This window comes from Symphalangus syndactylus, chromosome 23 (genome assembly GCF_028878055.3).
Source record: "Symphalangus syndactylus isolate Jambi chromosome 23, NHGRI_mSymSyn1-v2.1_pri, whole genome shotgun sequence".
Taxonomy (NCBI): Eukaryota; Metazoa; Chordata; class Mammalia; order Primates; family Hylobatidae; genus Symphalangus; species Symphalangus syndactylus.
In genome coordinates, this window is record NC_072445.2 from 46,153,092 (window position 1) to 46,220,315 (window position 67,224).

General features: G+C 40.9%; 3 protein-coding genes across 4 annotated transcripts in view; 2 read left to right on the forward strand and 1 right to left on the reverse strand.

Annotated features, from left to right (window-relative positions):
- The window catches only part of C23H6orf62 (chromosome 23 C6orf62 homolog), a 16,647-nt gene extending 12,063 nt beyond the window's left edge, over positions 1-4,584 (forward strand). For both annotated transcript variants that reach the window (XM_055263643.2, XM_055263642.2), the window contains exons 4-5: positions 509-643; positions 3,187-4,584. In XM_055263643.2, coding sequence (XP_055119618.1) covers positions 509-643; positions 3,187-3,312 — 261 coding nt within the window. In that variant the 3' untranslated portion in view covers positions 3,313-4,584. The remainder of the gene's footprint in view (positions 1-508; positions 644-3,186) is intronic.
- A 3,143-nt stretch (positions 4,585-7,727) lies between these two features.
- ACOT13 (acyl-CoA thioesterase 13) lies at positions 7,728-42,966 on the reverse strand. Its single transcript, XM_055263648.2, has 3 exons — positions 42,652-42,966; positions 11,333-11,517; positions 7,728-7,983 (listed from the first exon to the last, which is right to left on the reverse strand). The coding sequence occupies exons 1-3, from the start codon at positions 42,730-42,732 to the stop codon at positions 7,827-7,829; spliced, it is 423 nt and encodes a 140-aa protein (XP_055119623.1). The 5' UTR covers positions 42,733-42,966; the 3' UTR covers positions 7,728-7,826.
- Positions 42,914-60,631, forward strand: TDP2 (tyrosyl-DNA phosphodiesterase 2). The gene is made up of 7 exons (XM_055263640.2): positions 42,914-43,273; positions 43,360-43,445; positions 51,548-51,721; positions 52,379-52,470; positions 56,082-56,200; positions 57,454-57,624; positions 59,545-60,631. Exons 1-7 carry the CDS (start codon positions 43,016-43,018, stop codon positions 59,824-59,826), a joined length of 1,182 nt encoding a protein of 393 aa, XP_055119615.2. The 5' UTR covers positions 42,914-43,015; the 3' UTR covers positions 59,827-60,631.
- The last annotated feature ends 6,593 nt before the right edge of the window (positions 60,632-67,224 follow it).

Here is a 67,224-nt window from a genome sequence, read left to right on the forward strand (position 1 = left end):
TAGAAACAGCAGTTAACAATGTGCCTCCTAATCAAAAGAAAAGAGATGTCCTTGGGGCTTAAGGTACTATGGTGGAAGTCTTGGACTGAGTAGGTTTGAAAATACAATTTTATGATCATGGAGTACGAGGATTTAGTCATTTTGATGCAGAGCATTTCCTGATCAACTGTCTCTGGAGTGTACTGTCCAATAGAATTCTCTACAATTAAGGAAATATTCTGTATCTCAAGAGATTGTTCTTAATTGTGGCCAGTAGTCATGTGACCATTGAGCATTTGAAATGTGGCTGATGTTACTAAAGAATGGAATTGTAAATTGCTTTTAATCTAAATTTTGCCTGTGATATTATTGGTTGTGGGTTTGCCAAAATTTGTTTTTTTAAAGAGGAAAAGATAATGTGACTGTTGGCTGCTTTATTGGACAGCACAGCTATATGCATAGAGATGCAGATGTTTCAGGTAGTATAACTTGTTTGTAGTTAAATATAAATGTTGTATTTTGTAATTAGGCCAAATTTGAGTTTCATCACGGTGACTATGAAAAACAGTTTCTGCATGTACTGAGCCGCAAGGACAAGACTGGAATCGTTGTCAACAATCCTAACCAGTCAGTGTTTCTCTTCATTGACAGACAGCACTTGCAGGTAAGCAGCTTTTTTGAAAACCACTTACAGGCTCATTCAAAAAGCTTATTGGTTAGTAAACGTTTTTTATACAAGTTACTTGGTTGTTTTGTCCCCCCAACACTGCATTATTTTTGAAGTTATTTAAAAAGCAAAAAATAGGCTGGTCATGGTGGCTCATGCCTGTAATCCCAGCACTTTGGAAAGCCAAGGCGGGCATATTGCTTGAGTTCAGGAATTCCAGACCAGCCTGGGCAACATGACGAAACCCCATCTCTGCAGAAAATATAAAAACTAGCCAGGCATGGTGGCGTGTGCCTGTAGTCCCAGCTACTGGGGAGGCTGAAGGGGGAGGATTGCTTGAGCTTAGGAGGCTACAGTGAGATCTTGTCACTGCACTCCAGCTTGAGTGACAGAACGAGACCCTGTCTCAAAAAATGAAGTGAATTTTTAAAAAAGTGTTTCCTAGGCCTCACCATAGAACAATGGTTCGCAAATTTTGCTGCACGTTACAGCAACCCGGCAAGCTTTATTTATTTATTTATTTTTTTAAACAAAAGGGAAAAAACCCACCTCCTTCGAAGCTTTTAAAAGTCACGATTCTGGTGAACAGTAGTGAGAACCATTGCCCTAAAGCATGTCTACCAGATGTGTGGGCAATGGATAAACATCACTTGAGAACTTGTTAAAAATATAGATTCTCAGGCTCTACTAATCAGAATCTGCACTTTAAACAGAACCTCAGGTGATTTGAAACACATTGTGTTTGCAGAAGCACTGACCAGGACTTTTTTTTTTTTTTTTCTTTGAGAGGGAGTCTCTGTCACCCAGGCTGGAGTGCCGTGGCACGATCTCAGTTCACTGCAAGCTCCACCTGCCGGGTTCACGCCATTCTCCTGCCTCAGCCTCCCGAGTAGCTGGGAATACAGGTGCCCACTACCACGCCCGACTAATTTTTTTCTTTTTTTTTTTTTTTTTTTGTATTTTAGTAGAGACGGGGTTTCACCATGTTAGCCAGGATGGTCTCAATCTCCTGACCTCATGATCTGCCTGCCTTGGCCTCCCAAAGTGCTGGGATTACAGGCGTGAGCCACCGCGCCCGGCCGACTTTTTAAATCTAAAAGGATGAGGGACATACATTTAAAAGATCCACAATTATTTCAAATAAGCACTTCCATTTGGGCACAGTGTCTCACGCTTGTAATCCTAGCATTTTGGGAGGCCAATGGGAGGATTGCTTGAGTCCAAGACCAGCCTGGGCAACAGAGTGAGACCTCATCTCTACAAAAAATCAAAGAAATTAGCCGGACATTGTGGCATGTTCCTGTGGTCCTAGCTACTCTGGAGGCTGAGGCAGGGGAGAATCGCTTGAGCCCAGGAGTTTAGAGTTGCAGCAAGCCACGATGGCACCAACACACTTGTGCCTGAGTAATGCAGCGAGACCCCATCTCGAAAAAAAAAAAAAACACCGCCAACAACAAATAACCACTTCCCATTTAAGCAGCAATCCAGGTATTGCAATTTAGTTTTTAGATGCAGCCACTTGCTGGCTGTATGATCTTGGACAGGTAACTGCTGTGAGCATGTTGCTTCTGTGAAATTGAACAAATGATAATCCTAATAAGGTTGTTAAATTTAACGTAAGGTTGTTACATTTAAAATTAACTAATACAAGTAAAGTATATGTACATATGTATAGGTTCATTTATGTTTGTAGACTACAGACATCTTCAAAGTCAGAGTCCTTATTTTGCCTTTTAGAGGTGCTAGATAGTGAACAAAAGATGAACTTTGTAGTTAAGTTGGATGTTCAAATGGTAACTACTTTTTAAAAATAAGGGTTTTGATTTAGCTGGTGATACTTTGGCTTTCTTCTAGTCCCTTACCCCAGGATATGCTTAAATTTTTTATTTATTTTTTGAGACAGGGTTTCACTCTGTCACCAGGCTGGAGTACACTGGCATGTGGATCATGGCTCACCGCAGCCTTGACCTCCTGGGCGCAGGTTATCCACCTCAGCTTCCCGAGTGGCTGGACTACAGGCGTGTGCCACCATATCCAGCTAATTTTTATATTTTTTGTAGAGATGGGTTTTTGTCATGTTGCCCAGAATGGTCTTGAACTCCTGGGCTCAAGCAATCCTCCTGACTCAGCCTCCCAAAGTGCTGGGATTACAGGTCTGAGCTACCACACCCAGCCTTAAATTTTTACCTATTCCTTCATCCTCTCACTAGCTTCTATTCTTACCACATCTGCTTTATCTTCCTCTATATAAAAATGACTTCAGACTTCTCAAATCTGTCCCCATGAAATGCCTTTAGCTTTAATTTCTTCTAGCAAGTAGTCTCTGGTTTACTTCCCTAACTTTTTATCTTCTAATTCTGCATAAATTTTTCCTTTATCTTATATGGCAAGATTTTGTCTGTCTAGAATATGGATAGGGACTACAATTTATCCCTTACTCTGTATGTTAAGATGTTCAATAAATTGTGGAAAATGGACTTCGTGTGACAGTTACGCTAAAGTCTTATTTTTAAAAAATATTAAAATGTTTCCCCTTCCAGACTCCAAAAAACAAAGCTACAATCTTCAAGTTATGCAGCATCTGCCTCTACCTGCCACAGGAACAGCTCACCCACTGGGCAGTTGGCACCATAGAGGATCACCTCCGTCCTTATATGCCAGAGTAGAGTACTGACCAACAAAATGGAGAAGATCAGAGAATGCAGCAGCAGTTTTTTTTCTTGTTTTCTTACCACTTTATTCTTTCAGAGTTTAAAGAAAATGGACTCATGCACAGAACACTATGCATTTTGAAACTTGTTCATCCTGGATTTTTTTAAATCATTTTTATCTCAGAACTTAAACAAAAATTAGATGTCGTGCACGGACTGTGTGAAAGAAGATGCTTTGCATATTTGCTGCACTGCATCAGTATCTTACTAAAAATGTGAAATGAAAGGACTATTGTACACTGAAATGCTTAAATGTATCTGAAAGCACAAGGTGATACTCACTTTTATGGTCTTCCCATTTGTGCTGGTTTTTGCCTCTTTGACATCTGTCATCAGTATTTAGAGGGTGAGAAGTGAATGTAACAGGTATAAATAACATTTTTAAAAACAATAGCTTTGCTATAATCACAGTTGTTCCAGAGCACTGTCAGATTCATTCTAATGACCAGAACTGGTTGTTTAAAAAAAGAAAATACAACCATGGGAAAGAAGTCTTAAATGAAAAACGCATCTCATTGTAGGCCTTTTTGCCTCATATTTTACTGGGCCATGTTTGTTTCCTGGTACTCATGTATTTTTTTTTTCCAGATCTCTTTCCCCAAGTTGCTATTGTAAGAGTATTCTGCTGCGTGTGGATGCAGTTGTACACATTAAAGCAGATCTGGAGTCTGAAGTAGCTATAAAGCAGCTATAAAACTGAGAAATACATTCATAGCTGCAGAAACCATGATAGGTAGAGGACTTTTTTTTTGGTTGGTTGTTTTTTTTTTTTGGTTGTTTTTTTTGGGGGGTTTTACAAAGAAGAGATTTTTATTACAAAGAAAAAAATTCCAGTGAATTGTGCAGAAATGCTGGTTTCTACACCATCCTAAAGAAAAACCTTTCAAGGGTGTTTTGGAGTAGAAAAAGGTTATAAAGTTGGAATCTTAAATTGTATTAACGATTGAGTGTCAAAGTTCTAAAAGCAGAACCATTTTGTGCAATGAACATAAGGAAAGACTACTGTATAGGTTTTTTTTTTTCTTTTAAATGAAGAAAAGCTTTGCTTAAGGGTTGCATACTTTTATTTTGGAGTAAATCTGAATGATCCTACTCCTTTGGAGTAAAACTAGTGCTTACCAGTTTCCAATTGTATTTAGCTTCTGGTTGGAATTTGGGGGAAAAAAAAAAAAAAAAAACTAAATAAAATAGGTGAAAGTTCCCTGACTATTCAGGTGAATACACAAAGTTTGAAGTGTTAACTTTTTCTTTCCATTTCACTGATGTTACTGGTCACCTTAGGGAATTATTTCATTTCATAGTCTGTGGCTAAACAGTAAATTCAGAAGAAAAATACCTGGCAATTGAGTGTGTAACTTCAACAAGAATAGGAATCAAGGACATACTGTCAGCTTTCAACAGTTAGCAACCTGGCCTTATGCCTTGCTTCATGGGAAAGCGCCATTCTTAAATTTCAAAATGCTTTCATGTGTCCTTTTATTTAAAAATTAGAATCTATTTGAAATAACATTTTGGATGTTTATTATAGCCAGGTACTCTTCTAAGCTCTTGTCTTAACCTCTTAACCTTTGGTGGAAATAGATGCAAAGATTAAGTAACTTGCTCAAGCTCAGATCATAAGTAGTGGAGGATTTAAAACCAGGCTGGCTGGCTCTAGGGCCTGTGCTCTTAATTTACCATGTTGAATTAATTTACCATATTGAATTATACTTATGTTCAACAAGTTAGGCATTTTGGCAGCCATTGTTGACGTTTTTATTTTGGAATAATTTAGAAAAGTTGCCAGAGTAATATGAAAGCTCTTGTGTAATCTTTACCCTCATTTTTATTATTTTGCCACATTTTTTTCATTTTCTCTGTACATTTATACCTATGAGCTATTTGAGAGTTTGTTGCACACTTTGTTGCTTCCTTACCCCTTCCTTAGTACTTTGGCATATATTCCAAGTACAAGAATATTTCACATAACTCGAGTAAAATTACCAAACTCAGGGAATGTTGAACTCGTTATCATCCATATTCGTTTTGTTGTCCCAGTATCCTTGGTAGCTTGTTTCAGATCCCCCCCTAGAGTACAAGATCATTGAATTTAGTTGTTCTCAGTTGTCTTTAATGTGGAACAGTTCCTTAGCCTTTAAGTGTTTCATGATCTCTCTGTTTTTTGGAGTACAGGGCAATTTTTCTTGTAAATTGTTACTCATTTTGCATTTGAATCGTTTATTCATGCTTACGCCCTTCTCACGCATACTTTTCATCTGCTCTTCATTAATGTTAATTTTGAGCGCCTGGTCAAGGTGTCCTGGTTTTGCCCTATATATGGTACTTACTACTAGCAATCTCTTGGGAAACAACGTGCAAATATCCTGTTCCTTTATCAGGAGCTCCCTTGGCGATTCTTCCAGACTAAAACCCAAACCAGTCTTTAACTATGATGGTTACAAAATAGTGATTTTCCAAATCTATCCCTCTGTCCATTTACAACATTTGTTGTAAGAGAGTGTTCTGTCATTTATTATCTACCTAAACACTATGGCCTCATATTTTTTCCCTCCAAATCATAATTTGCATGCCTTTATTATTTTGAGCATCTCCTTTCATGCATAAGATACTGTAACCTTTCTGTCCCAGCCTCAAGCCCTGGAATCAGCTGTTTCTCCAAGGAGCCCAGGTTGCTTTTAGTGGGAAATACTAGAAGTAAACATCTGGGACTCGTGTACGCTCACTGCTACTATTGCTACTGTGGAGTCTTCTGCCCTTTCAGTGGACAGATCACCATGCGATGTAACGTAGGGAAAGGATTTGCCTTTAACTGTTAACGACTTAAATTTACTTAAAGCTGCATCCTTTTTAGTCTTTAGTCATGAAATGTTCATTAAGACTCCCTGACACAGAACAGGAGTCAGCTGGGTGCAATGGTTCACACCTGTAAGTCCAGTACTTTGGGGGGGGGGCCAAGGCAGGAGGATTGCTTGAGCCTAGGAGTTTGAGACTGGGCTGGGCAACAGTGAGACCTCGTCTCTACAAAAATAAAATTAGGCGTGGTGGCACACGCCTGTAGTTCACCTACTCAGGAGACTGAGGTGGAAGAATGTCTTGAGCCTGGGATTTTGAGGCTACAGTAAGCTGAGATTGTATCAGTGTACTCCAGCCTGACTGACAGTGAGAAGCTGTCTCAGAGTGCCACAGTCAGCTCAACTTGGAGACTTCTAAGAAGTAAACTTGGTCTTTTCAATACTGTAAACTTGGAGGTTTGAGATCTGCATGGTTTTATTCTTGGTATAAGAAAAGGGGCTAGTAGCATGCTTTTTTTCTTCCCCCTCTATTGGACCATTTCCTGTATCACTAATGTGCTTTGCCTCAAACTTTCTTGAGGTCTTTTTTAGGCATGTGGCTCAATCTATTTTATTTTCCAGTATGGGCTGTAGTTCATATATTTTGAAGTTTCATAATCTTAAAGAAATGCAAGTGTAGCTTGGCATTTTAGATCTGGGAAGGACCTAAGATTCACTAAGGATTGGCCATTGCTGTGGTCTGAATGTGTTTCCCCTAAATTTGTATGTTAAAATCCCAACCCCCAAGGTGATATTAGCAGGTGGGGGTCTTTGGGAAGTTATTAGATCATGAGGGCAGAACCCTCAAGATTAGAGTAAGTGCCCTTACAAAAGAGAACCCAGGCTGGGCACATTGGCTCACACCCGTAATCCCAGCACTTTGGGGGGCCAAGGCGGGCAGATCACCTGAGGTCATGAGTTCAAGACCAGCCTGGCCAACATGGCGAACCCCGTTTCTACAAAAAAAAGTACAAAAATTAGGTGTGATGGCACACGCCTGTAGTCCCAGCTACTTGGGAGGCTGAGGCAGGAGAATCACTTGAACCCAGGGGGCAGGGATTGCAGTGAGCTGAGATTGTGCTGCTGTACTCCAGCCTGGGCAACAGAGTGAGACTCCCATTTCAAAAACGAGAACCCAGAGGGCTCACTTGCGCCTTCCACCACACAGTGCAAAGTTAGAATCTATGAGCCAGGAAGTGGGCCCTCACCTAACAGGATCTGCTGGGGCCTTGACCCAGGACTTTCCAACTTCCAGAACTATGAAAAATTTCTGTTGTTCCTAGCAGCCCAAACAGAATTAGAACCATTAATTTCTATTTCTCCTTTAGCTTAACACTGGACCTTGGTTTTAATCTTAACCGAGAGTGGTCCTGCTAGTTTCTTTGCTTTACCTGTTTAACACTTTGAGCTTAAGAATTTTTTACCCAATTATCACGCATGATTAAAAAACAAGATGCTTAAAGTGGAAAAAAACAGACACCCCCGCCTTTACCCTACTTGATTTCCAGGTCCTTTTCCTCCAAGAATATTTCTAGCTGCTTCTGGTTTTGTGAGTTTATTTCAGAAATTACAATTGTTTGACTCAAATCTATACTTGATATTCATTGTTGGGTTTCTTTAGGTCATTCTGCTGTTCTCTCAGTTTCCCAGGTGTTTTGTGTGTCTTCCTTGTGCTATTAATTTTCCTGTGGCCTTGTTGGTCAGATCCACAGAGGTAAATGCAAGTGTTTTTCCTTGCTTCAGAACATGTGCTGTAATCACTATATCTTCTCCTAATTTTGCAGGTGACATGTACCTTGAAAGAAAATGAATATAGTTAACAGCAAATAATTTTTCAAAGGGAAAGTTGTGTGCATCTCACAACAGTGTTCCTATGTAACTTATTTTACTCCTAAAAATAGTTTAACAGTAGTATTGGTAAGCTTTCTGTACTATCAAATGTGAATGGCTGGTCCTAACCAGGTTCTATCTTACCCATTCCTTACCCACACAAGTTTCTTTTCCCAAATATATGAGAAGAGGTTTTCTTGCCTCCCCTTTTTTCCCTTTACATTTCCCACTTCATATTTATTTGGGGCTGGTGAAAGATTTCCTCTAGCTTTCATTTAATCTCCTTAACTTCTTAGATGAAATATCACTTGGTGTCTATATATTGTCCTATCCATATTTACAATTTATTTGACTCTAAAATGATAATATAACAACTATAAGGAATTGATATGATGTCCTTACAATCTTGATGATGGACCGTCCATATTTTTAAGATGTACATCCTACTCACTCGTAATCCATAAGCTGTTTCTAACTTAGCTGGCTCCAGCTAATTAAAAAAAAAAAACTGGGGAGATGAGGATTGTTTAAAACAAATGTTAATGTTTTAAAGGGAAATAATTTCCTTACAGTTTATTTTTATGTTTCTGCTTTTTAGAAAGAAGCCTTTAAAAAGGATATGTATTTTTGTCATATTCAAAATAAGGGTTCAGTATTTATGGCTAGGAGGTATAAGAAAGGTGGATCTGGCCAGGCACGATGGCTCAAGCCTGTAATCCCAGCACTTTGGAGGGCCGAGGTGGGCGGATCACCTGAGGGCAGGAGTTTGAGACCAGCCTGGCCAACGTGGTGAAACCCCGTCTCAACTAAAAATACAAAAGTTAGCTAGGCATGGTGGTGGGCACCTGTAATCTCAGCTACTTTCGAGGCTGAGGCAGGAGAATGGCAAGAACCCAGGAGGCAGAGGTTGCAGTGAGCCGAGATCGCGCCACTGGACTCCAGCCTGGGCAACAGAGCAAGATTCCATCTCAAAAAAAAAAAAAAAAAAAAAAAGGTGGATCTTATTGCTGGAAAGAACAGGTTTGTCTTGAATTCACATATATCAATGTAAAGAAATGAAAAATGGTATGTTTAGTAGTTTGCCCAGTTTTTATTATTTCCCTAAATTTTATCTTAGAAATCAAGAATTTTGGCTAACAGCCATTAACTTAAACTGAGGGAAGATAAGGAACCCTTTGTGCTACAGATGAGTAAACATTAAGTCCGGGGAATTTGGAGATTGACATTTTGTCAGTAATATTCTAAAATTTCCCCTTTTGTTGCTTTGGAACCTCGCTTGTCTAACAGGCATCCTCAGTCTGTATAATATAGAACTTGATGTGCAGGGGTGGAGTAAATTTGGTACCAGGTCAAGTAAATCAAAGAGAGAATCATGAAGTGTTAACTGACTGAAACATTCATTTACTTTTGAAATATCTCTAACTTTTGAAAGACCATGTCCTAGTTTTTGTTGAAGTGAATCAGTTTTTGAAGCGTAGGCAGCTCTTAATGGCCAATGCTTTTGGCAAAACATATTTGAAAGGCCAAGACTATGTTTGACTTACTGAAAATTCCTTAGGGTTCTAAAGGCAAAAGTACCTTAGTAGATCATGAAATGCAGTGCTAGGTTTGAAGATCTCTCTGCTCTTAATAGAGATGTTTAGGGAAAATCAAGTCATCAACTGGTCTTACCTCTTACCACATGAAATAAGGATGCTGAATATGCACACCAGTAACATAAGCAGAGCTTTTTCTGTACATCTTAATTTCAAAAAGAGCATTTGGCTGCATCTTGTGATTTGCTTATTGTACCCTCAATTTAAGTTATTCCCATGAAGAGGGACTGAATGTTTCTTAAGTAAACTTGATAAACTATTTAGATTCCTTAAAAGCCTACGTTGGCTGGGCGCAGTGGCTCATGCCTGTAATCCCAGCACTTTGGGAGGCCGAGGCGGGCAGATCACAAGGTCAGGAGATCGAGACCAGCCTGGCTAACACGGTGAAACCCCATCTCTACTAAAAATACAAACGCATTAGTCAGGCGTGGTGGTGGGCGCCTGTAGTCCCAGCTACTCAGGAGGCTGAGGCGGGAGAATGGCGTGAACCCGGGAGACAGAGCTTGCAGTGAGCCGAGACTGCACCACTGCACTCCAGCCTGCGCGACAGCGAGACTCCGTCTCAAAAAAAAAAAAAAAAGCCTACATTATTTCCATTACCCTCATATCTGCTCACGATGGCTCTCTCAACCTAACCTCTCAGATTTTTCTGTTGCTTAGGTGGAAAAAGCAGTTGTCTTGAAACTAAATCCCTGTGCCCAGCTCTTTATTGAATGGGGCTGCAGTAGTATCAGTTTATGTTGGAATTGATTTTTTTACATTTTGGAAGTTTGACCCTGAGGGGCACTGCTCCCTGATCATGTAGTTTAACTCACAGAACATGTCTGTGTAGTCACAGGGAGAGATCTAGGATTGCTGCCCATTCTTAAAACTCAACACTTTGGATAGCTGAGGTGGGTGGACACTTGAGGTCAGGAGTTCAAGACCAGCCTGGCCAACATGGTGAAACCCCATCTCTACTAAAAACACAAAAATTAGCCCGGCATGGTGGCGCACACCTGTAATCCCACCTACTAGGGAGGCTGAGGCAGGAGAATTACTTGAGCCCCAGAGGCGGAGGTTGAAGTGAGCCAGATTGCGCCACTGCACTCCAGCCTGGGTGACGGGGAGACTCCATGTCCAAAAAAAAAAAAAAAAACCCAACACTGGTGTTCAGTTTGTTAGAGTAAGATTATAATATGTACATGAACTCTAACTTTACTTTGAATTGTATGTACTCAATACAATCCTCATAGTGTTACAAGTGGTATTTTTAAAATTAACTTTAAATAATATTTAATTATTTTTTGTAGAGATGGGGGTCTCGAACTCCAGGCTTCAAGCAATCCTCTTGCCTCGGCCTCCCAAAGTGCTGGGATTATAGGCGTGAGCCACTGCGTCTGGCCCTGAATGGCACTTTTAAGGACTGTATGAAACAGTTATGAGCCATCAGTTTGTGATTTCTCCCCCTGCATCAGTATACACATTAAAAGCTGAATGTTGCTTTTTTGAATGTTTGGGATCATTCTCTTTTTACTATTGATACACACTGTACTTGAAAATTAACTGCTCTAGTTCTAGATTTTAAGGCCGTGGAATATTTTAGGACAAAATCTATAGGTGCAGTTAAGGAGATAAGCAGCTAATTGAATCTTATGCATTACTAATAATTGTGTTTAGTCTCAGTTGTTTAGACAGTTATCACACAGAAGGTATTTGGACTACAGTTTGGATACATACGTTATGTTCATATCGACACTGACTCCGGGTGCTCCCCTTTCCGTGCATAGCAGAGCCATTGTTGATATGTTATCTACTAACGTGGCTGTCAAACCGCCATGGAGAGTGCCTATTGCGTTGGTATGCTCTTCTTCTACTTTCATTTCACAAATCACTTTCCCAGGAGCAGCAGAGACAAGAGTAATCTAAGTGTAAAAAAAAGAATCTTGAACATTCATTCTGTAGAATTAGAAAAGCCAAAAAAGCCCATGGAGAACAATGGATTGAACTGAATCTTCTGAAAAAAGTTGACTCAGAAATTCAAGTAAATTGCCAATCTCTGATAGAAAATAACCCTTATGCAAGTTATTTTTAAAGAAAAAGGAGTGTTTAGTGAAAAAATAGTCGTTTTTGCTGATCTCCTAGTTTTTGCTGATCTCCACTCCTCTGCAGAAATTAAACATTCAGTCTGAGCTTTTCAGTCATATGTATGACGCCTGGCATTTTTTAATGTCTCATTGGACCTTTGACGCCAACAAAGCCACCCAGCTGAGATCTGTTAACATTATAGGTTTAATTTGTTGTTTCCTAGTTTTGTACAAGCAGAATAATAATATTTTAAGTCACTTAATGAACAGTTCCACTTAAAAGACAAATTCGGTCACTGAGTTACTAGCATTTAAAAAAAACTTTCATACTATAAGCCTATGTTAGTATAAAGTATAAACGTAACAATAAAATCCAGCAAAGTAAGTTACTGCTTTTAAGGTGTTGCCCCATTTATAGTAAGTATAAGGAAAAAGTATTACATGAAAGATAAACATACGCAACAATGCATTTAAAATTTAATGATTTTTGGCTGGGCGTGGTGGCCCACGCCTGTGATCCCAGCGATTTGGGAGGCTGAGGCGGGTGGATCACGAGGTCAGGAGTTTGAGACCAGCCTTACCAACATGGCGAAACCCAGTCTCTACTGAAAACACAAAAATTAGCCGGGCTTGGTGGCGCGCCTTTGTAATCTCAGCTACTCAGGAGGCTGAGTTAGGAGAATCACTTGAACCCGGGAGGTGGAGGTTGCAGTGAGCTGAGATCGTGCCATTGCATTCCAGCCTGGATGACAGAGGGAGACTCAGTCTCAAAAAAAAAAAAGAATTTATGATTTTTGTATCAAACATCTTTAAAAAGGCAACTTATGGAAAGGTAAGTTTTCTTATGTATTTATGTTTTTATGTTTCTAGGATAAATAAATATGGATAGGATAAATACATAAATATATAGGATAAATATATAAAAATATATAGGATAAATACATAAATATTATGTGTTTATGTTACTAGGAAAAACCATCATGGTATAATATTTAGAAGTTAGAGCTGAGCTGTGAGTGGAATGTGCTGCATCCAAAACAGTAATTTTCACCCTCACTAGAGGTGTTCAGGAAGAATATGGATGAGTATTTGGTATGTCTGTTGTGTTTGGGAGTAGGGGGATGTCTCAAGCATGAAATGGTTGGTTATATTCTAGATAAGTACCATTTATTAGGCACTTTGATATGCTAGGCACTGTGCCAAGCACTTTACATATACTATATAGTAAGGAAGAGACAACATCCATTTTGCAGAGAAGTTAAATTCAGAGTGATTTATTTTCAAGATCACCTAAGATGTGATAGAAACTGAGATTTAGAAGTAGGTCTTTCCACCTTCATATCTTCCTAATCACTAACTATATATAAGTAACCTCTAGGTATGTAGTGGCCTTTATGACTCCCACCAGGAAGACATTTGAGAGTTTCACAAACCACCTATTTAGTGGTTTTATTGTTGAAGGCCCTGAAGGAAAACAGAACCACGCGATATAAAACATCCTAAACAATATTATGTCATGTTTTGCACAACAGATAAATCAATGTCAAAAATAAATTTTAGAACAGGATCTTTTTTGTTGTTGTTGTTAGGGTTTTTGTTTGTTTTTTGTTTTTTTGTTTTTTGTTTTGAGACGAAGTCCTTTTCTGTTGCCGAGGCTGGAGTGCAGTGGCTTGATCTCGGCTCACTGCAACCTCTGCCCTCCAGGTTCAAGCGATCCTCACACCTCAGCCTCCCAAGTAGCTGGGATTACAGGCACATGCCACACCTAGCTAATTTTTGTATTTTTAGGAGAGATGAGGTTTCACCATGTTGGCCAGGCTGGTCTCGAACTCCTGACCTCAGGTGATCCACCCACCTTGGCCTCCCAAAGTGCTGGGATTAGAGGCATGAGCCACCGCGCCTGGCCTGTGATTGTCTGTTTATAGCAATAAATGATCTGGCCACAAGATGTCCTCATAAACTAATAATACACACCAAGCAGGAATAAGGTGTAAACTTACCTCATTCACACATTTATGTTATTATTTATAGCAGGCATTGGCAATGTAAAAAACGAATGAAGTTTAATCCCTGCTCTTAGCGGGTTCAATGTCTAAAGGAAGAGACAAGTACATAAACTGAATGGAAGAAACTGTTGTAGACAGAATAAATACAAGTTTCTTGGAGTAAAGACATCTAACTTTTAAAAGTGTATATTTCCAGGGAAAAGACATTAGGAAAGGCTTCCTGGAGAACGACATCTGAATCTTGATGAACAGGCAGGAGTTATCCAGGTGAAGATAAGGGAAAAAGCCAGGCAGTTGAAGAAATAGAACTAAATACGAGCGGCTTGTAGACAGCAAAGGTAGTTTTAATGTGTTGTTTTTGTTTTTGTTTTTTGAGACAGAGTCTCGCTCTGTCACCCAGGCTGGAGTGCAGTGGTGTAATCTCGGCTCACTGCGACCTCTGCATCCCAGGTTCAAGTGATTCTCCTGCCTCGGCCTCCTGAGTAGCTGGGACTACAGGTGCGTGCCACCATGCCTGGCTAATTTTTGTATTTTTAGTAGAGATGGGGTTTTGCCATGTTAGCCAGGCTGGTCTTGAACTCTTGACCTCAGGTGATCCACCCACCTCGGCCTCCCAAAATGCTGGGATTACAGGCATGAGCCACCTCACCTCAGTTTTAGTGTATTTTAAGGCACAGTTTGTTCAGTAAGGCTTAGTTCTAGTTCCATTTGATTACCTAACTTTGGCTGGCATGACACAATGTAAGACAAATGTCAGTTAGATTTTTCTAGTACAGAATACTGGTTTTGATTTTTCCCCCCAACTTGAAAGGCCAAAGGACATACTAATAAAATTGTTTTAAAATTTACATTGGAATAGAGAGAATTTTGTACTGGGCAGCCTGATATGGCAATATAAATGCCTTTATATGTTCTCAATTCTTGTCTCCTCAAGTCAAATAAGAGAATTAAACCAATGGAAGATGATGAAGGAATGTCCTGCCCACCCTCCCAGAGCTAATAAGTAGTCTTGCTGGGGAAGAGGCCAATGCAAAGCTAACTTCTTTCTGATGAGAAAGGGGAGAAGGGAGAGAACTTTGTGAAAAAAACATCTCAGCCTTGGCAAAGATGGGCTGTAGGGCACACACTTGTTTACTCAGTTATATCAACATAGCTAACTCCATGTTAGAGACCATGCTGAGCAATTTCACATGTGCTGTCTCAGTGCTGCCAATGTTTGAAGTGAATACTATTGTCTCCATTTTACAGATGAGAAACAGTCTAAGTTTAACTAGGATGTCTCAGGTTTAACCATTATGCAAAACAGCCTGCCCTCACATATCAGCTGGACTGCTATAGACAACTGGGTCCTGATTCCTTAGGTGTCTTGGTGAAGACGGTATGGAGGCTTTTATGATGTCAAGGGGTCAAAAATTTACCTGCCATGGCCTAACAATACAGAGAACTGTCCAGATATGTTCAGTCCCAGGATCCTGCAGGTTGGACAATTGCAGTAGGTTGGCAAGAACTTTTATGGCTCAGCACTATTTGCCACAATGGGCTCCTCAGGATATCATAACACTTCTTACATGTACACACACATATACAACAATCTGTCCCTTTTATATATGGCCTTATATCATGCTGTCTCTTCCTTGCACTTCATGCATTCATATGAGTTTATACAACTTCGTCTGTGTAATCCCAGTACTTTGGGAGGCTGAGGCAGGCAGATCACTTGAGGTCAGTAGTTCAAGACCAGCCTGGCCAACATGGTGAAACCCTGTCTCTACTAAAAATACAAAAATCAGCCAAGCATGGTGGGGCACGCCTATAATCCCAAATACTTGGGAGGCTGAGGCAGGAGAATCCCTTGAGCCTGGGAGGTGGAGGTGGAGGTTCGCCAAGTTCGCACCACTGCACTCCAGCCTAGGCAACAGAGTGAGACTCTGTCTCAAAAAAAAAAAAAGAAGACTCAGGTTGCCATAGCCCCTCACCCTCCCTCTCCCATCTGAGATAAAATTCATCACAAAGAGACACTCCACGTGACACAGAGTCTCTCCTTTCCTCACTTTTTCAGTAAAGATAGGGAGAAGGGCTGCCTAATAACAGCAGTGAAGATGCTGTTATTCATCACTGAGATGGTCTTTTATGAAGCTGAGAACCAAGAATTCTCTTTAAGCCTTGGCATCTCAGATCATTCTGGTCTTTTTTTAAAAAGAGTTGCATTCTGCTGAGCAGTGGGATAAATAAATAAGCCACTGCCATCACTGTAACTGCTGCTGGCTGCTGTGCAGCTCACCACCACTGCCTCCACTGCCTCTGCTAAACAGATAAAGGAATGTATGTCTCTGGCTCAGTAAGGGTGTCTGTAACGGGCCTAAAGCACAGGAGTGTGACATATGGTATGAGAAAATCTGTGTACATAAACATGTGAGCCACCCCCACAAGAAGACTGTCTACAGAAGCATAAAGAAAAACAGACAGTCTTAATGGATGAGAATTTTGTATGTGTATATTTGTGAATAAGGCTGTTTTCAAGCAATTTTCCCTGACGATGGATGTTGCTAACTTTGTGTGTGACACTACAGATGACAGGAGGTGTGTCTAAGGACAGTGTATGAATGCACCTTCATATAAGCAGGAAAGGAGGTAAAAAGACAGGATGTGGCAGTGTGATGGGGTAGCAACAGTAACAAACACAGATGACATTTATGTTCAAGGGGCTCTAGAAAGGTAGATGCTATAAAAATACCATGGTTCAACCATATTGCTGTTATCAGTCCAGCATTTCTGCTTTGTAATGTATGTTTTAGTAGCTTCATTACACAGGTGGCTTCCGCTTAATGGTTAAGAGTACTGGCTCTGGAAGCAGACTTAGGCAAGACCCTGAACTGAGGTTTCCCCATCTATAGAGATAATGTACTGTACTACCCTTATAGGGTTTTGTAAAAATTAAGATTAAAATTCCAGTTAGGACAAGGCCTGGTATATCACAGGTGATCAAAACACTTTAATTTTGGGAGACTGAGGTGGGAGGATTGCTTGAGCCCAGGAGTTTGAGACCAGCCTGGGCAACACAGCAAGACTCCAACTCTATAAAAATTTTTAAAAATTAGCCAGGCATGGTGGCATGTGCCTGTAGTCCCAGCTCCGAGGGAAGCTGGGGTGGGGAGGATCGCTTGAGCCCAAGAGGTCAAGGTTACAGTAAGCTGTGATCGTGCCACTGCACTACAGCTTGGGGGACAGAGTGAGACCCTGTCCCCAAAACAACAACACTTTAATTTGCATCCTTATTATAAAAACTATTATCAAACAGAAATTGTGGTTTGTATAGTTTGGCATGAATTTTCTTAAAATTATTTCTATTGCCGAGGTCAACTATGACCTAACTGCAAAACTCAAAGGACCCTTGGCAGCCTCTCTCTCCCTTAAGTGACCTCTCAGCATTTGGTGACATTGTGAGCTTTTCCTGGGCTTCCCTTAACTCCCATGACACCACCTCCTCGTGGTTTTCCTCCTACTCTCCCAGCCACTCCCGTCTCCTTTGCTAGCTCTTAAGTCTTAGAGTTAACTAGTCATTCAAAGACCAGACTTGATACTGGATTTACTCAGAAGGATATAGGATATATTTCTCTCCTGAGTTGTTGCAATTGACTTCCAATTTATCTCCCTATTTCTGCCCTTGCCACCACCCCCATGTTTAGTCTCAATATTAGCTACAAGAGTGCTCTTTTGAAAATATAAACTGCTTGACAGAAAACAACAGTGCAAAAGTGATATGCATTCAGCATGATCCTTGACTTAATGTTCAGATGAAACTATTGTTAAGTTGAAAGTATCTCAATTTATGGTGGGCTTATCCCAATGTGACCTCATCGTAAGTCAAAGAGCAGCTGTAGAAGTCAAATTATGTTACTCATCTGCTTAAAACCTTCTCTAATGGAGCCCTCAAACAATGAAAAGCACAGCAATGGAAAGTCTGAGGGCATTTACACTTTCTGTTCCCCTTCCTGGAACACTCTTCTCCTTCAATATTCATGACTTTCTCAGGTCTTTATTGAAACGTCACTGTTTCAGTGATATCTTTCCAGATAAGATTTAAAATTGAACTTCTTAAAAAAGAACTTACAGGAATACACATCTTGGGGCAGGGTGGGGTTTGGATTTAAGTTCTCCTGCACCAATACTCTCTACCTTCTACCTTTATTTGCCTTTATAGCAATTATCACCATCTAACATACTATATATTTTCTTTACCTATTTTGTTTAGTGTTTGATTTGCTCCACTAAAATAGAACTTCCATTGCGTGCAGGCGTTTTTGTCAGTTGTGTTCACTGATGTATCTCCAGTACCTAGACTAGGAATGTTTTAGTAGCTAACATATATTCCTAAAGGAACGTATGCCTCTGGCTCAGTAAGGTTATAGGCACGGAGTAGGCACTCAAATATTTGTTGAGTGAATGAATACACTGAAACCTGAAGGTCAACAAGGAGCATTCTATAACAATATGCCCAATCTTTAGTGGCTTCAGCAACTAACTGAACAAACTATAGGGAGAATCTTCTATGTAAAAGGCATTCGACTGGGCACCTTCCACTAGGCACTAAAGTTCCCTTTGACAAATAGTTATTAAGCATATGGACTTGCTCCCAAGGCAAAAGTATAGAGGGGAAACAAACAAATCAGCAGATATTTTCAATAATATACAGAAAGTTCTATAACAAAAGTTAGTCAAGGTGTAGAGTAGATCAGAGGAAGACATTTGGGGCTGCCAGGGAAGCCTTCTCAGAGACAGCAGGTGTCACCCGCAAAGGACTTTGAAGGATAAGTGAAAATGGCAGGCAAATGAGGCAAGGGTAGAGGATCCAAAGGTGAGTACGATGTTGCCCTAATCCTCAGAGAGTGTACAAAACAGCAACAGTTATAAGAGAAGGCCAAAAATAACAAGAGTTGGCAAACTAATGCCATGGGAAGCAAAACAAAGTTCTAGGGAAGACCAAACAGGAATTAAATTAAATATTCCCTGAAGGTTAGTTAGCTAAGCTTAAGTAACACTGCTTTTGTTCATTGAAATAGTGGTGGTGGTGACAGATATGCTACAAAAGAATAAAAACAATTACTATCCCACTAAAACAAAGTTTAATGATTAAAAAAAGAAATAACTATATTTTTCTTCCCCAAAGGCTGGTAAGTGGCAGATTTTATTGAATCATTCTGGAATGCCTATAAAGGTGGGTGCTCTGAAGTCCTCTATCACATGGATCTTATTGGCAAGACTTCTCTCACACACAGGTTCTTCTCTACTGCCTTGAACCTGGAAAAGGGGGGCTGACAGGGAAGGAGCCTTTCTTATCCTGTCTTCCATAGATTGAGGATTTGGGAAATGCCTGTTCACACTTCCAGTTATCCTTTAAAGAGGGAAAGCACAAATTGTGTAGAATTTTTGCAATTGAGCTTCAGTTTGGAATCTAGTACGGTAGTTCCCAGGAGGGGATGATGCTCTGAAGGAATGCAAATATGGCAAATCAAGGCCAGGGGAACAGCCCATTTGTCATACAAAACAAAACAGGCACAAAGAAGTTTAAATCATCTCTGTTCACTTTGTATGCTACAAAGTCCTGGAACTCCTAGGATGGCCAAATAAAAACTACAGTTTTTCTTTAGTGTTCTGTTTTTAATTCAGCAGTAGCTCAGAGGATCTACATAGAAAGAACTAAATCTTGACTATCTTCCATGGCAGAGAAAATGTATTCATCATTTCTCTTGTAATTGGTCATCTATTCACTACTGCTAAAATTAATTAATTTTACAAAATAGTTATATTTGCTGTGAGTTTATGCCACATTCCTTTCCTCTAAAATATGAATAACTCTTGAGTTCATTATTTCACTAATTGTATGCTGATTCCTTAAATCCTATCTCTGAGCCATCTAACTTACTGTTTTTATTAGATTTTTAATTATAAAAATAAAAACATTCATTTTACATATATAAAGCAGTATAGAAGTACAATTTCCTACCTACTACTGTTTCAATGCTGAATATCATTCTATACCATTCCCTAGGCTTCCTCATATATATGCAGGGTATACAATTTTTTAAAGGGTGTTTTTCTTGCCTTTTATTCAATTGCAAAAATGGGATCATATTATATACATTACTTGGCAGCTTTCATTTTTCTCTTCCCAATGTATCACAGTCATTTCTCTAGCTCCATTTATTTATTTTTAATTTTTTTAGAGATAGGGTCTCTCTATTTTGCCCAGGCTGGACTCAAACTCCTGGGCTTAAGTGACCCAAAAAGAGAAGGCACGCCACCATGCGCAGCCTCCAGCCCAATGTATATAGATCTCTTTCAATAGCTGTGTGGTATTCCCTACTATGAATATACTAGAATTTATCAAACTATTTCTTAAAATATGAGTTATTTCTATATATTTTTTTACCATCACAAAGATGCTTTATTTGTATAGGATAGATTGACAAAATTAGATAGCTGGGTATAAGAGTATATATTTTAAAGTTTTTTTTTTGTTTTTTTTTTTTTTTTTGAGACGGAGTCTCTTTCTTGTTCCCCAGGCTGGAGTGCAATGGCGCAATCTCGGCTCACTGTAGCCTTCACCTCTCGGGTTCAAAGACTACAGGCACCACCACCACGCCCGGCTAATTTTTGCATTTTTAGTAGAGACAAGGTTTTACCATGTGGCCAGGCTGGTCCCAAACTCCTGAATTCTGGTGATCCACCTACCTCAGCCTCCCAAATCCCCAAATCCAAAGGGATTACAGGTGTGAGCCACTGCGCCCAGCCATATTTTAAATTTAACAGATCTGCCAGATTATTTTCCAACAGTAATGAATATGTTGTTCCCTCATTGCTCAACAATAATGCATATTACCTTAATTTTTACACTCTGACAAGCAAAACATAGTATCTCATGGTTTTAATTTGCATTAGCCAGACTCACAGTGCTTTTACGCATCCTTTAATGTTTATTGCCTTTTTTTCTGTGAACAGCCTATTTATGTCTTTTGTGCCCACTTACCTATTACAGTCTGTCTCTACAGTTCTTTTTACCTATCAGATTTTAACACCAATTCATATGGTGAAATTCCAGACTGCTGTATTTTGACTTTTATTGTATCTCTCACCATAAAAAGATGAGTTCAGATGAACAAAGTGCATAGTGCCTGACACATACTGCTATGTAGATGTTTTTAAAAATAAACAATTCAAATTTCTAACTTTTTAAGGTGTACATCATTTAATGACATGCTCCTGTTAGTAAATCATTTTTAAGATATGACTTATTAGTAACACAGGACTCAGTCACATGCAGTTACTATGATTTCTGTTACTAATTTTCCCATGGTTGGACATTTAGGTTATTTCCCTTCACACGATTTTTTTTTTTTTTGAGACAGGGTCTCACTTTGTTGCCAGGCTGGAGTGCAGTGGCATGATCATAGCTCACTGCAGCCTCGATCTCCTGGGCTCAAGGGTTCCTCTCACCTTAGCCTCCTGCGCAGCTGGGGCCACAGGCACACACTACCACACCTGGTTAATTTTTTGATTTTTTTGTAGAGATGGGGTCTCATTTTGTTGCCTAGGCTGGTCTCAATCTCCTGGGCTCAAGCTATCCTACTGCCTTCGCCTCCCAAAGTGTTGGGATTACAGGCATAAGCCACCATGCCCAGCTATTTCCCACTTTTGATATCACAAATAATGCTGCAACAATTTTTTTGTACATAGATCTTTGAAAAAAATATGCCTTATTTTGTCTTGTGTATTGCTTATACATAAGATAGTTTTAATGACCAATGAACTTGAAAATATCTATTGGCATATCATGTTGATAAATTTTGAATATCACTGCCCTTTTGTAGTCAGTCCAAAATCTGTAAGTTTTTCTATTAATAGTAAGTATAAGATCTATTCTTCTGGCTGGGTGTGGTGGCTCACACCTGTAATCCTAGCACTTTGGGAGGCTGAGGCAGGAGGATCACTTGAGGTCAGGAGTTTGAGACCAGCCTGGCCAACATGGTGAAACCCCGCCTCTACTAAAAATACAAAAATTAGCCAGGCATGGTGGTGCGTGCCTGTAATCCCAGCTGCTCTGGAGGCTGAAGCAGGAGAAATGCTTGAACCTGGGAGGCAGAGGTTGCAGCTGAGCCAAGATCGTGCCATTGCACTCCAGCCTGGGCAACAAAGTGAGACTCTGTCTCAAAAAAAAAAAAAAAGAAAATCTATTCTTACCTTTCTAACCATTTCTGTCTTCTTTACATGCTTTCTTTCTCTCAAGCCTGTATGTCTTTAAGGTTCAGTCCTAAATCTTTACTGCTTCTCTCCAGTGTGTTCCTCCTCTTGACATCTCATTCAGGTATTCACCTTCATCACTCATTTCCATAAAGATGACTTTACACTGCCTTCCTTTGGAATTCCACTTCCTTATTTCTATGTGTGTTGGGCTCCACATGGTTTTTCTAGATCCTAGCACAGTGCCTATCAGTTGATATTCTCAATGTATTTTCCTCCACACGTGTTACTGTGGGAGAAAAGTTTCAAACACAATAATGTTAAGCATATTTATTTACTGCAGAGCTACTCAAAAGTTTTAATATGTCAAAGGGATACAATAGATCCACTTATATGAAGTACCTAGAGTAGTCAGTTCATAGAGACAGAAAGTAGAATGGTGGTAGCCAGAGCTGGGGGCAAGAAGAAATGGAGAGTTATTGTTTAATGGGTTGTAGTTCCAGTTTTGCAAGATGGAAAGAGTTCTGGAGATGGACAGTGGTAATCATTGCAAAACAATGAGGATGTAATTAATATTACAAAACTGTACACTTAGAAAGGGTTAAGATGGTGTGTGTCTCCTCCAAATCTCATGTTGAAATGCGATCCCTAATGCTGAGGTAGGGCCTAGTGAGAGGTGTTTGGGTAGTGGGGATAGATTTCTCACGAATGGCTTGGTGTCCTTCTTGCTCATGCAAGATCTGATTGTTTAAAAGAGTGTAGCAGCCTAAGCAACAAAGTGAGGCCTGTTTTTACAAAAAATTTTAAATATTAGCTGGATGCGGTGGTGGCGCGCCTCTGTGGTCCCAGCTACATGGGAGGCTGAGGCAAGGAGGATCGCTTGAGCTCAGGAGGTTGAGGCTGCAGTGAGCTGTGAATGTGCCACTGTACTCTAGCCTGGGTGACAGGGTGAGATCCTGTAAGAAAAAAGAAAAGAAGAAGAGAAGAGAGAAAAGAGAGAGAGAGAAAGAGAGAGAAGGAAAGAGAGAAAGAGTGAAAGAGAAAGAAAGGAGAGAAAGAAAAAAGGAAGAAAAGAAAAGAAAAAGAATGGAATAAAATAAAATAGAAAAGAAAAGAAAAAAAGAGTGTGGCACTCCCTCTCTCTTGCCATCTGACACACCTGCTCACACTTTGCTTTCAGACATGATTGTAAGCTTCCTGAGGCCCTCACCAGAAGCAAGCACCCCACTTCTTGTACAGCCTGCAGAATTGTGAGTCAAAATAATCCTCTTTTCTTTATAACTCACCCAGTCTCAGGTATTCCTTTATAGCAACACAAATGGACTAACACAGGTATTAAATTTTATGTTACGTGTATTTTACCAAAATTTTAAAAAAAGGATACATCAGTGTTTCCTGAACTTACTTATTCATGAAACTCCTTTTCTAAACAGTACCTCTGATGGGACCCTTCCTTGCAATATACTTTCTATTCCTAGGTTATAAATTTCTAGAGGTCAAGAACTATGGTTAGTATTTCTTTATAGTCCCACAGTACTTAGTTTGTTGACAAATTTAAAAGCAATCTTTATAGCAAGAGCAGGACATTTAGTCTGACTGTTAACCTTTTTTTTTTCCTTTTTTTAAATTGAGATTGGGTCTAACACCCTATGTTAGCCAGGGTGGTCTTGAACTTCTGCCCTCAAGCAATTCTCCCACCTAGGGATCCCAAAGGGCTGGGATTACAAGTGTGCGCTATGGTGCCCAGTCTGACTGTTAATCTTTGTTCTAAGTCAATGCTTTTCACTTTGTTCTAAGTCAATGCTTTTCACTTTAGCACTATGAACATTTGGACTGCATACTTTTTTGTTGTGGAGGAATGGGGCACAGATCTGTACACTGTAAGATATTTAGCACCCCTTCTGGTCTCTGTCCATTAGATGCCAGTAGTGTCCCTCAAAAATGTCTCTAGACTTTGCCAATGTCCCTTGGGGAGCAAAGTCACCTCCAATTGAGAACAACTTGTGTAAGTCATATTACCTTAAAAAGTACAGTAAAAGGGCCGGGCGTGGTGGCTCACGCCTGTAATCTCAGCACTTTGGGAGGCCGAGGCGGGTGGATCACGAGGTCAGGAGATCAAGACCATCCTGGCTAACATGGTGAAACCCCATCTCTACTAAAAATACAAAAAATTAGCCTGGCGTGGTGGCAGGCACCTGTAGTCCCAGCTACTCGGGAGGCTGAGGCAGGAGAATGATGTGAACCTGGGAGGTGGAGCTTGCAGTGAACCCAGATTGCACCACTGCACTCCAGCCTGGGCGACAGAGCAAGACTCCGTCTCAAAAAAAAAAAAAGTTACAGTAAAAGGAAAGAGAACATGTCCACAACTAGATTTATGAATTACTATGCATAAATACATACTTTATCCCTAGCAACTCTGCCTACACAAAACATAAACAGGCACAAAACCTCTTTTAGATCAAATGAGCAAATACGGAGTACCTACAATGGTATCAATCTGTACAGTTTAATGGCCAGTAGCCACATGTCAGTACTGAGCACTTGCAATGTGGCTAGTCTGAACTGAGATGTACTATAAGTATAAAATTCACACTGGATTTCAAAAATTAAGTATGAAAAGATTTAAGACTCAAAAAAATTAAAAAAAATTTTTTTTAGAGACAGGGTCTCACTGTCACCAGGCTGCAGTGTGGTGGTACAATCATAGCTCACTGCAGCCTTGAAATCCTGGGCTCAAGGGATCCTCTTGCCTCAGCCTTCAAAGAAGAGGAGACCACAGGTACGCACTATCATGCCTGGAAAATTCTTAATTTTTTGTAGAGAAAGGGTCTTGCTATGTTGCCCAGGCTAGTCTCAAACTCCTAGCCTCAAGCAACCTTCTCACCTGGGCCTCCCAAAGCACTGGGATTACAGGCATGAGACCATGTCTGCCCGATTTAACACTTTTTAACGTTGATTACGTGATAAACAATATCTTGGATATACTGTTACCTATATTACTAAAATTAATTTCACCTATTTCTTTTCACTTTTTAAAATGTGGCTATTTTATAATTTATAACTACAGATATCACTCACATTGTAGCTTACATTGTATTTCCACCAGATAGCGCTAATCCGGACACTTCAACCTTACTGCAACTTCTGGGAAACTGTATTTCTAGTTCAACGGACATATCAGTCTTCTTGGAAGGCAAGTTACCATCACTGCCAACTTAGGCAAGGGTGTAGTTTATGACTATTCCAGTGTGTCTGTTCAAGGTATGAGGATTTTTTTAACCAGATACTCAAAGGCAATCCAACCCACGGCAAGATTATCACAAGAAGATACACACCGATGAAGTTGCTGAAAGCTTACCAAGGAAAATGGCTACAGATTTTTTAAGGAATTCAAACTTCCCCTTAGGCCAATACATCCTTTTCTGGATAACTTATCTTTCAAAGAGTTACTATCAAATAGTATGCCCTTGGATTTTATGCCATTTGCCATTTGAAAACATTAAATATATTTGTCTAAGTATTATTTCCTCTATTTTTCACAAAAGCCCTGAGAGATAGGGACAGTTATATACATTGTTACAATACAGCCTGAGAGTTGTGTTTCAGGAGGGGACCTATACATGACTGCAGCTGATTCTGTGTTTAAACTCCACTTCCAAATTTCCCAGTATTCTATCTTAATCAGAAAAACAGACATGCATGCATTAAAACATTTAGGAAACCCCCTAAACGTTCTTAGGTTAACTAACTCAAGAAGCTGACAATACCAAGGGCTTTTGTTTTTCAGGCTGTGTAAGAAAATATCTTGGGCCCCAAAATCACTAAGCTACAAGGAAAATTCAAGCTGGGAACTGCTTAGGGCAAACGTACCTCCCACTCTATTCAAAGTCATCCCTCTGCTCACTGAGATAAATGCATATCTGATTGCTTCCTTTAGAAAGGCTAATTAGAAACTCAAAAGAATGCAGCAGTTGGTCTCCCACCTACCTGTGACCTGGAAGCCCCCTCCCTGCTTTGAGTTGTCCTACCTTTCCAGACCAAACCAATGTTCATTTTACATATATTGACTGATGTTTCATGTCGCCTAAAATGTATAAAACCAAGCTGTGATCTGACCACCTTGGGCACGTCATCGGAACCAACCTTGGCAAAATAAACTTAATTTTTTTGTTTTTGAGAGAGACAGTCTCACTCTGTCCACCCAGGTTGGAGTGCAGTAGCACAATCTCGGCTCACTGCAACCTCCGCCTCTTGGTGCAAGCAATTTTCATGTCTCAGCCTCCTGAGTAGCTGGGATTACAGGCATTTGCCACCACACCTGGCTAATTTTTGTATTTTGGTAGAGACAGGGTTTCACCATGTTGGCCAGGCTGGTCTTGAACTCCTGACCTCAGATGATCCACCTGCCTTGACCTCCCAAAGTGCTGGGATTACAGGTGTGAGCCACCGGGCCCAACTGGCAAAATAAACTTTCTAAATTAACTGAGACCTGTCTCAAATTTTCGGGGTTCACATTTGGTAACCATAAAGGGATTCTGAGTGGAGGTGTCCCTGACCTTTGACAAATCTCCTATCAGTGCTTGGTACCAGCATGAGCTAACTTTATGGCTCAAACTGACAGACAGGACTAGCTGGATTTCCTAGGCCAACTAAGAATCCCTAAGACTAGTTGGGAAGGTGACGGTGACCACATCCACCTTTAAACACGGGGCTTGCAACTTAGCTCACACCCAACCAATCAGAGAGCTCACTAAAATGCTAATTAGGCAAAAACAGGGGGCAAGGAAATAGCCAATCATCTATTGCCTGAGAGCACAGCAGGAGGGACAAGGATCAGGATACAAACCCAAGCATTTGAGCTGGCAACAGCGACCCTCTTTGGGTCCCCTCCCTTTGTATGGGAGCTCTGTTTTCACTCTATTTCACCCTGTTAAATCTTGCAACTGCACTCTTCTGGTCCATGTTTGTTACGGCTCGAACTGAGCTTTCGCTCGCCATCCACCACTGCTGTTTGCCGCCATCGCAGACCCGCCACTGACTCCCATCCCTCCGGATCCAGCAGGGTGTCCACTGTGCTCCAGATCCAGCGAGGCGCCCATTGCCACTCCTGATCGGGCTAAAGGCTTGCCATTGTTCCTGCACAGCTAAGTGCCTGGGTTCATCCTAATCGAGCTGAACACTAGTCACTGGGTTCCACGGTTCTCTTCCGTGACCCATGTCTTCTAATAGAGCTATAACATTCACCGCATGGCCCAAGATTCCATTCCTTGGAATCTGTGAGGCCGAGAACCCCAGGTAAGAGAACATGAGGCTTGCCACCATCTTGGAAGTGGCCTGCCACCATTTTGGAAGTGGCCTACCACCATCTTGGGAGCTCTGGAAGCAAGGACCCCTGGTAACATTTTGGTGACCACGAAGGGACATCCAAAGCAGTGAGTAATACTGGACCACTTTCGCTTGTTATTCTGTCCTATCCTTCCTTAGAATTGGAGGAAAATACTGGGCATCTGTCGGCCAGTTACAAACGATTAGCGTGGCCACCGGACTTAAGACTCAGGTGTGAGGCTATCTGGGGAAGGGCTTTCTAACAACCCCCAGCCCTTCTGGGTTGGGGACGTTGGTCTGCTTGGAGCCAGCTTCCACTTTCAATTTTCTTGGGGAAGCGTAGGGCTGATTAGAGGCAGAAAGCTGTTGTCCGGAACTCCCGGCATTAGCCTGTTGAGATCACGGCGCAGCCAGAAGTCTCTACTCAACAGTCGCCCATGCGTGCGCCCCTACCTTTCCTTCTGACCATACCTCATGGGTCCTGACCACGACTTTCTTGAAAGTGTAGCCCCAAAATTCTCCTTACCTTTGAATCTACTTCCTCTGATCCCTGCCTCCTAGGTACTAATGGTTCACACTTTAATTCCCTCTAGCAAGTTGTATCTCCAAAGGGATCTAGGGAGGCTCTGCGTTGTGTCCTTAGGCACCTGGGCTGTAACCCAGGGAGTCTTATCCCTCGTGTCCCTCCCAATTTAGGTATGCAGCTCTCGACATGGGCAGTTATGTGGGACCCGTTCCCCACCACCCTTGCCAGGGCCCCAAGTTTGTAATGGCTAAGAGAGATGGAGAGAGACAGAGAGATGGAGAGAGAGAGAGAGACGGAGAGAGACAGAGAGATGGAGAGAGAGAGAGAGACGGAGAGAGAGACAAAGACGGAGTCGAAGAGAAAAAGAAAGAAAAGATAGGAATAGTAAAAAAAAAAAAATGTGTGCCCTATTTCTTTAAAAGCCAGGGTAAATTTAAAACCTGTAATTGATAATTGAAGGTCTTCTCCGTGACTCTACAACACTCCAATACCACTGTTGTCAATGTAAATAAGGGCATAGCCCAAAAGCACTGAGGCCACTGGCAACCTGTAGCTTTCCTATAAAAAATCCTTAACCCAGTAACCCGCGGATGGGCCAAATGCCTTCAGTCGGTAGCGGCAACTGCTTTGCTAAAAGTAGAAAAGTAACTTTTAGAGGAAACCTCGTTGTGAGCACACCTCACCAGTTAAATTATTCTAAGTCAAAAAAAAGCAAAAAGGTAGCTTACTAAATCAAAAATCTTAAAGTATGGGGCTATTATGATAGAAAAGGGTAATGTAACTCCAACCACTGATAATTCCCCTAACCCAGCAGATTTCCTAACAAAGGATTTAAATCTTAATTACCATACAAAGGTCCGACCAGACCTAGGAGGAACTCCCTTCAGGACAGGACGATAGATGGTTCCTCCCAGGTGATTGAGGGAAAAAACCAAGTAGGTATTCAGAAACTGATACAGAGACTCTTGTGGAAGCAGAGTTAGAAAAATTGCCTAATAATTGGTCTCCTCAAACGTGCGAGCTGTTTGCACTCAGCCAAGCCCATACTTACATAATCAAAAGACTATCTCAAACCTCACTCAAAAGGTTCGCTACACCTCTCTGAAACGAATTTGCATAAGACTGTTGTTTATGGGAATGCATCTTGATGGGACAGCTGGGTTTTTATGAAATACCCAGGAACCCAGCCCAGCTCTAGGACTCACCCCTGAGCGCAAAGGCAATGTTGGGCATACTGGTAAAGAACCACTAGAATCCAGCAACTTTCTTTGTGGTCAAGAGAGGTGGGAAAATAGGTGCAGGACTGCTACATCGGTGAGCATAACTAATCCGATAAGCAGAGGTCCATGGGTGGTTAGGCACCCTGGAAAAGAATAAGCATTAGGCCCTTAGAGGATGCTTTAGGACTAATGCTCATCGGGAAATGACTAGGGGTGCTGGCATCCCTATGTTCTTTTTTCAGATGGGTAACGTTCCCCCAACCCCAAGGCAAAAACGCCCTTAAGATGTATTCTGGAGAATAAGGAGCAATTTGACCCTCAGACGCTAAGAAAGAAATGACTTATATTCTTCTGCAGTACCTCCTGGCCACAATATCCTCTTCAAGGGGGAGAAACCTGGCCTCCTGAGGGAAGTAGAAATTATAACACCATCTTACAGCTAGACCTCTTCTGTAGAAAGGAGGGCAAATGGAGTGAAGTGCCATATGTGCAAACTTTCTTTTCATTAAGAGACAACTCGCAATTATGTAAAAAGTGTGGTTTATGCCCTACAGGAAGCCCTCAGAGTCTACCTCCCTATCCCAGCATCCCCCCGACTCCTTCCCCAACTAATAAGGACCCCCTTTTTCCCAAAGGTCCAAAGGAGATAGACAAAGGGATAAACAATGAACCAAACAGTGCCAATATTCCCCGATTATGCCCCTTCCAAGCAGTGGGAGGAGCAGAATTCGGCCCAGCCAGAGTGCATGTACCTTTTTCTCTCTCAGACTTAAAGCAAATTAAAATAGACCTAGGTAAATTATCAGATAACCCTGATGGCTATATTGATGTTTTACAAGGGTTAGGACAATCTTTTGATCTGACATGAAGAGATAAAATGTTACTGCTAAATCATACACTAACCCCAAATGAGAGAAATGCCGCCATAACTGCAGCCCGAGAGTTTGGTGATCTCTGGTATCTCAGTCAGGTCAATGATAGGATGACAACAGAGGAAAGAGAACGATTCCCCACAGGCCAGCAGGCAGTTCCCAGTGTAGACCCTCATGGGGACACAGAATCAGAACATGGAAATTGGTGCCGCAGACATTTGCTAACTTGTGTGCTAGGACTAAGGAAAACTAGGAACAAGCCTATGAATTATTCAATGATGTCCACTATAACACAGGGAAAGGAAGAAAATCCTACTGCCTTTCTGGTGAGCCTAAGGGAGGCATTGAGGAAGCATACCTCCCTGTCACCTGACTCTATTGAAGGCCAACTAATCTTAAAGGATAAGTTTATCACTCAGTCACCTGCAGACCTTAGAAAAAAACTTCAAAAGTCCACCTTAGGCTCGGAGCAAAACTTAGACCCTATTGAACTTGGCAATCTCGGTTTTTTATAATAGAGATCAGGAGGAGCAGGCAGAACGGGACAAACGGGATTAAAAAAAGGCCACCGCTTTAGTCATGGTCCTCAAGCAAGTGGACTTTGGAAGCTCTGGAAAAGGAAAAAGCTGGGCAAATCGAATGCCTGATAGGGCTTGCTTCCAGTGTAGTCTATAAGGACACTTTAAAAAAGATTGTCCAACTAGAAGTAAGCCGCCCCCTTGTCCATGCCCCTTATGTCAAGGGAATCACTGGAAGGCCCACTGCCCCAGGGGATGAAGGTTCTCTGAGTCAGAAGCCCATAACCAGATGATCCAGCAGCAGGACTAAGGGTTCCCAGAGCAAGCGCCAGCCCATGCCGTCACCCTCACAGGGCCCGGTATGCTTGACCATTGAGGGCCAGGAGGTTAACTGTCTCCTGGACACTGGCATGGCCTTCTCAGTCTTACTCTCCTGTCCCAGACAACTGTCCTCCAGATCTGTCACTATCCGAAGGGTCCTAGGACAGCCTAGATACTTCTCCCAGCCACTAAGTTGTGACTGGGGAACTTTACTCTTTTCACATGCTTTTCTAATTATGCCTGAAAGCCCCACTCCCTTGTTAGGGAGAGACATTCTAGCAAAAGCAGGGGCCATTATATATCTGAACGTAGGAGAAGGAACACCTGTTTGTTGTCTCCTGCTTGAGGAGGGAATTAATCCTGAAGTCTGGGCAACAGAAGGACGATATGGACGAGCAAAGAATGCCATCCTGTTCAAGTTAAACTAAAGGATTCCACCTCCTTTCCCTACCAAAGGCAGTACCCCTTAGACCTGAGGCCCAACAAGGGCTCCAAAAGATTGTTAAGGACTTAAAAGCCCAAGGCCTAGTAAACCATGTGATAGTCCCTGCAATCCTCCAATTTTAGGAGTACAGAAACCTAATGGACAGTGGAGGTTAGTGCAAGATCTCAGGATTGTCAATGAGGCTGTTCTTCCTCTATACCCAGCTGTACCTAACCCTTATACTCTGCTTTCCCAAAAACCACAGAAAGCAGAGTGGTTTACAGTCCTGGACCTTAAGGATGCCTTTTTCTGCATCCCTGTACACCCTGACTCTCAATTCTTGTTTGCCTTTGAAGATCCTTCGAACCCAACGTCTCAACTCACCTGGATTGTTTCACCCCAAGGGTTCAAGGATAGCCCCCATCTATTTGGCCAGGCATTAGCCCAAGACTTGAGCCAATTCTCATACCTGGACACTCTCGTCCTTCGGTACGGGGATGATTTAATTCTAGCCAACCGATCAGAAACCTTGTGCCATCAAGCCACCCAAGCACTCTTAAATTTCCTTGCTACCTGTGGCTACAAGGTTTCCAAACAAAAGGCTCAGCTCTGCTCACAGCAGGTTAAATACTTAGGGCTAAAATTATCCAAAGGCACCAGGGCCCTCAGTGAGGAACGTATCCAGCCTATACTGGCTTATCCTCATCCCAAAACCCTAAAGCAACTAAGAGTGTTCCTTGGCATAACAAGCTTCTGCCGAATATGGATTCCCAGGTACAGCGAAATAGCCAGGCCATTATACACACTAATTAAGGAAACTCAGAAAGCCAATACCCATTTAGTAAGATGGACACCTGAAGCAGAAGCAGCTTTCCAGGCCCTAAAGAAGGCCCTAACCCAAGCCCCAGTTGTAAGCTTGCCAATGGGGCAAGACTTTTCTTTATATGTCACAGAAGAAACAGGAATAGCTCTAGGAGTCCTTATACAGGTCTGAGGGACCAGCTTGCAACCCGTGGCATACCTGAGTAAGGAAATTGATGTAGTGGCAAAGGGTTGGCCTCATTGTTTACGGGTAGTGGCAGCAGTAGCAGTCAGTATGTGAAGCAGTTAAAATAATACAGGGAAGAGATCTTACTGTGTGAACATCTCATGATGTGAACAGCATACTCACTGCTAAAGGAGACTTGTAGCTGTCAGACAACCGTTTACTTAAATATCAGGTTCTATTACTTGAAGGGCCAGTGCTGTGACTGCACACTTGTGCAACTCTTAACACAGCCACATTTCTTCCAGACAATGACGAAAAGATAGAACATAACTGTCAACAAGTAATTGCTCAAACCTATGCCACTCGAGGGGACGTTTTAGGGGTTCCCTTGACTGATCCCAACCTTAACTTGTATACTGATGGAAGTTACTTTGCAGAAAAAGGACTTTGAAAAGCGGGGTATGCAGTGGTCAGTGATAATGGAATACTTGAAAGTAATTCCCTCACTCCAGGAACTAGTGCTCAGCTTGCAGAACTAATAGCCCTCACTCGGGCACTAGAATTAGGAGAAGGGAAAAGGGTAAATGTATATACAGACTCTAGGTATGCTTACCTAGTCCTCCATGCCCATGCAGCAATATGGAGAGAGGGGAATTCCAAACTTCTGAGGCAACACCTATCAAACATCAGGAAGCCATTAGGAGATTACTATTGGCTGTACAGAAACCTAAAGAGGTGGCAATCTTACACTGCCAGAGTCACCAGAAAGGAAAGAGAAATAGAAAGGAACTGCCAAGCGGATACTGAAGCCAAAAGAGCGGCAAGGCATGATCCTCCATTAGAAATGCTTATAGAAGGACCCCCAGTCCTTCTATAATTGTCCCTGTTTGTAGATGACATGATTGTATATTTAGAAAACGCCATCATCTCAGCCCAAAATCTCCTTCAGCTGATAAGCAACTTCAGCAAAGTCTCAGGATACAAAATCAATGTGCAAAAATCACAAGCATTCCTATACACCAATAACAGACAAACAGAGAGCCAAATCATGAGTGAACTCCCATTCACAATTGCTTCAAAGAGAATAAAATACCTAGGAATCCAACTTACAAGGGATGTGAAGGATCTCTTCAAGGAGAACTACAAACCACTGCTCAATGAAATAAAAGAGGACACAAACAAATGGAAGAACATTCCATGCTCATGGATAGGAAGAATCAATATCATGAAAATGGCTATACTGCCCAAGGTAATTCATAGATTCAATTCCATCCCCATCAAGCTACCAATGACTTTCTTCACAGAATTGGAAAAAACTACTTTAAAGTTCATATGGAACCAAAAAAGAGCCTGCATCGCCAAGACAATCCTAAGCCAAAAGAACAAAGCTGGAGGCATCACGCTACCTGACTTCAAACTATACTACAAGGCTACAGTAACCAAAACAGCATGGTACTGGTACCAAAACAGAGATATAGACCAATGGAACAGAAGAGAGCCCTCAGAAATAATACCACACATCTACAACCATCTGATCTTTGACAAACCTGACAAAAACAAGAAATGGGGAAAGGATTCCCTTTTAATAAATGGTGCTGGGAAAACTGGCTAGCCATATGTAGAAAGCTGAAACTGGATCCCTTCCTTACACCTTATACAAAAATTAATTCAAGATGGATTAAAGACTTAAATATTAGGCTTAAAACCATAAAAACCCCAGAAGAAAACCTAGACAATACCATTCAGGACATAGGCATGGGCAAGGACTTCATGTCTAAAAACACCAAAAGCAATGGCAACAAAAGCAAAAATTGACAAATGGGATCTAATTAAACTAAAGAGCTTCTGCACAGCAAAAGAAACTACCATTAGAGTGAACAGGCAACCTACAGAATGGGAGAAAATGTTTACAATCTACCCATCTGACAAAGGGCTAATATCCAGAATCTATAAAGAACTTAAACAAATTTACAAGAAAGAATCAAACAACCCCATCGAAAAGTGGACAAAGGATATGAACAGATACTTCTCAAAATAAGACATTTATGCAGCCAACAGACACAAGAAAAAATGCTCATCATCACTGGCCATCAGAGAAATGCAAATCAAAACCACAATGAGATACCATCTCACACCAGTTAGAATGGCGATCATTAAAAAGTCAGGAAACAACAGGTGCTGGACAGGATGTGGAGAAATAGGAAGACTTTTACACTGTTGGTGGGAGTGTAAACTAGTTCAACCATTGTGGAAGACACTGTGGCGATTCCTCAAGGATCTAGACCTAGAAATACCATTTGACCCAGCCATCCCATTATTGGGTATATACCCAAAGGATTATAAATCATGCTGCTGTAAAGACACACGCACATGTATGTTTATTGCGGCACTATTCACAATAGCAAAGACTTGGAACCAACCCAAATGTCCATCAATGATAGACTGGAATAAGAAAATGTGGCACATATACACCATGGAATACTATGCAGCCATAAAAAAGGACGAGTTCATGTCCTTTGTAGGGACATGGATGAAGCTGGAAACCATCATTCTCAGCAAACTATCACAAGGACAGAAAACCAAACACCGCATGTTCTCACTCATAGGTAGGAATTGAACAATGAGAACACTTGGACACAGGGTGGGGAACATCACACACCAGGGCCTGTCGTGGGGTGGGGGGAGGGGGGAGGGATAGCATTAGGAGATATATCTAATGTAAATGATGAGTTAATGGGTGCAGCACACCAACATGGCACATGTATACATATGTAACAAACCTGTACGTTGTGCACATGTACCCTAGAACTTATAATAAGAAAATAAAAAAACAGTTGAACTCTAGGGCTGGGTGCACTGACTCATGCCTGTAATCCCAGCACTTTGGGAGGCCAAGGCAGTCAGATCACTTGAGGTCAGGAGTTTGAGACTAGCTTGGCCAACATGGTGAAACCTTATCTCTACTAAAAATACAAAAAATAAAAATTAGCCAGGCATGGTGGCAGGTGCCTGTAATCCCACCTACTCAGGAGGCTGACATAGGAGAATAAGTTGAACACAGGAGGCAGATGCTGCAGTGAGCTGAAATCACACAACTGCACTCCAGCCTGGGTGACAGAATGAGACTCTATCTCAAAAAAAAAAAAAAAGTGAACAAGTGTTGTCTAATTCAAAGCTTATTTAGGCCACGGGCAGTGGCTCATGCCTGCAATCCCAGCACTTTGGGACGCTATGGCATGCAGATCACTTGAAGTCAGTTCAAGACCAGCCTGATCAACATGGTGAAACCCTGTCCCTACTATAAATACAAAATTAGTTGGGCATTGTGGTGCACCTGTAATCACAGCTACTTGAGAGGCTGAGGCAGGAGAATCACTTGAACCCAGGAGGTGGAGGTTGCAGTGAGCCAAGATTGGGCCATTGCGTTCCAGCCTGGGTGCCAGAGCAAGACTCTGTCTCAGATAAAAAACAAATAAACAAAAAAACCCACAAAACTTATTTAAAGGTCATGTATACAACAAGGTAAAGGAATCAGGAAATGAGAGAGATGTTGTAAAGGAAGTTATAAAACATAAATTTTTTTGTGTGTGGTAAGAAAGCTTAAAAGAGAAATAATTTTATATGAGAAAGAATACTGTATGGTAAATTTAGTCCTAAGATAAAAGTTCAAGCATGTCATGAATGGTCTGTGTAAGTCACAATAAGAGGATTTGTTTTTAAAAAATTGTATATGATCATGTTGTTTACAATTAAAAGGAAATTATAATGCTGTTTCTAGAGACTGGGCTTTATGTTAAAAAAACAAAGACACATATACACTAAATTATTGGTTAGAAAAATAAAATTTTCTTAAGGGGTTAACTTACTCTTAATAAATTATAAGAGAATTTGCCTGTGAATGGTGGCTTCTGCCTGTAATCCCAGCACTTTGGGAGGCCAAGACAGGCAGATCATTTGAGGTCAGGGGTTGTAGACCAGCCTGGCCAATGTAGTGACACCTCGTCTCTAACAAAAATACAAAAATTAGCCAGGCATGTTGGCATGTGCCTGTAGTCCCAGCTACTTGGCAGGCTGAGGCACAAGAATTGCTTGAACCCGAGAGGCAGAGACTGCAGTGAGCTGAGATTGCACCAATGCACTCCAAACTGGGCAACAGAGCGAGACTATCTCAAAAAAAAAAAAAAAAATTATAAGAGAATTTAATGTTTTTTTTAAAACTGAAAGTCCAATTGTATTGCATCTTGCTGTTTTTTTTCAGCTTTCCCTCCCCTTTAAAAAGGCACGTTGTCTTAAAGGTCTAAAGGAAGTGTTTTCTTCCAACATAATGTTCTGTGCATTGCAGAAGGTCTTTTCTTTTGCTTTTTGGTAACTGACCCAACACAGTTTACATTTTGTTGAAATAATTCCTATGTTTAGGAAAAAACTGAGATTGAAAAAAATTTTTTTAATTAACATGATTGCAACTGGGTATTTTCCTGTATGTGCTTTTAAAGTCCTTGTGACATTAGGTTACAGGGCTTTGACTCCTGGGTCTAAAAAGGACACCAAGTCCTCCTAAATCTTAAACACTGATAGCAATTGAAGCTGTCATCTTCAGGCCCTGTAGAAGATGCCAATCAAAATAAACTGCATTCCAGAGATACAGGGCCAGAAATGAAAGGCATTCAACTCCTCAAGGCCCAGAGACTATCGAAGAAGAGGTGGGCACGTGAGAATGTAAGGTCCAAATTTGAAAGATAAAATAAGTTCGGTTTCTCTATAAATTAATCATGAATGTCAAAGGCACAATGATGTAAGATCAGCTTATGGGTCCCTGTAATCAGATTAACAAGGTTTTCTTGACACATTAACCGACTCCTTAATAAAGGTTATAAAGGCTTATGGAAGTTATATCTTTTTTTTTTTTTTTTTCGAGACGGAGTCTCGCTCTGTCACCCAGGCTGGAACCGCAGTGGCTCAATCTCAGCTCACTGTAACCTCCGCCTCCTGGCTCCAAGCAATTCTCCTGCCTCAGCCTCCCAAGTAGCTGGGACTACAGACGTGTGCCACCAAGCTCAGCTAATTTTTGTATTTTTAGTAGAGAAGGGGTTTCACCACGTTGGCCAGGATGGTCTTGATCTCCTGACCTCCTCATCCACCCACCTCGGCCTCCCAAAGTGCTGGGATTACAGGCGTGAGCCACCATGCCCAGTTAGAAGTTATATCTTATGGTCACGTTTATAATTTTATAGATTGTTTATAAAATTTTGAAAACAAATTTAATTAGCTTCATGCTGTTTTTATTAGGGCTTATTGTTTGGAAAGTTAAGTCTCCTCTCTCAAAGAATGAAGGTTTTCACCTTTTTATGAAATGCTTGAGTTATCACTTTGGTTAAATGAATGATTTATTTTATAATGACCTGTAATCCTATTTTTGTGATATCAGGTGTTTTAAACATTTGATATTTGACAAACTTTCCAAAATCAAATTATAAATTATGTCTTTTTCTGACCTAATTAGTCCTTTAAGATATTAGGTTCCCTAAAGTCCAAAAATGGCATAATTTGGCTTATTTGGTACAAAAATTACACAGGAAGCATTGTCAAATCTGCAACAGTGTTTGGCTTTGAGATGTATTTGTATAAATATGTTATTGGTATGTGTTCCGAAATTCTGGGAAATTCCTGTAATTCTGATATGACCTAGTGTACATTATCAGTAATAATCATCGTTATGTTAAAATTATTGTGTGCTACAGAGGAGAGGTAACAAATTTCCTTGTCAATTGTGTCTTTGACTATGGCTGCCCTAAAACTTTTAGTCATCCATGCACAATTGTTGTGTTGTTTTGGTCCTCTTTAGAAAGTGTTTTTTTTGTTGTTGTTGCTGTTGTTGTTTTTTGAGATTCATTAAGTGTTTTATTCTTGATAATGTTTTCTTTGTTAAATTTGTTTTTTTAAATTATACTTTAAGTTCTAGGGTACATGTGCACAATGTGCAGGTTTGTTACATATGTATACATGTGCCATGTTGGTTTGCTGCACCCATTAATTCGTCATTTACATTAGGTATTTCCCCTAGTGCTATCCCTCCCCCATTCCTCCACCCCACAACAGGCCCCAGTGTGTGATGTTCCCCACCCTGTGTCCAAGTGTTCTCATTGTTCAATTCCCAACTATAAGTGAGAACATGCGGTGTTTGGTTTTGTGTCCTTGCGATAGTTTGCTGAGAATGATGGTTTCCAGCTTCATCCATGTCCCTACAAAGGACATGAACTCATCCTTTTTTATGGCTGCATAGTATTCCATGGTGTATATGTGTCATTTTTTCTTAATCCAGTCTATCATTGATGGACATTTGGGTTGGTTCCAAGTCTTTGCTATGGTGACTAGTGCTGCAGTAAACATAGGTGTGCATGTGTCTTTATCGTAGCATGATTTATAATCCTGTGGGTATATACCCAGTAATGGGATGGCTGGGTCAAATGGTATTTCTAGTTCTAGATCCTTGAGGAATCGCCACAGTCTTCCACAATGGTTGACCTAGTTTACACTCTCACCAACAGTGTAAAAACGTCACTATTCCTCCACATCCTCTCCAGCACCTGTTGTTTCTTCTTGAATACAGGTCTCCAATAACTTTGGAAATTGTTAGATGAGAATAGAGGAAAAACTTTCAGAACTCACAGAGAGGTAAAATGCTCATGAATATCAAGCAGAATAGGAATTAACTACGTGGACTGAACTAATCTTTTTGACTTTTTGCTTAAAACATTGCTGATCTTTTGCTTTGTTTTTCAGAGTCTTGAAACTTTTCTTTTGAGCTATTGACAGCTTTTAACAATTTAGTATACTCCGATCAACAAAATTTGGAGCATATTTGTTTCTCTCTACCTGATTTCTCCAGAATTTGTAAACTATTTGTGAGTATTCTTAACTTGTGCCAATACAGTTATTTGCATACATGCAATAAGAATCTGTTTTCATTTATAACAGGACATAATTGGAGAAACTAATTATTTTACCAAGGCTTTGAGTGGAATGGTATACTTTCCTTTAAGTAATCAAACCTGACTTATGGAGCCAATAAAAGCCCTTGGGAAAACCGGCCTTATACTTTACACAGTCCCTATACAGGGTTTCTGATCTGTGCTAAGTAAAGAATGTCATTTTCTGACAGGTCCAGGAGCCCCTAGTTTATCATGGAACATCAAAAAGAGAGGAAATTCACCCTACTCATAGGTATTTGATGGTACAAATCCGTGGCTGAGCTTGGCTTTAAAAAAATCTTGGCCGGGCGCAGTGGCTCACGCTTGTAATCCCAGCACTTTGGGAGGCCAAGGTGGGCGGATCACGAGGTCAGGAGATCGAGACCATCCTGGCTAACACGGCGAAACCCCGTCTCTACTAAAAGTACAAAAAATTAGCCGGGCGTGGTGGCGGGCGCCTGTAGTCCCAGCTACTCGGGAGGCTGAGGCAGGAGAATGGCACAAACCCGGGAGGCGGAGCTTGCAGTGAGCCGAGATTGCGCCACTGCACTCCAGCCTGGGTGACAGAGCGAGACTCCGTCTCAAAAAAAAAAAAAAAAAAAAAATCTTATCTGAGATTCCTTCTATGGAACAAAGTTCCTTCAAAGCCAATTTTTAAACGCCTATGTGAAAAATAATTATTCTTGCTACACTTTATACAAATAATCTAGTCAAATATAATAAAGCAAATCAGTCCTACCATGATTTGTCTTTAGTAAAAATGGAAAACTGGAGAGAGAAAAATTATGTTTCAAAACTTATAGTCCACTTGTTGTTGGATACTAGCCTTGCCTAATTTTTTCAATTTTTATTATTTTCTACACTTTAGGCTGAATTCGAATTTTTCCTGGCTACAAGTCTCCAAAATAATATTTTTAATTTTTTTCTTCTTTCTTTTGCTTTTTTTCCTAATTAGGAGTCACTGAAAACAGCTGTGCTTTTGTAAAGCCCTGCAAACTAAAGCTAGACAACTTAAACTTCAGAAGAAAATAATGGCAACCTATTTACACGCATAAGCCACTTTCATACCTGCCTACTGATGTATGGACTTCAGAATAATGTGGCCTATGTATATTTTCCAGGATTGTTCTTTTGTTTGTTGTTTTTCACCCTTCCTCCCCCTATTTTCTCTTCACAGGACATGGGAGTTCACAGCCTTCTAAAAATTAGCTTTCTTAATAACTTGGGACTTACCTATCTAGGAATAAACCATCCTGGCATGAGAGATCAAATGAAATCTGGGACCAAAGACTCATTTTTCTTCTAAAATGCTTTCTCCAAAAAATTTCTTTTAAAAAAAGAAAAGGGGGCAAATGTAAAGGAAAATATCTTGGGCCCCCAAATCACTAAGTTAAAAGGAAAATTCAAGCTAGGAACTGCTTAGGGCAAACCTGCCTCCCATTCTATTCAAAGTCATCCCTCTGCTCACTGAGATAAATGTGTATCTGACAGCCTCCTTAGGAAAGGTAAATCAGAAACTCAAAAGAATGCAACCATTTGTCTCCCACCTACCTGTGACCTGGAAGCCCCCTTCCCGCTTCAAGTTGTCCCGCCTTTCCGAACCCAACCAGTGTTCATTTTACATATATTGATTGATGTCTTATATCTCCGTAAAATGTATAAAACCAAGCTGTGCTCTGACCACCTTGGGCACATGTTGTCAGGACCTCCTGAGGCTGTGTCACTGCGTGCGCATCCTCAACCTTGGCAAAATAAACTTTCTAAATTAACTGAGACCTGTCTCAAATTTTTGGGGTTCACAAGGTTTAGTTATAAATGCTTCTTATGGAACATGATTTTCTTACAAGCGAGGCAGGAGAATAGGATCTGGAGGCAGGGAACCTAGGGCTGTTTCATGCCAACTTCCTAGAACTAAACTGAAAGTATAACCCTAACTTTCCACACCAAGTAACAAAAGAACCAGAGGCTTCTCCCTTTCCAAACCCCCACCTTTTCTGTGTGGCAGATGGGAAACTGAAAGTACCTCTGATTGGTTGCAAAAAGCAAAATTACGCTAAGAAGTAAGTTATCCCTTAAAAAAAAATTATTCTTTCTGCAACCAATGAGATCTTCCCATAGGAGTGTAACTATGTAACTTCACTTCAGCCTCTGATTCCACGCCACATCTTCGTTTGCATATAAGTGCAACTTTGTAACTTCTCTTTAGCCTCTGATTGGTTGCTTTTCACAGCCAATTGTGGGTCACCACTTCATTTACATGAGATGAGTACCAAGTGGCCAATAGGAGACTTCAATGGGGTATTAGGGCCCTTGAGCTGCTGCTCCACACCCCAAACACAGGAGTGTCCTTTCATTTTCAATAAATCTGTGCTTTGGGTGGGGCATGGTGGCTCATTCCTGTAATCCCAGCACTTTGGGAGGCCAAGGCAGGTGGAGCACCTGAGGTCAGCAGTTTGAAACCAGCCTGACCAACATGATGAAACTCTGTCTCTAATAAAAATACAGAATTAGCCAGGCTTGGTGGCGCATGCCTGTAATCATCCCAGCTACTTGGAAGGCTGAGGCATGAGAATCACCTGAACCTGGGAGGTGGAGGTTGCAGTGAGCCGAGATCGTGTCAGTGCACTTCCGCCTGGGCAACTGAGCAAGACTCCATCTCAAAACAACAACAACAACAAACAAACACCTTCAAGGCCTGGCCTGGCAGCTCACACCAGTAATCCCAGCACTTTGGGAGGCGGAGGCAGGCGTTTCACCTGAGGTCGGGAGTTCGAGAGCAGCGTGACCAACATGGAGAAACTCTGTCTCTACTAAAAGTACAATATTAGTTGGGCATGGTGGCGCATGCCTGTAATCCCAGCCACTCGGGAGGCTGAGTGAGGCAGGAGAATCGTTTGAATCAGGGAGGTGGAGGTTGCAGTGAGCCGAGATCACGCCATTGCACTCCAGCGTAGGCAACAAGAGTGAAACCTCATCTTGAAAAAACAAAAACAAACAAACACCTTCAGGCTTTGTGAGTGCTGGTCTCAGAAAAGCACTCAGTCTTCCTCCAAGGGCTAACTTACTTCTTCAGGAGTTGCGTGCCTTTGAGAAATTTCCCAAACCGCTACAGAGGAACAACTTCTCCCTTCGTTCACCACTCTACCAAGCACTTGGCTTTTGTACCTTATTGCAATTATTTATCTTCTAATCCTCTAGAGCCTAGAGAATTAGACTGTAATGTGCCTTAAATGCAGAGGTTTCTCTTACTCTTCTCTGGAGCAATGCAGACGTTTGTTGGTTGAAGGATCAAACTCCAAAGTCCCTCCCAGCCTTGGAACTGAGCAATTCTGTCTCCACGAGTCATAACCATACTTATCTATGTTTAGATAGAGAACTTACACGTTCGACCCAGCATATTTAGGAGCTCCATTAAAGTAATAATCATTATTACTAAGGTGAATTTACAGGCGTACTAGAACACAACCTAACGAGATAATTATTCAAAGCTCACAACGGCACCAAGCACGGTGCTTTCTTTCCCTTCATTAGAAGCCACGGCTTCACCTCCCATACCTTTCCCATACCTTTCCCAAAACTCTCTCAAAATTGCGAGCCTTGGTCATGGCCTTTATCACCTCCCGCAGAGTCTGAGTCATGCTGGTCATCGTGGACGGTTTTCCAGCCTTTAGGCTTTGCACGAGAACTAACTTTGGAAGAGCTGGAAAGTCCAGAAGTTAGTGAAAGAAGGACACAGAGGGAGAAGAGCCTGCACCCTTCTCCGCCCCTAGGAGCGCAATCAGGCGAGCTGGCGATTTGCTCACTGACGTTCCCCGCGCCCTTGTGACCAACCGCGCACGCGCGCTTCGCCCCCACCGCCCCGGCGGCTCGCTTGCTGCGCATCTGCACCAGTTCTCCGAGAGCGGAGCGTATTTCCCCGCCGGGCGGTTGATGCGGGAGCGCCATGGCACAGGCGCCTGCGCAGAGCCGCGCGTTGGCCTCCTGCTTAAAGGGGAACAGGCCTCTTGCAGAGGCGGCAAGAAGATGGAGTTGGGGAGTTGCCTGGAGGGCGGGAGGGAGGCGGCGGAGGAAGAGGGCGAGCCCGAGGTGAAGAAGCGGCGACTTCTGTGTGTGGAGTTTGCCTCGGTCGCGAGCTGCGATGCCGCTGTGGCTCAGTGCTTCCTGGCCGAGAACGACTGGGAGATGGAAGTACGCTTTTGCTGTCCTCGCTTCCCGCTCCATTACCTAGGTCGGTGGAGCGCACAAACCTCATCCCTTGTGCCTTTGTTTTTCAGAGGGCTCTGAACTCCTACTTTGAGCCTCCGGTGGAGGAGAGCGCCTTGGAACGCCGCCCTGAAACCATCTCTGAGCCCAAGACCTAGTAAGTGATGAGGGGAGCGGGAGCCAGTCCGGACGGAGGCAGTTTGATACCAGGTTGGCCTGCACGTCCTGGGACCTGCCATGGAGCTGGGCGGACGATGCTGAGGCAGATCTCCAAGCTGCGTAGCCAGAGGAGCAGGGCTTGCGTTGCTGCTGCTGCGCGGAGATGCGCACCAGCAGCGGATCTAACACTCCCCCAGACTGTTACTTCGAACGTGATTTGGAGTCCAGGGAGGAAAAAATGGAAATGTAATGTTTAACTCAAATGATAGGAAATAAGTAAGCGAGAGGTTTGAAACAAATGAACGAAGGCGAAATCTTCTATCGAAGAGTGACAACTTGGAAGTCTCCTTGCTTCCTGTATTGTTTATTTATTCTAGGCCCTAGGCTGGCCAGCCAGAATAATAGGTTTGTTGTTGTTGTTATTATTTTTTTAAATGCACACCTACTCCTGTTATTTCAGTGCCCCTCTCCAGTTCCTGCACTACTGCTCTTAAAAAGTGTAGCTGCCTTACAAGGCCCTCTACTATTTGGCTCCATAACTTAGAACCTGCCTTTCCAGGTTCCAGGCCTATCAAACTTTTACTTTTTTCCAACGGGTCATTTTCTCCTGTCTTTGAACCTTCGTAAAGATCATTATTACCTGTGCCTGGAATTTTTTTCTTTTTCCTTCCTTGCTAATATTTATCTTAAAGGCTCAAGCTGAGACATGATTTATCTCTGGGAAGCTTTTCCTGATGTCCTAAGTCTGGGTAAGGTTCCCCTTTTAGGTACTCTCGTAGCATCCTGCATGACCCCTGTTATAATAACTTAGTCCGTATTATAATTGCTGTTCATTATTTTATGTCTTCTACGAGACTGCACATCTAGTAAGGAGTATCTGTTTTGTACATTGTGAATTTCCCAAAGTCTGACACAACATTTGACACATAAGCTCCCAATAAATATTTACTGAATGTATAAAATTCTCCCAGCTATATGTACAACGTGTAAAATTGTTGATAGTGGAGACTGTATTTTGCCTTTGGTCTTTTCAGCTACACTGGCTTACAGATGTGATAAGATATTTTCATTAGGTTCCTTTCTCTGTCTTGCCTCTTGTTGGGGAATTGTCTACTCATCCACAGTGATTTGTCTCTGGCTCCCGTTTTACTAACCAGAGCAAGTTGGACTAGGAGGTGTTCGCCTAGCTCAAACTGGCCAGTCAGATCCTCTCCTTGGTTTCAGAATTAGGACCAAGAGAGTCAAGTCTGAGTCTTCCTATGGAGCTGGAACTGTAACATGTTAACTTAGCACCTGTGAGGATTCATACATATCTTTTTTTGTGTACAGAGAAGCTGAGAACAGAGGTCTGCAGAGAGAGAACGAAGCAGAGGGAAGTTGAAATGTAGGATTGAGAGAAAGCCCTTAACAGCCCTTCCTTAAACATGGCTGTATTTCTGTACCAGGCTCTGTGACATGTTTGTTTCCTTATACATTCTCCTGTTTCAGTCAAACCAACCTGAGGTAATGTCTGTGAGTTGCAACAGACTATATTGTAACCAATAAATAGTAACAAAATAAGTGGATTTCCTGGAATAGGCCCTCAGAAAAGATGCGGATCAAGCAGAGCAATGGTGTCATGGCTATTAGGATTCTCTGACTCCGGAATGGTAAATTGGCAAAAACAACCAAAGGTGTTGATCAGGCTGTGATCTCTTGACTCTCAGAACATAGGTCAAGTATGAATGAGAGTGAGGTTTTAATAGTTTGCTGAAGAGAGAAAAATGGGGAAGGGGCAAACTTCAGCGTGTTTCTAAGACCTGTGCATTCACAGAGCGTGACCTGATTAGATTTTTGATGTTGGCTTTGAGAAAAATGAAAGGAAAAAAAACAATTGATTGGAAGATTTTATGACCAGAAAAACTCAACCCTGCTGAGCAAGGGCATTGGCTGTCTTAAATGAATGGCACAGGAATCTCAATTCTGGAGTGAATTCCTGGGATATCAACAAAAATTGAAATTGAACACTAAAGTGATTTAGCCCCCTACATTAGAATCTATCTTTAATGTCTCTGATGAGAGACAAGGGAAATCCTCTTAAAACAGCTATGCTGAATCTTAGCTGCATATTGGAATTATCTGGGGAATTAAAAAAACCAGAGATTCTAATTTAATTTGTCTTGAGTGGGGCCCATTATTCCTCATTGGCTTTTTTTTTTTAATTTTTAATTTTTATTTTTTATTAGCTGTGCAGGTAATTCTAATGCAGAGTCAGCATTGACAGCCCATGTCCCAGAGCCTTGTTACTTAGAGTGTGGACTCTGGACCAGCAGCGTGCCACTACTACTCGGGAATTTGTTAGACATGCAGAATCTGAGGTCTCACCCAGACCTACTGAATCAGAATCTGTATTTTGACAAGATCTCCAGGTGATTTAAAATTGAGGAGCACTGGCCTAACACATAAAACCTAAGACACCAGATATACTGACAAAAGCGCTTCCTCCTCTGCTTAGGAATGAAGTCAACAAATCATGCCCCTAAAGTTTGCCAGTCCCTCTCTGTTCCCTTAGTATTTCTTTTTTTTTTTTTTTTGACACGGAGTCTCGGTCGTCTCGCTCTGTCGCCCAGGCTGGAGCGCAGTGGCGCAATCTCGGCTCACTGCAAGCTCCGCCTCCCGGGTTCACGCCATTCTCCTGCCTCAGCCTCCCTAGTAGCTGGGACTACAGGCGCCCGCCACTGTGCCCGGCTAATTTTTTGTATTTTTAGTAGAGACGGGGTTTCACCGTGGTCTCGATCTCCTGACCTCGTGATCTGCCCACCTCGGCCTCCCAAAGTGCTGGGATTACAGGCGTGAGCCACCGCGCCCGGCTGTTCCCTTAGTATTTCTGTACAGCAACGTTTTAGAGTTTATTTCCCTTTTCATTTTTCCAAAAGGAAATTTTTAATACAGTTGCCTGGTTTTTCTTGCTGCATTAAATATTAAATATTGTGGATGTTGCATAAATTGCAGAGATACTTGTATTAGGTTCTTGTGTTGCTGTAAATACCTGAGACTGGGTGATTTATAAAGAAAAGAGATTTAATTGGCTAACAGTTCTGCAGGCTCTACTGGAAGCATGGCCCCAGACTCTGCTGGGCCTCAGGAAGATTTCAATCATGGCAGAAGGGAAGGGGGAGCCCAGGTATCACATGGAGAGTGCAGGAGCAAGGGGGTGGGATGGTGCCACATACTTTTAAACAACCAGATCTTGCAAGAAGAACTCAGTATCGTGAAGATAGCACCAAGACATTAATGAGGGATCTGCCCCCATGACCCAAACACCTCCCACTGGACCCCACTACCAACATTACGGATTATATCTCAACATGAGATTTGGAGGGGACAAACATCCCAACTATATCAATATGCAATTGGATTACAGTGAAACTAGAGGAGGAAAGGATGGCATAGTGAATAAGAGCATGGACTCTGGAGCCAAAATGCAAAGGTTCTAAGTCCACCTGTGCTATTTAGTAACTGTGTTACCTCTCTCTGCCTCAATTTCTTTGTGCAGTGGGGATAGTAATATGGTTCAAAGTCCACTTGTGCTATTTAGTAACTGTGTAACCTCTCTCTGCCTCAGTTTCTTTATCCGTGCAACCCCTTCCTCATGGGGTTGTTGTAAGGATTAAGTGAGCTAATAAATGTAAAACACTTGGAATTGTGCCTGGCATATAGAGCTCAGTAAGTATAAGCTATGATTAATGACACCAGCATGCTCTCCCCATACATCACCCATGACAGTCCACCCGTTGAGGAAAGTAGGGGTTGTGTTTACAGTTTTATGAGGTAGATTGAGTTATAGTTGGACATCTTTAAACTTGGAAAAGGTGTGTGTGCCGGATAGGTAAGGGATCTAATGCGATTAACAAACACCTTTGTCTATGATAGTATATATATTTTTAAATTCAATTATGAAACAGAAGATTTGACAGAAATAAAGAGCTAATAATTTCTCCTTTCTGGTTTTAGTGCTTTCCATAAAAAGGAAATAACATCTTTGATCAGGCATGGAATCACTTGGCTTTTTCTGTCTGGTGGTAAGATGAAGGGGGCCAGCCCCTCCACACCTGTGGGTATTTCTCGTCAGGTGGGACAAGAGACTGAGAAAAGAAATAAGACAGAAAAGTGGGCCCAGGGGACCGGCACTTGGCATACGGAGGACCTGCGCCGGCACTGGTCTCTGAGTTCCCTCAGTATTTATTGATCACTATCTCTACCATCTCGGTGAGGGGGATGTGGCAGGACTAGAGGGTAATGGTGGGGTCAGCAGGAAAACATGTGAGCAAAGGACTGTGTGTCATAAATAAGTTTAAGGAAAGGTGCTGTGCCTGGATGTGCACGTAGGCCAGATTTATGTTTGACTTTACACAAACATCTCAGTGCAATAAAGGGTAGTATTGCCGCCAGCATGTCTCACCTCCAGCCATAAGGCCGTTTTCTCCTATCCAAGTAAATAGAATGTATGATTGGGTTTTATACCTAGACATTCCATTCCCAAGGACGAGCAGGAGACAGATGCCTTCCTCTTATCTCGACTGCAAAGAGGCCTTCCTCTTTCACTAATTCTCCTCAACACAGACCCTTTTCGGGTGTCGGGCTGGGGGACAGGCAGGTCTTTCTCTTCCCATGAGGCCATTATCTCAGGCTGTCTCAGCGGGGAGAAACCTTGGACAATACCCAAGCTTTCTTGGGCAGAGGTCCATGTGGCCTTCTGCAGTGCATTGTGTCCGTGGGTACTTGAGACTGGAGAATGGCGATGACTTTTACCAAGCATACTGCCTGCAAACACAATTTTAACAGAGCACATCCTGCACAGCGCTAAATCCATTAAACCTTGAGTCAATACAGCACATGTTTCTGCGAGCACAGGGTTGAGGCTAGGGTTACAGATTAACAGCATCTCAAGGCAGAAGAAATTTTCTTGTACAGATCAAAATGGAGTTTCTTATGTCTTCCTTTTTCTACGTAGACACAGTAACAGTCTGATCTCTCTTTCTTTCCCCCACAGTAAGACGTTGAAAAAAAGTCTGATATTAGCTCATTGTTGAATAAGAGAACTTTTAGGTAGGATGAAATTCACAAAAGAAAGTTTTGTGCTTTTTTTTATGCTCTTGAAGGTTATTTTTATGTAAAAGGAAGACAATGCAAAATATTTTATGCTTCAAAATTGACATTAAGTTCATCTAGCACCCAGATCATGACCTCTAAATACCATTCTTCACTGAAAGGAACAAGGGCTTTTAAGAAATGATTGATTTCATAGAATGGAAGGGGCTTAATGTAAAAATTTAAAAAGAAGTTAAAAAGAAATGACTGATTCCAGAGCAGGGGCAAAAAAAGTACAAGATGAGCCTATGATATCTGTGGTGTTAGAAAGTAAGGAGGTGCCCAGAAAATGTTGGGGACGTGCCAGAAAGGCACAAGACCTAGCTTAAAAGCTGCCTACCCTCATTCCCCATGAAATGTGGTATAATCCAAGCAACAGGATGCTTGGTAGGAATAGATTACAATCCATAAAAAAGAGCCCATACTGATATAAATACAGTTGTCCAAGAGAGAAGGGAACATTTTTCCTTACAGTAGAACTCCATCTATTAAATGTGGAAGGCATGAGGAATTAGAAAAAAATCTTCATTTGGGAACTGCCATATTGATAATTATTTCAGGCAGATATTATCAACAGATACTAAAACTAGTAGGAAAGTTCAGTGAACAACAGCATATTTACATAATCACAAAGTACTTTCCCACAAAATACTTACTATGATGGGGAAAATTATAACTTTGTAGTAGAGAAATCTGGTTAACAACACTTTAACCAAGTGATCAAAGCTAACATCACCAGGAATGGGACAGCTCCATATCAGATGCTTGATAATGATGCATTGCAGAGGAGATGCTATCACTTCTGTGACATTCCTGCCAAAAAATGCATAATCTGAATCAAATAATAGCTCAAACTGAAGGACATTCTGTAAGATAAATGGCCTGTACTCTTCAAAAATGTCAGAGTCATGAGAGACAGACTGAAAAACTGTTCTGGATTAAAGAAAATTAAGAGAGACATGCCATGTAAATGTAACATGTGATCCTGGATTAGGACACTAGTAGCACAATTGGCAAGATCGGACTAGGTCTTTAGATATTATTAAATCTAGCCATAGGAGGCAATAAGAAAAAGAAAAACTTATATCAATGATAATCTTCTGACTTGATGATCATACTAGATTATACTGTTATGCACCACATAACCACATCTCAGTTGACAACAAACTGCATAAATGAAGATGATCCCATAAGATTATATTACTGTATTTTTGCTGTACCTTTTCTATGTTAGGTATTTTTAGATACACAAATAAGTGCCATTGTGTTACAGTTGCCTACAGTATCCAGTATAGTAGCATGCTGTAGAGGTTTGTAGCCTAGGAGCAATAGGCTAGACCATATAGCCTAGGTGTGTGGGAGGCTGTACCATCTAGGTTTGTGTAAATTATGATGTTTGCATAATGATGAAATCACCTAATGACACACTTCTCCAAATGTGATGCATAACTGTATATGTAAGCATGTCTTCGTGTTTAGGAAATAATACAAAAATATTTAAACAAATGATTCAGAATAAAAAGAATAAAGCAAGTAAATGTTAAGTAAAATGTTAATATTTGAGGAATCTGGGTGAATGGTGTAAAGGAGAAAAGTTAAAATGTTGGCATTAAAATTATAAATTCAAACACCTCTTTTTAAAATTCATGAATAGTTTATGAATGCTTAGGAGTTACCTTTTAATAAAGTTTGTCCCTCCACTCATATGTCTGGGGCATTGGTTGGGGGAGCAGATGGTGGATTCAAGACTATGGACTGGAACACATACATATGTCCTTTCCAGCATGGCAGTCTCAGGGTGGTTGGACTTTTTACATGGCAGTTCCAGGGTTCCTGGAGGGAGTGTTCCAAAAGCCTTGAATGGAAGTGGCAGACTATCTTAAGGCCAAGCCTCAAAAGTCCCAGAATATTCTTTCCCTGTGGTAAGCAAGCCACTAAGGTCCAGATTCAAAGGGGAGGGGCATTAGGCTTCATCACTCAAAGAGGGGAGTAGCAAAGGATTTGCAGTTCCTGTTTATCTGCCACAATGAGATCTTATTTAACATATGATTTTAAAAGATTCCAAAAAGATTTAGAAATCCTACGTTTCTGAGTCTAATTTGGGATCATAGTTTATACAATTATTCTAGTGACACATGTCATTGAAGGATATTAAGTTGTCTGTAACTGCCTAAGTGAGCAAACATTTGTACAGTACAATAAGTATCTATGAACCCGAAAGTGTCTGAGACAGGTCTAAATCAATTTAGAAGGTTTATTTTGCAAAGGTTAAGGACGCACCCGTGACACACCCTCAGGAGGTCCTGACTACCTTGTGGACATGTGCCCTAGGTAGTTGAGGTACAGCTTGCAAGTCAATACCCTGAGACACCAAGGGTTGCAGCAGAAAAAAAATTTTAATTGTAAGGCCGCCAAACCAGGGGACTGGAGGAATCCTCAGATTCTCCTTGAGAAGTTTGGAGCTTGAGACTTAAAGGGGTTTGGAGTGGACCAAGGTGTGAGGATTGTTGCTTGGTCAGAGTGCAATGATGAAGTCATGGACTCTGGAGATGAAGAAACTGCATTCTCATGCTGATACGGTTCTTCTGGGGGTGTCTTCAAACTGGTTGGTGTCAGCTTTCTGCCGGAATTCAGCGTCTGAAAAACATCTTAAGCAATTCTTAAACAAAAGCCTTATGATTCTGATGTCAGAGATCCTACCCATAGGAGCAATGGGGATGCAAGTCGTCAGTATATAGGGCTATGGGATGACTTTCCGTACAAAAAAGTGGGCCAAAGTGCAGTGTGATTAATGCTTAATTATATTTCTGTCTAGAACCTGGCTTGCAATTCTTGTTAACCTTGTAAGGACAGTGTCACTTTTAGGGCTCTTTTAAAATTTGTCTGTAAAATGAGGGCTACAAATACAAAATAATTCTTAATCAATTTATAGATTATTTGCAAAGCTGTGTTTTATTCCAATCTTGCCAGTGTTGACCTAACCAATGAAGAAACAACTGATTCCACCACTTCTAAAATCAGCCCATCTGAAGATACTCAGCAAGAAAATGGCAGCATGTTCTCTTTCATTACCTGGAATATTGATGGATTAGATCTAAACAATCTGTCAGAGAGGGCTCGAGGGGTATGTTCCTACTTAGCTTTGTAAGTATTATCACGTCTATTTAATAGTAATGTGTCTTATGTATATACCAAGTAACAGTTCAAGATTGTGGGCTTTAGAATTAAACCTAAGTTCAATGTCCAGCTCTGAGAAGAAACATCTGAAAGAATTGAGCTGATTGCCTCTCAGAGCAGTATTACAGGCTGCAGCAAAGAGGGAACACTAATTTTCGTTAGAAGACTTTTAGTACTGTTTTCTTCTTAAACTTTGTTTATCGTAACTACGTGAAATTAAAACTACCAAAAAGATCTATTTGTGCCCCATATGGCTCTGTGACCTTGGGCAAATCACTTAAGTTCTCTGGACAGTTTTCTTCATTGTGGATAATAACTGCTTCAAGAGGATTGAAAGAAACATTGAAAGCATCTCTTAGTGTGTAGGACCATTGAAGTCTCTCAATATGGTGGTTTCTATTGTCAGTTTTTCTAGCTCTTTTTGATATGTTTGTTATAGTACTACATGAATAAATAGCACACATCTTTCTCATTTTAGAGTTATCAAAGATCAGCATAAACACTCAATATTAAGTGCCCTAGAGGGTCTTTTGTTTTTGGTATGTTGTGGTATTTCCTTCATTTAGGTAGCTGAAAATGAAATGGTATACTTGGTATTTGTCATAAATTGATGTTTTTCATTAGGTACAGCCCAGATGTGGTATTTCTACAGGAAGTTATTCCCCCATATTATAGCTACCTAAAGAAGAGATCAAGTAATTATGAGATTATTACAGGTAACAATTTTTGTTATTCAACTTGTCTTTTCTTTGAAAAACAGATCAGCGAAAGAGATAAATCAAAGTTGGTCTATTGGGACATAGAGAGGAAAAAGCACAAATAAATAAGTTTGAGAAAAATAAGCAAGACACAGGATACTTGTAATCCCAGCACTTTGGGAGGCCGAGGCGGGCGGATCACGAGGTAAAAAAATCAAAACCACGGTGAAACCCCGTCTCTACTAAAAATACAAAAAATTAGCCGGGCATGGTGGCGGGCGCCTGTAGTCCCAGCTACTCGGAGAGGCTGAGGCAGGAGAATGGCGTGAACCCGGGAGGTGGAGCTTGCAGTGAGCTGAGATCGCACCACTGCACTCCAGCCTGGGCGACAGAGCGAGACTCCGTCTCAAAAAAAAATAATAAAAATAAAAATAAAAAATAAAAAAGACACAGGATACTACAAGAAGTATAGGAGGATATTTTATACAACTTAATGTTAATAGTGTGAAAAGGTTAATAAGTGAAAAGGAAATGGATGATTTTTCAGGAAAATATAAATTACTAAAATTTGAGAAACTGAATACCTTTTTGGTGAAATTCAGTTGTTAAAAGTTTTAACTGAAATAATCACATTGTGGTTATGCTTTTTCATAGTCTTTATTTTATAATTCCTTATTTGTTTTGTTGTTCTTTTTGTACTTTTTTTGCCCTGAGTAATTTAGTTTTTAAATTTTCCATCTATTTTGTTTTTGCTAAATATATTTAAAATAAAAATACTTTGGCCACATCTCATGATTTTCATATACAGTCTTTCCTTGGTATTCTCAGGGGATTGGTTCTAGGGTTCCTCAATGGATACCAAAATTCGCACATACTCAGTTTCCTCAGTCTGCTCTGCAGAACCCATCTGTATGTGAGCACTCCATTTCTGCAGGTTTCACGTCCTGGGAAGACTGTATTTTCAACCCGCATTTGGTTGTGGATGCAGAACCCACAGATACAGAGGACCAACCGTATTTATTGAAAAAATATCTGTATAAGTGGACCCTTGAAGTTCACTTGTGTTGTTCAAGTGTCAACTGTATAGTGTTTTCTTTGACTTTCATTTTTATATAGTATGTGATTTTTAATTTCAACTGACTCCTTAATCGAGAAGTTCTAGGGAGAGGGTTCTCAGTCTGTGTGTGTCTCTCTTTATGGAACTTTTTTTGTATTCTCTTGGGGATTCTTTTAGGATTTCTGATTCCCATGCTTCCTTCTTGGTTTACTTCCTTATTTTATTGGAGCACCTTCTCTAATTAATTTCTAAGAAATAGTGCATGGATAGTGAAGTTTTTGAATCCTAGCGTATTTGAAAATGTCTGTGTTGTAGCTTTGTAGTTCTTGAGAGTTTGGCTGAAGATAGGTATCTGGGTAAATAGATGTTTTCCTTCAGAATTCTGAAGGCATTCTTCAGTGTCTTCTAGTTTCCATTATTGATGATGGGTGATAAGGCTGATGCCGTTCTAATTCTTATTCTTTTCTTTTTTGCTACTCTCTGGAAGCTTTGAGGGTCTTCTTTTTAACCCTCATGTTCTTTGGGTCTCTTTAAAATCTATTGTACCGAATGCTTGGTTGGAACTTTTAATCTGTGGAATTTTAATATGTGGAAAACCTCAGTCGTGGAAAATCCTTTTCTCTCTCCCTCCCTCCCACCATTCCTCTTGCCTCTCCTTTCATTATTTTCATTATTTCTCTTTCCATTTCTCCCTGTCTCTTCTTTCCTCCCTTATTGTATTTTTACTCCTCCCCTTTTTCTGAACTCCCTCTGTTAAATGGTGGACCTCCTGGGTTGATCCTTGAGTTTTCTTAACTTTCTCTTATTCTCCTATCTCTATTGACTGTTTGTTCTACTTTCTTGGCAACTATCTTGACTTTTAGATAGCATTATTTTAATTTCCTAGGCCTCCTATTCACTGAATATCTTTTTTATGGCATACTTTTCTTGGTTTATGGATACAGTATCTTTTTTGTTAGTTTTTTGTTTGTTTTAGGTTTTAGTCTCTTTTCCTGCATTGTTTTTATTTCCTTCTTTTTGTTTATTTTGATTATGTTATATCACATCAGTATCCATCATGTCATGTTAGACATGTTCCTTAAATATGTAGGGATCTTTGGCTTTTGGTTCACATTTAAACACCAAACACTAGAATGTTGATTATAGTTGAATATGCCTGAGCAAGGCTAAGTAGTTTACCTTACTGGAGAGGGGTGAGGGATTGATTGTGGAGCAAACTGCTTATTCATTTGAGGGAGACCCACAATTGTCAGTGTGTTGGTATATACAGGCCTTTAATCTGAGGCCATTTTGTTTCTCCAAAAAAGAATTATTTAGCTTTCTGCCTTCTGGGTGTTGGGGCTGGGGTGGTGTGCTTGTTTTGCCTACCTCCTGGAAGCAGGTCAGGGGAAGGGAGCTGAGTAGGCACACTTTACTTAATCAGTGTTCAACCCATTCCCCTGGCAGCCCTGGGCTAACACGCATGCCCCTCCCTGTGACTGGTGACTCTGGAGCCTCTAAAATTTAGTTCTCTGTAAAACTGTAGTCTCCTGTTAATAGAGGACAGCCACTTAGCTCTAAGGAGTTGAGGAAACCTGGGAGTCGTTTAACCCCATATCCAGACCTTGAACTGGCCCTCCTCTTCTTAGCTCAGCACGTTACCTTTTGTGGTACCTTTATGTTCAAGCACTAAGTGTTTCCAGATTTTGGTGGAACAAATCTGCTTGCTTCCTGTCTATGGTTCTCTGCTACAGTCACTCAAGTGTTTTCCTTCTGTTTTGATAAACCAGTTACCACTTCTCCATCTGTTTTCTGTTTTCTGAAAAACTATTGGAAGCTTTCATTCATGGCTTGTACTCCTATTTTCTGTTCTTGCTGGTTTATGTCTTTCTAGATTTGTATTCATTTACAATAATTTTTCTGGAACTTCTACTACAAGAAGTAGTAAGTGGATATGAGTTGGCCACAGTTCGTCTCATCTACTCCGTGTCTTTCAGAAATTTCTCAAATTTTCTCATCTGATATTGGCAGCATTAATTTTTGGCACTTGTTTACTTTTATTTATTTATTTATTTATTTATTTATTTTGAGATGGAATTTCACTCTTGTTGCCTAGGCTGGAGTGCAATGGCATAATCTTGGCTCACGGCAATCTCCGCCTCCCAGGTTCAAGTGATTCTCCTGCCTCAGCCTCCCCAGTAGCTGGGATTACAGGCATGTGCCACCACGCCCTGCTAATTTTGTATTTTTGGTAGAGATGGGGTTTCTCCATGTTGGTCAGGCTGGTCTCAAACTCCCGACCTCAGGTGATCCGCCCACCTCGGCCTCCCAAAGTGCTGGGATTACAGGCATGAACCACTGTGCCTGGTCTTTTTTAATTTCTTCTAAGCTTCTAGTTAAAATTTGGGAGAGAGGAGGTAGACTTGTTTGGCCATGATGAACTATTTTGAAATAATAGTTTACTTTAAAGATTTAGATCCATGTAAATATCTGTTACCTGTTTGCTATAAAATTCTTCAATAGGCAAACTTGCAGTAAACTGAAAATAACTTTGACCTTCTCAACCTAAATTCTTTTCCACAAACATTTGTAGGTCATGAAGAAGGATATTTCACAGCTATAATGTTGAAGAAATCAAGAGTAAAATTAAAAAGCCAAGAGATTATTCCTTTTCCAAGTACCAAAATGATGAGAAACCTTTTATGTGTGCATGTGAGTAATGTTTAAAAATTGACTGTTTTATAAAAAAAGAATAGATTTTTTCATAGTTTTGTGTTATTATTCTTTTTAAAACCATTGCCTTTAGAGAAAAATTTGCTTCACACACGTAGATTCTTTTAGATAGTCCTTAACACTTTCTAAAATTAAGTTTTTACGTAAATTTTAAATGCAGATAGAATTCTCAGTATGTTTTCTTAAGAATATTTGGGAGTTTGCTAACATTGCACATTTGCTTCCTAAAGTAATGTTTTTACTTTCTACTCTATACATGCTACTATATCGTACTCTATGAGACTTACAAAAATGAAAAATAGATCTTGCTCTCATATATAGATTAGTAAGGGAGAGTGTATATATAGTAACTAAAACATAAGAAAGGCATAAGTGCCACAGGAGAGGTATAAATGATGTGTGGAAGTTTAGAGAAAGGAGAGATGACTTTTAGCCAGATTGTTTAGTGAGAGTTTTATAGAGGAGATGGTATTTGAATGAACCCTGAAAAATATGTAAGACGTAGACATTAAAAAGAGTCCAAGTAGAGGAACCACCATGAGCAAACTTTTGCAAGTTGCAAGAGGTGTACATGTATGAGTATGAATGAGCATTCTATTCAGTTGAGTGTAGGGGCCATGGAGAGGCAAATGTGATAGGTTGAGAAGTAGGTAGGCTCCTGATTATAGAAGAGCATGAATGACCAATATGAAAGAGTTAGACTTGGTTCTGCAGGCACTTAGTATAATGATAGATTGTACATTGTTGGTGTCTTAATTGCAAATGGTAAATGATTCTCATTCAGTTAACTGACTTTTTTTGAATACCTGTATGCCAGGCTCTTAATAATACAGCAATAAATAAGAATCATCTCTGTTTTGCAAATGACTTATGGCTTTGTAGGAGGGAAATAATTGTCCTTTTAATTTAGCCTAGCGGGCTTTAAAACAGTCTGTTCAGCATGCTTTAGGTGTATTGAGGAGAGGGAGCCGCTGATGGCCTAGGGACACTGGGGAAAGGTTCACAGTGGAGGTGACAGCTAGGGGTAGGTCGTGCTTGCTAAACTGTCGTCTTTGGGGACAGGGTTAGTGCTTTAATACTTCTTTTGATCCAGAGGGATAGGCATAGTGCTGATTATACAGTTTCAGTTTAGTAAATATATACCATTTGACAGAACAATCTGCTGATTTTGTTATTAAATTTCAGTATTAATAGTCAGTGGACAATTTTAATGACTATTTGTCCTGTTGCAGGTGAATGTGTCAGGAAATGAGCTTTGCCTTATGACATCCCATTTGGAGAGCACCAGAGGACATGCTGCAGAACGAATGAATCAGTTAAAAATGGTTTTAAAGAAAATGCAGGAGGCTCCAGAGTCAGCTACAGTTATATTTGCAGGAGATACAAATCTACGGGATCAAGAGGTGAGTGACAAAGTCAGTTCGATGTTTGAGGACAGATTATTGCTATGGAGACTAAATTAGGTTCTTTTGACCAAAGCTGTTAAAACTGGGGCCTTTAGTCACTCAAAATGTCTTAAGTGACCTTGCAATTCAGCAAATATTTGTTTAGCCTATGCTGTACGCCTAGGGGAAGACGGGGCTCTTTTTGGAGGAAAATAAAAATGCGCGTGAGAAATAGACAACACTAAACTATATGGGTGTGTGTGTGTGTGTGTGTGTGTGTGTGTGTGTATGATTAGAAAGGTAGAGAAAATGATTTTAGAAGAGTTTAGAAAAGGTGGTTTCTTTGCAGTATTCCTAGGTGCAATATGAGAACAGTGGAAAGATTTGACCATGATAATTGTTCCTAACTCTTTTTTTCTGAGGTTTCCTTTTCTTTTTTCCTTTTTGGCTTTTATTAGCCTTTTTTACCCACTTTTCCTGCCACCACCATGCCCAGGTCTCCAGGTCTGAAACAAAGTCTCTTTCTCCTTGCCTATAGCTCAGGTGAGACACAGTGGGATTTTTCAGGATCTTAAAAAATTAAACATGGAATTACTATGTGATGCGTCAATTACACTTCTAGGTATAAATACCCAAAAGAAGTGAAAGCAGGGATTTGAATATATTTTGTCTACTCATGGATGTTCACAGCTGTGTTATTCACAGTAGCCAAAAGGTGGAAGCAGCCCAAGTATCACTGACAGATGAATAAACAAAATGTGCTATATGTATACAGTGGAATATTATTCACCCTTAAAATGAAGAAACTTTGACACATGCTACAATATGGGCGAATCTTAAAGACATTGTGCTGAGTGAATGAAGCCAATCCAAAAAGGAAAAGATACTGTATGATTCCTCTTATGAATTTCCTAAACTGGTCAAATTCATAGAGACAGAAAGTAGGATGGTGTTTGCCAGGGACTGGGGGTATAAGGGAATGGTGAATTGGTGTTTAATGGGTACAGAGTTTCAGTTGGGGAAGATTAAAAGGTTCTGGAGATGGATGATAGTCATGGTTGCACAACTATGTGAATGTACTTAATGCTACATCACTGTACACTTAAAAATTGTTAAACTGGCTGGGCACAGTGGCTCATGCCTATAATCCCAGCACTTTGGGAGGCTGAGGTGGGCAGATCACTTGAGGCCAGGAGTTCGAGACCAGCCTGGCCAGCACGGTGAAATCCCGTCTCTACTAAAAATACAGAAATTAGCCAGGCATTGTGGCACATGCCTGTGATCCCAGCTATGCAGGAGGCTGAGGCACTAGAATTGCCTTGAACCTGGGAGGTGGAAGTTGCAGTGAACCGAGATTGCACCACTGCACTCCATCCTGGGCAACAGAGTGAGACCCCCACCTCAAAAAAAAAAATTTTTTGTTAAAATGATAAATCTTATAGTGTGTGTATTTTACCACAAACAATTTTTTTAAATCCAGGAGTGTGAATGAGCAAACAGAATTAATATTATTAATAAACTTCTAATAAAACTGAAGGCAGTTGAAATTTTTGGATCGTATGAATGCTATACTTCCAAAGTTGTAGACTAAAGTAGAGTGGCAGTTCTGCCTTCTTTTCACTTGAGTTCAGTTTTTAAAAACAGGTAACAGCAGCAACAGGCCGTGTATATTCAGCCTTCTAAGTTTTATCTGAAACCCAAAGTTAGGAACCTATTTATGGCAGAAGAGAAGGGGCAAATTCCAAACCTCTCTGGCTGTCTTGATATTTTTATATTACATACTACTATGCAGCATAGTACTTTTTATAATGTATCTCGTTGTTTTGCATTTCTGCATTAATAATTTCTTCCACGGTAATAGCAAAAACACCTTTTTTTTTTTTAAGTTAGCGGGGAAAAGGCTATGTATATCTTAGAGAGTATTCTTTTTCTTTTCAGGTTACCAGATGTGGTGGTTTACCCAACAACATTGTGGATGTCTGGGAGTTTTTGGGCAAACCTAAACATTGCCAGTATACATGGGATACACAAATGAACTCTAATCTTGGAATAACTGCTGCTTGTAAGCTTCGTTTTGATCGAATATTTTTCAGAGCAGCAGCAGAAGAGGGACACATTATTCCCCAAAGTCTGGACCTTCTTGGATTAGAAAAACTGGACTGTGGTAGATTTCCTAGTGATCACTGGGGTCTTCTGTGCAACTTAGATATAATATTGTAAAATGCTTTTCAAATGTGAGTTTTGTCCTGATTTTTGCAAATACAATTTCCACCTTCTGGAAAGGTAGGTTTGATGTGGAGGAAATAATGTACTAGATCATTGTCACAGAAAAACCAACTATAATTTGTGGTTGTGTGTTCAGAATTCAACATTAAAGATTAAAGTTTATTTAAATGAACACATTCATGTGTTCAGGATGTGAGGCCATTTAATAAAAAGGGCACAAAGCCTGTCAGAGTTTTTAACGGTGCTTATAGCTGCCAGCTGGATTCCAAACAGGCACCACATTGTCTCTGAGCTAATGTTTATATTTTTCCATTCAGACACTGAAATAGTTAATATTTAAGACAAGTTTTCAAAAGAAAACATAAGAGATTATTGAATTCTTGGGACTGGATCGTTTATTTCATAAGTTCAGATCATCTTAAATGAAAATGCCATGATTATCTGCAGTTAAGTAGATGACAGCTATTCTACATCAGACTTGATTTTTGTCAGCTAACTACATAATTGGTAAGCTATAATTGAAACCTTATGGCTTAAAATTCCTTAACTCTTTTTTGATTCATGTTTGTAGTCATGTTGTCAACAGAAGCAAAGTTAGGCTTGATGATGGTTAATATCAGTTTGATAGCACCATGGGACATTTTTCTAACAAAAATAAATGCATAAAGAGACATAGCCTTTTAGTTTTGCTAAAATGGAAATGTTTTACAGGAAGTAAGTGCAAATTACTTTTAAGTTTGCTTTAAAGAAAAATATTTTCCCCACAAGAGAAATTTAAATAAAGAATTTTATTTGTTTATCGTTTGTTTTAGTATGTTTTTGTGTCCATGATGAGATTAAATTTTTTATCTGCTTCCTGCTTCTGGCTCTACTGCTGCTTCTTCCTCTTTGTGTAGAAGAAAACAGATTTCCATTTGCTTCCCACTCCATCAAGAATTACCAAGAATATGTCTGCTTCCTTTGTCTGAAAAAATGAAAGCCAGCGAGAGTAATTAGAAGTAACAGAATCTTATTTATATCAGGAGTGCCAAAATTTAAACACCTAAAAAAAGACATTTATATATAATATTCCCTTTGTAGTGACAATGAAAAAGAGTTTAAATGTTAATCACAATTTTAATCATTAAAAAATGAGAATAGATGTTAATAGTTGAGTAGCATACATCATAGAGGTAATACAGTAGTACATTTCTATGGGAAAAGGGTTATTCTGGCATAAATTGCTTTCATTTAGAAGAGCTAAGTTAGAACTTCAGATCATATTGCAAAACATGGGTAAAAGTCCAAATTCTTAAAAAAAAAAAAAAGTATAGTGTAGTATATTAGATTATCGGCTGGGTGTGGTGGCTCATGCCTGTAATCCCAGGCACTTTGGGAGGCTGAGGCAGGTGGATCACGAGGTCAGGAGATCGAGACCATCCTGGATAACACGGTGAAATCCTGTCTCTACTAAAAAATACAAAAAATTAGCCAGGCGTGGGGGCGGGCGCCTGTAGTCCCAGCTACTAGGTAGGCTGAGGCAGGAGAATGGTGTGAACCTGGGAGGCGGAGCTTGCAGTGAACCGAGATGGTGCCACTGCACTCCAGCCTGGGCGACAGCAAGACTGTCTCAAAAAAAAAAAATTATAAATGAAGAGTATAGAGGCAAATCACTTTTAGGCCAGGTGCGGTGACTCATGCCTGTAATCCCAGCACTTTGGGAGGCCAAGGCAGGCGGATCATGAGGTCAGGAGTTCAAGACCAGCCCGACCAACATGATGAAACCCTGTCTCTACTAAAAATACAAAAAAAATTAGCCAAGCATGGTGGTGTGTGCCTGTAATCCAAGCTACTCAGGAGGCTGAGGCAGGAGAATTGCTTGACCCCTGGAGGTGGAGGTTGCAGTGAGCCGAGATCGCGCCACTGCACTCCAGCCTGGGCGACAGAGCAAGACTGTCTCAACAACAACAACAACAAAAACACTTTTAGTCTGCTTTCATGAGCAATAGTTATCAATGAATTAACCTACTACTTTGCTATATCTTGAGTTTTTTACTTGGAATTTTTCAAAGTTTTTGCAGTGTAGTAACTGCTTGCCTTACCTTCCTGCTTAGTGAAATTCCAACGTAGAATCTTCTGGGGTTTTTTTTTTTTCAGTCTCAACCTCCTGGGCACAAGTGATCCTCTTGTCTCAGACTCTTGGGTAGGTGGTATTACAGGTGTGCACCACACACCCAGCTACTTTTTATTTTTGTTTTTTGTACAGAGAGGATCTTGCTATGTTGCCCAGGCTGGCCTCGAACTATGGGGCCCATGCAATCCTCCTGCCTTGGCCCACAAAGTGCTGGGATTACAGGCATGAGCCACTGTAACTGGCCTAAAATCTTGTATTTCAATGAGGCAACACTGTCATTACGCTAAGCACCATTTTTACCACTGATGTGGAATGTACTTTAACCTTCCTAAACCTCAGTTTTTCCCACCCTCAAAATAAGTTTATCTTTTATTGTATGAATGTCCCAACCAAAAGCATAAGCAAGAGCAGACAAAGTAAATTATACTAAGGATACATCATTTTATCCTTGCTACCTATTGCAGCATCTGGCATATAGTAGGAGCTCAATGGATGTCCATTGAATGCTGAAAAGAAGTGAAACGTAGTAGCCTCACATCTGTGTCTTAAAGAAGGAGACTTAACATTTTCATACAATACCAAAATAGATACATTCATTAAAAATGAAAATAGATACTCATTATAGTGTTTCTGAGTTAAAAAGATGGTATAAACATTCTGGGCTAAGCCTGTGTGTGTGTGTATGTGCTAAAAATATGTTTCTTTAAAGGCTGATCAGCCAAGGATCATTGGGGACAAAATCAGATTCATTGGCTTGATGCATTGAAAGAGCACCTGTGGAATGCCATGTGAGCAGAGAAAGGAGGAAGTATCTTTTATAAAGGTTTGGCTTCCTATTAAAGGATTCCAGGGAGAGTCTTGGAATCAGGGCTGGGAAGTTGGTTGCTGTTTCTGAGGCAGATTGAGAGAAAGGGGGATTAATGAGGGATTGGGTGCTGTCAGGAGGTGAAGGGAGTTTAGCAATTGGGTATCCCCAGTTATGGATGGGAATAGTAAAGCAAAGGCAGAAAGTAGTAGTCATTCAAAAATGGAACACAAGGAGTTGTGTTGTTTTGTAGCTGCTGCATGACTTCAGAAGAAACAACATTGCCTGTTAATTTTGTTTCTGACTTTGTCCTCTCAGCCTGATCATTGATCATTGGCAGTACTAACTTTTCCAAGTCCAAGCTGATTTTTACTCTTTGAGTCATGGACAGATTTTTACTCTTTAGTTTTTATTTATTTATTTATTTTGAGACGGAGTCTTGCCCTGTCGCCCAGGCTGGAGTACAGTGGCACGATCTCGGCTCACTGCAAACTCCGCCTCCTGGGTTCAAGCGATTCTCCTGCCTCAGCCTCCCAAGTAGCTGGAACTACAGGCGCGGGCCACCACTTCCGGTTAATTTTTTGTATTTTTAGTAGAGGCGGGGTTTCACCGTGTTAGCCAGGATGGTCTCGATCTCCTGACCTCGTGATCCGCCCACCTCGGCCTGCCAAAGTGCTAGGATTACAGGCGTGAGCCACCGCACCCAGCTGATTTTTACTCTTTAAATGTGCATTATCTTATTTGACTCCCAGAATCATCCTATCTGAATGCTATTATCTTCATTTTATAATTGAGGAAACAGGTTTATCAAGATGATGTAACTTGTCTAAGGCTCTTCGGTAAATACGAGTAGCCAAGAAGCTTATTCATCAAGTGTGTGTGACTCAGCCCTAAGCACTGCACTATACTTCCTAGTAATGAGATGTGCGAGGAATGCCCTGGCTACCTTTTCTGCTCATGTTATCCCTAGATGCTTTCGCATCTTTATTAAAACAGTAAAAATGCAAGAGTCTTCCACACAAGTTTTCTGTGGTTTAGATTATCACGTTCCTCAAGATGCAAACGTCAAACTATACTGGGCATCCAGTTAACCTGCAAGGCCTGGAGGTGATGTGAGCCCCTCCCAGCACAGGTTCCCAGTCTCAGTCAGAAAGCACCTGCTCAAAATAGAAAGATAATTACAGAGTAGGGACCAAAGAGACTCCCACTGGAAGAGTGGAACTTGTGTAGCTGGGGTGACACAAGCTGGGGACAAGCTGGGGGACACATTCGCGAAGGGTCTTTGACCCAGGCAGTGCACCCAAGGCTCCCTTGAGCCACCCCGGCCCGGGTGTTTATTTGGAAGGAGTGTTCATCCCCCAGACTGTTTAGGGCCACGGTGAAAGGGAAGGGCTTGGTGAAGGAAAGGAGGTAGAGTATGAAGGCCGCTTAGGTTCCCGAAAGCCTTTTGCTTGGTCCCCTGCGGGGTGGGAGTGTGTCGCCCCGGTGCGGGTACTTACAGCGCAACCGGGGAGCTGGGCAGGGGCGGCTGCCGCGCCCCACAACCCTGAGGGCGTGTGTGCGCGTGCGCGCGCGTCGCCGTGGTAACCGCGGCGGCGGAAAGGCGCTGAATCACTGGCGCGCGCTTTCCCCGAGCCTGCAGAAGCTGCCGCGGGCGGTGGGCGGGGATCCCCCGGGGGTGCAACCTTGCTCCACCTGTGCTGCCCTCGGCGGGCCTGGCTGACCACGCGCAGAGCGGCTGCCGCGATAGCTGTCACTGCCGGAGGTGACAGCGCAGCAGTAGCTTCAGCCTGTCTTGGGCTTGGTCCAGATTCGCTCCTCTGGGACTACGTCCCGGGGAAGAGAAAGCGAGGATTTTGCTGGGGTGGGGCTGTACCTCTAACAGCAGGTGCGCGCGCGAGGGTGTGAACGTGTGTGTGTGTGTGTGTGTGTGTGTGTGTAAGATCTGCGATGACGACGAGGAGGAACAAGTGGGACGGCGAGTGATGCTCAGGGCCAGCAGCACCGAATGGGGCGAGCTTCAGTGTCGCCAGCAGTGACCCCAGGTACAGTATCTACTTCCCAGCCCGCCGGGCCGAGAAATAGGAAAGAGGGCAGCCAGTAGGCAGGCCAATAGCCAGTAAAAGTAGAATCGAGACGCCCTGAGTTCAGAAGGTGAGTTTCTTAAGATTCCTCTGGGCATTCAGGAAAGGGCATTTTTTTGATTGCTGCACTGATTGTTTACTAGTAGGGTGGAGTCGGGGAAATTTGAGTGTCTTCTCCCAACCTCGCGAATTGCATTTTTTTAGAAGTAAGGAATCGTTTTCTTTAAACTTCATTCAGAACTATTTATGTGATTGTTCCTAATATTTGCTAAATGCAAATCTGTTCCTTACCATAACCTGAAGCTTAAAACCTTTCTCTTCTTCCCTTTGAATTCCCTCCAAGGAATGTCACAAATTAGGAGGATAAACCTGAAATTTTGAGAGTTATCATCTTAAGGTCATTTGTTAAATACAAGGAGAAAAATATGATATACATACTCATGTACACTTTTATTGCTGGTTTGTTCATCAAAACATTTTTGTTTGTCGGTTAAATGTTAGTATTTTTTCCAGTGCTTGAATTGAAAAGTTGAATGATGTTTTTGATAGCAACAGAAAAAATAAATTGTAGACAATGTTCTCCCCGCACACAAGAATTTTGGAAGTAAATGTTGGTATTTATTTCTTTATTCCTGAAATACATGCTCACTTTCCAAATGCTTCAATTTGTTTATTATAAGACCACAATCGTGGAGACTACTAAAGTTATGCCAAATGTAAACTTTTATTCTGTGCTTTTTTTGGTATTATTTTTAATTCAGATGAAGAAAACTGGAGATGTCAGATCTGTTATAGATGTAGGAGTCACAGAGAAAGGTGAATTCTTCTATAATTTGAAAAACGGAAATGTAAACATATTACCTAAGTACTCTCATTTATTTGTATTAACCATTTGTAGTGCATTTGCATTTGTAATGCAAAATGCCGAGGCAAGAACTTAATTTTTGTTTCAAAATAATGAAAATAATTCAGCCAAAATCTTTATGAATTAAAAATAGCCAAAAGAGAGCTTTGGTAATGTATTAATGTGAAAGAATAGGTTTGCTGTTAAATTTTCTTGACTTTTTTTCCCCCTAGCCAACAGATAGGGAGCATTCTCTTTAAATAAATACAGTAAGTCCTCACTTAACATTCTTGATAAATTCTTGGAAACTGTGAACATTTAAGCACAAACGAGGTATTAGGAAACCAGTTTTACCATAGGCTAATTGATATAAACAAGAGTTAAGTTCCTACAGCATAGTTCTAGTCATAAAAAAATCACCAAACTTCAAATAAAGACCACAACACTTCTAATATTAAACATAGAAATAAATGGGATCTATACATACAGTTAAGAAGGATTAGTAAAAACAAGATCATTATTTACCCAATTATTACAGTTCAGGGTCATGGGGTAGCCAGAGTCTCTCTGGTTCAGAGTGGGAACCCTCCCCTCTCCCCTGTCCAGGAAGCTATCCCATCACAGGGTGCACTTTCACAGACACACCCACTCACTCAGCCGGGGACCATGTAGACATGTGCACAGCTTTGGGATATGAAGGAAACCAAAGCCCAGAGAAAACTCACGCAGACATGGGGAGAATGAGCAGACTCCACATAGACAGTGGCCCTGGCCAGAAATTTTTTTGTCATCGACGTTGAATGAAACCATGTTATTGAGGCACTGCTATATGTAGAGCCAGGTATGCCCGTTTCTGGAGCAGAGTGTTGCAGATTGCCAGGTCAGAGGGCGTGGCTCTGCCACTTAGTGGCTGTGTCACATTTGGCAAATTCTCTAAACCCTCTAAGCCTCAGTTTCCTCACCTGTAAAATAGAGATAATAATGGGACCTACTTAACGAAATTCCTATAAGAATTAAATACAATAATATATTTCAGAGGTCTTTGCTTATTGCCTGCCATGTTTTAATAGTAACGCTTCAATAAAAGTTGTTATTTTTGAGATGTGTTCTTTTTCAGGAAATATTTTTCATACCTTAAAAATAATTTGGTACTAAAAATAGATTTATTTTGACATGTCCAAAGCTTATTCTGATTTATGATATCAAATCATTATAAAATGCATGAAGTTTTCCTTGCAGCACCTTTATAACAGCAACAATAATAAATAATCAAAATCATAAAATCATGTCAATTTAATATTCTGGTAATTTAATACCCCCAAGGAAGGAGCTTTGCTTTAGTAGGCCTAGAATAATTGGTAGGTTATTTTTCTATTTGTTTCTTAAAATTTTCTATAGATTTAGACGGTACAAGTGCAGTTTTGTTATGTGGATATATAGTGTAGTGTCAAAGTCTGGGCTTTTAGTGTACCCATTACCCGAATAGTATAGGTTATTTTTTTATTTGTCTTTAAAAATCTGTACCTTTAGACACTATTCATGTGAA

Excerpts from the sequence above, each read along its gene's own strand:
- ACOT13 (XM_055263648.2), bottom strand. The coding sequence starts at position 42,732 with ATGACCAGCATGACTCAGACTCTGCGGGAGGTGATAAAGGCCATGACC. Across the intron at positions 11,518-42,651 it reads TTGAGAGAGTTTTGGGAAAG|ATTACTCTTGTCTCTGCTGC; the intron begins GTATGGGAAAGG and ends TTTTACACTTAG. Across the intron at positions 7,984-11,332 it reads AGTGTCGATATGAACATAAC|GTACATGTCACCTGCAAAAT; the intron begins GTATGTATCCAA and ends TTTTCTTTCAAG.
- TDP2 (XM_055263640.2), top strand. The coding sequence starts at position 43,016 with ATGCGGGAGCGCCATGGCACAGGCGCCTGCGCAGAGCCGCGCGTTGGC. Across the intron at positions 51,722-52,378 it reads GTATGTTCCTACTTAGCTTT|GTACAGCCCAGATGTGGTAT; the intron begins GTAAGTATTATC and ends GTTTTTCATTAG. Across the intron at positions 57,625-59,544 it reads CAAATCTACGGGATCAAGAG|GTTACCAGATGTGGTGGTTT; the intron begins GTGAGTGACAAA and ends TTTTCTTTTCAG.